General features: G+C 46.0%; 2 protein-coding genes across 2 annotated transcripts; both read right to left on the bottom strand.

The window, feature by feature from the left end:
• Positions 1–5,418: 5,418 nt before the first annotated feature.
• SMAD4 (SMAD family member 4) lies at positions 5,419–27,766 on the bottom strand. The gene is made up of 11 exons (XM_056847863.1): positions 27,511–27,766; positions 26,179–26,353; positions 24,087–24,116; positions 21,460–21,675; positions 17,704–17,823; positions 16,618–16,731; positions 14,538–14,588; positions 13,692–13,875; positions 11,468–11,636; positions 8,485–8,623; positions 5,419–5,641 (listed from the first exon to the last, which is right to left on the bottom strand). Exons 1-11 carry the CDS (start codon positions 27,757–27,759, stop codon positions 5,430–5,432), a joined length of 1,659 nt encoding a protein of 552 aa, XP_056703841.1. The 5' UTR covers positions 27,760–27,766; the 3' UTR covers positions 5,419–5,429.
• Positions 27,767–49,099: 21,333 nt separating this feature from the next.
• On the bottom strand, positions 49,100–55,474 carry ELAC1 (elaC ribonuclease Z 1). Its single transcript, XM_056848714.1, has 3 exons — positions 55,309–55,474; positions 51,559–52,026; positions 49,100–49,596 (listed from the first exon to the last, which is right to left on the bottom strand). Exons 1-3 carry the CDS (start codon positions 55,463–55,465, stop codon positions 49,118–49,120), a joined length of 1,104 nt encoding a protein of 367 aa, XP_056704692.1. The 5' UTR covers positions 55,466–55,474; the 3' UTR covers positions 49,100–49,117.
• Positions 55,475–60,985: the final 5,511 nt, after the last annotated feature.

Below are 60,985 nucleotides of genomic sequence, written 5' to 3' on the forward strand. Positions count from 1 at the left end.
CCTTGGATAAAAATGCTAGTAAATGTTGGTATTGTGAATCAGCTGGCGCAGATTTTCTACACATGTGGTGGAGCTGCAGTAGAACCCAAACATATTGGAGGAAAGTGATTGAAATCATATCCAATGGTCTTGAAATTGTTATTCCAGTAAGACCGGAAACAATTGTATTAAATTATTTTCCAGACAAACCAAAGGATATTCAAGTTATGTTTCTCCATATGTTAACAGCTGCTAGAACAAATTTTGCGAGAAACTGGAAAAGCAATAAATGCCCTGATTTAAATAATGGGCTCGACAAGGTTAAAGAAACCTATGCTTTAATTAAGTTGACTTACTATAATAAAGATAAAAATACCGAAGAACTTGAGGCTTGCTGGAATTCAACAATTTCAAGGATGGAGAAAGCATCTGGAAGTGCCCTCATTCTCTAGCATCACTGGGACATCCTCTTAAGGTTCGGTGCGGGCACACCATTGCTTGCCTTTAATCAAGCATCTTTGAAGCACCAGGGTGTTTAGAGCACATTTCCTGCTGGGATTATAACTGGTGCTAGAAATAACCTGATATGAGTCAGCCAGCTTGGGTCTCTTTTTCAGGGAGCGGCTCCAGGAAAGCCCTTGTGAAGTACAGCTTCCGCCAGACACGTTCATCTGTGACTCACCTGAGCAGCAAATAAAGAAACCCGAAGAAAAGTACAGTTATGTTGCAACACCTGGCGACAGCGCTGGCTTGTTTTTGTCTTGATAAAGCAGGTGGCTCCAAGGGAGCAAAACACCAGAGGAAAGTTAAGTGAGCATGACCCCTAAGAACAGGCTGGGGAGGAGTTGAAAGAGACCTCGGGGTTTCAGACCCAGAGCGAACATCCCATCCCATTTACTCGCAAGGTCCTGAAGGTAAAAGTAGTACCACCAATCTTCCCTTGCTGGACAGGGGACCACGTAAGTATTTCTTCATGTATTTCTTCACACAACGCATAGTTGAATTGTGGAACTCCCTGCCCCAGGATGTGGGGATGGCTGCCAATTTGGAAGGCTTTAAGAGGGGTGTACATGTTCATGGAGGAGAGGGGTATTCATGGCTACTAGTTAAAATGGATACTAGTCATGCTGCATACCTGTTCTCTCCAGGTTCAGAGGAGCATGCCTATTATATTAGGTGCTGTGGAACACAGGCAGGATGGTGCTGCTGCACTAGTCTTGTTTGTGGCTTCCTGGAGGCACCTGGTTGGCCACTGTGTGAACAGACTGCTGGACCTTAGTCTGATACAGCAGGACCTTTCTTACGTTCTTATGTAATAACACATGAACACACATGAAGCTGCCTTATACTGAATCAGACCCTTGGTCCATCAAAGTCAGTATTGTCTACTCAGACTGGCAGCGGCTCTCCAGGGTCTCAGGTAGAGGTCTTTCACATCACCTACTTGCCTTGTCTCTTTAACTGGAGATGCCAGGGACTGAACCTGAGACCTTCTGTATGCCAAGTAGAGGCTCTACCACTGAGCCACAGCCCCTCCCCACAAAAAGGAAGATGGGTACTAGAAGTGCTCCCATGCATTCACTCAAGACCCACATCAGGATTCTACATCTATAGGCTGTTGCAATAACACACAGGCAATACCAGAGCTGAACTCATTTATGTTGCAGTGAAGCCTCTGGTTTTTGATTGGCTGAGCTACCATGATGTCACGGAGTGTTTAACCCAGGGGTCCCCACCTTGGTTGATCTGGTGGGCACAGTTGGAATTTTGAGAATGTGCAGCGGGAATTAGTGCCTTAGATGCTGGCACCAGTTACTAAATGTCGGGGAAGTGCCAAGCCAAGCACTCTTCTGAAGCACTGCCACCAATTTCCTTCGCTGAGGGAAGGAGAAAGTAGACGGGATTGAAAACAGAGGCCAGGGAAGAGATCTTGGGCCGTACAAAGGCTAAGCACCAGGAAGGGAAGAGGCAAAAAGACTGAAATGGGGCAGAGAGGCAGTAGCCCAAGATAGCCAGTGAGGTATCACCCAAGTTCAAATCCCCTCTGCCCTGGAAGCTTGCTGGGTGCTCTTGGGTAGTCACACCCATGCAGCCTAACCTACCCCCCAGGGTTGTTGTGAGCATAAAACATCGAATGGAAGAATGTTGTAAGCCACTCTGGGTCCCTACTGGGGAGAAAAGTGGAGTGTAAGTGGGGAGGGGCTGTGGCTCAGTGGAAGAGCATCCTCCTGGAGTGCAGAAGGTCCCAGGTTCAATCCCCGGCATCTCCAGTTAAAGGAACCAGGCAAGTAGGTGATGTGAAAGACCCCTGCCTGAGACCCTGGAGAGCCGCTGCCGGTCTGAGTAGACAATACTAACTTTGATGGACCAAAGGTCTGATTCAGTATAAGGCAGCTTCATGTGTTCATGTGTTAAATGAAATACAATAGTAATAAATATAATGGATAACCTATAGGAAGAGTTAGTGAAGAATCCCTTTCGGTAAACCTGTGCCTTTGGGAACCCTGGTAAGGTTGCCTGAGCAAGTACAAAGGGCAGAGCTCCCAACTAACTACCTTGGCTCCCTTGAGAGCATCTTTTAGCATGTGATAGCGGTCTTAGCATGCGGGTGAGTTGTGTGGCAGAGGACTCTAATCTGGAGAACCAGGTTCAATTCATCTACTCCTCCACATGAAGCCTGCTGGGTGACCTCTCCGAACTCTCTCAGCCCACACAGAGGCAGGCAATGGCAAACCACCTCCGACCGTCTCCTGCCTTGAAAACCCTACAGGGTTGACCTAAGTTGGAGTTCACACACAAACAGGGAGGCACAGGATCGGACCAGAGATGGGGCTCTAGAGGAAGCTTATAAGGTTTAAAGTAAGGGAGGGGCTATGGCTCAATGGTAGAGCATCTGCTTGGCATGCAGAAGGTCCCAGGTTCAATCCCTGGCATCTCCAGTTAAAGGGACTAGGCAGGTAGGTGATGTGAAAGACTGCTGCCTGAGACCCTGGGGAGCCGCTGCCGGTCTGAGCAGACAATACCGACTTTGATGGACCAAGGGTTGGATTCAGTATAAAGCAGCTTCATGTGTTCATGTGGAAAGGTGTGTGCTATAGGCACAGGGTTAGGGTTGCCAAGTCTCTCTTCACCACCGGTGGGAGGTTTTTGGGGCGGAGCCAGAGGGCAGGGTTTGGAGAAGGACTTCAATGCCATAGAGTTCAATTGCCAAAACAGCCATTTTCTCCAGGTGAACTGATCTCTATCCACTGGAGATTAGTTGTAATAGCGGAAGATCTCCAGCTAGTACCTGGAGGTTGGCAACCCTACAGAGTGGGAGCAAGGCATTAAAGGAAGACAGCCCAGAGGCCAAGGGGTTCGAATCTTGATCAACTCTGATGTGAACCTTTTACTGCTTTCATCCCTTGCCCTGTTCCAGCTGCATGTTAAGCACCAGCAGGTCTATCAGTCCGGCCTCGTAGGAACATGTGAAGTGATATGTTTGGACGGAAAATGCTCTCAGTGCTCACAGGGACTGAAGGGCAGAGCCACATTATTTCCAAAGGAAAGGCTTCTTTCTTCCTTAGCCAAGTGTGAAAGCGGACATTTTTTAATTAGGCGTTTCCTCTGAAGGTAGAGCAGTGAGGACACCTAGCGGTTACTTGCATTAAAGCCACAGCGATTACAAATGGAAAACTGCCCCCCACAGGTTATGACCGACACAGCTGGCTTTCGCTTGCTGCAGAGGCCAGGAGGATGCCCAATCCAGCCTCCTCGTGTTTCGGAGAAGAGTTGATTTTTATATGCCGACTTTCTCTACCACTTAAGGGAGACTCCAACTGGCTTACAATCACCTTCCCTTCCCCTCCCCACAACAGACACCCTGTGAGGTAGCTGGGGCTGAGAGAGCTCTAAGAGAGCTGTGACTAGCTCAAGGTCACCCAGCTGGCTTCATGTGTAGGAGTGGGGAAACAAATCCAGTTCACCAGATTATCATCCGCCTGAGACCCTGGAGAGCCGCTGCTGGTCTGAGTAGACAACACTGACGTTGATGGACCAAGGGTCTGATTCAGTATAAGGCTGCTTCATGTTTTCATGTGTCGCCATAAGTCGGTTGCAGCTTGACGGCTAAAAACCAATAAAAACCCGAAATGATAACTCATAGCTCTGTGCAAAGTATAGCTGTAACTGTTTTGGGAAGGGGCTGTGGCTCAGTGGTAGAGCATCTGCTTGGAATGCAGAACTTCCCAGGTTCAGTCCCCGGCATCTCCAGTTAAAGGGACCAGGCAAGGAGGTGACGTGAATAGATCTCTGTCTGAGACCCTGGAGAGCCGCTGCAGGTCTGAGTAGACAACACTGACTTTGATGGACCAAGGGTCTGATCCACTAGAAGGCAGCTTCGTGTGTTCATTAGTTCAAGGAAACCCAAGCTCATTAAAAATTTCAATTCGAGTTTTGAGAAGTTTACTGGCAAGTTTTATTAACTAGAGAAAGCGTAATATTGCGCCGGTCGTACAGCCGATACATGTGCAACTCCTACTTGAAATTCTCTATACAAAGTCAAAATGCAAATCGATAAGAAGACCGTTGATGGCGTTAAGAGCTTAAAATAACCACGAGGTATAAAAAACAAATTTGCCATCTTGCCCTGAGTAGAAATACTGAACACACCAGGAAATCTGGACTCTCAGCGATGCAACCGAAATGTTAAGCATGATTCCCAGGACGTAAGATGGCACTCCGTGTTCAGTAATGCGCACGCATACACACACTCTCCCATTCATGCTCTCACTGCTGCATTGAAAATCAGTTCAGAACAGCGACATAAAGACACTTCAGTTATTAAACACTCATTGAGTAATTTAACGGGCAAGCCTCCCTCAGAACGATTTCATGTTGCGTTTGAACCGAGCGCCAACTTTCAGGCTTATTCCTTTTAGTGTTTTTTTTTTTAAAGAGTATGCTCCCATAAATATTTTACATAGAAGAACCTCCCGTGAGATTTGCGCCCCAGCGCCATGCCATCCCTTTAGAATAAATCAACATGATTTTGCTCGTGGGAGGTGGATTCAGTGAGGGGGCAGGCGGAGTTATCCGGACGAGCGATGGTCTGAATTCGGGTCTCCCGGCATGCTTGGGGATTGTTCGACGCGATGCCGGACCTCAGGTGAAGTCCACCCGATAGGGACCACCAACCACGCAAGTGACCCACGACCCCCCCACACACACACACTCACACATACGCAGCAGCCCCTCAAGCACGCCGCAAAGGAGGGGTCGGGTTCTGACCTCCTGCAGGTTCAGGCTCTTTCTGCTGAGTGCAAGGTGGCAAAGACATCTTTCTCTTTAAAACCTGGTTAAGAGATTAAGCAGAGCGGAAGTGAAATATACCTTCCGGTTATCAACAAAATCGCTATTTTACAATCCCCCCCCCGCCCTCCTCTGCTGCTGCTGCCGGCAGCCCGGGCCCCTCAGTCGAGAGGCTGCGGATCCGCGATGGGCATGGTGTGAAGGACTTCGTCCAGGAGCTGGAGGGCGCGGTGCAGGTGGATCTCGATCCAGCACGGCGTCTCCTTGATGCTCTGCCGCGGATAATCGGGGCCCCAGCCCTTGACGAAGCTCATCCGGAGGATGCACAGGCGGCGGAGGTCGTCTACGCCGATCCCTGCCGCCGCTGACAAGCCTAGGAGAGAAACCGCAGGATCTGTCGTGCGTCTCACTCTCAGAGGGCAGGGGGCCCGGCGCCTGACCAACCCTGTGGGCTCCACCCCCTTTCCCCCGCGTCCCAGTGAAATACACTTCCAGATTTCTGCAAAGATTTTCATCAAACACTCTTGCTGGTCAGCTCACAGTGCTTAGTTTCCTGTATGGATTTATTTATAGCACACCTTTCTCACTGACGCGTAATGCAGATTACAGAGTGGAGGAGGAGGAAGAAGAGTTGGTTTTTATATGCCGACTTTCTCAACCTCTTAAGGAAGAATCAAACCGGCTTACAATCACCTTCCCCTCCCCACAACAGACACCCTGTGAGATAGGTCGGGCTGAGAGAGTTGGGAGAGAACTGTGACTGGCCCAAGGTCACCCAGCTTGCTTCATGGGTAGGAGTGGGGAGACAAATCCAACTCACCAGATTAGCTTCTGCCACTCATGTGGAGGAGTGGGGACTCAAACCCGGTTCTCCAGGTCAGTGGCCACCACTCCAAACCACCGTTCTTAACCACTACTCTACGCTGGAAGACAATGCTGTCCAAAGTATCAGCGGAGGAAGAGGCTAATCTGGTGAACCGGGTTTGATTCCCCACTCCTCCACATAAGCGGCAGACGCTAAACTGGTGAACCGAGTTGGTTTCCCCACTCCTGCACACGAAGCCAGCTGGGTGACCTTGGGCTAGTCACAACTCTCTCAGCCTCACCTACCTCACAGGGTGTCTGTTGTGGGGAGGGGAAGGTGATTGTAAGCCAGTTTGATTTTTCCTTAAGTGGAAGAGAAAGTCGGCATATAAAAACCAAACTCCTCTTCTTATAAATAGTGCAAAAATGGGATTACCCAAGTAGAGAGCAGTGCAGGAAGAGCAAGATAATACAAACAAGTGGAGCAGACCACAGTCCTGCTTTCTTGGAATTGCTTCAAGAAGCATCTCTGGCAGACTATCTTCCAGAAATCAGGAGTCTTTCAAAAGATGTTAGTTACAGGCCCCAGCAATACTTATCAACTCTGCTCCCATTGTGCAGTGGTTTTTCTTCAAAGCAACTTCCAGATAGAAAACGTAATTGCGTCAAAACAGCAGGAGAAACAGCCGCTTTGTTTGATCTGCCACAGCCGGTTTCCTGCTTCAAAGTATTCAGAGTACGCTTTAAGGACTGCTGCACCCTCAGAACGCCGGCAAGCAAGGGATTCTGCCAACGCGTTCGCTCAGAACTCCTGCCAGACTCGACAATATGGGCATGTCTTGTTGGAATTGGGACCACACTCACAGATGAACGAAGTAAACAGATATGCAACAGCTCACTTTACACAAAGCCATGGTTCAAGAAGCTTCAGCACGGTCAGAATTATTAGTCGGGGCTTGCCAGAGGCCAGCAAAACAAGAGTCAGGAGCTATGGTCTGAAGTGGGTTTTCTAACCAAGGTTTGGCACGATGTCTTGAACAACCAGAGTTATGGCCACGGATTGATTTCCAATGACTAGTGATGATCGGAGCGCTGAGCAATTGGAAAGTGAAAGTACACAGTCATGTGTATACAGTGGTTTGCCTATACGTATGAAAGTTCAAATCATGGTTTGCTGCAATGCCAATAAACCAGGGGTAGGCAAGCCCTAGAGAGCCCCGTGGCACAGAATTGTAAGCTGCAGTACTGCAGTCCAAAACTCTGATCATGACCTGAGTTCGATCCCGACAGAAGTCGGTTTTGGGTAGCAGGCTCAAGGTTGACTCAGCCTTCCATCCTTCCGAGGTCGGTAAAATGAAGACCCAGCTTGCTGGGGGTAAAACATAGACGACTGGGGAAAGCAATGGCAAACCACCCCGCAAACACAGTCTGCCTTGTAAACATCAGGATGTGATGACACCCCATGGGTCAGCAATGAACCGGTCCTTGCACAGGGGATTACCTTTACCTTTTACCTTCAGGCAACCCCTGGCATGGGTGCTGACAGCAGCACACCAGACAATTTTTATTTATTTACAGCGTGGTGTAGTGGTTAAGAGCGGTGGTTTGGACCGGTGGAGTCTGATCTGGAGAACCAGGTTTGATTCCCCACTCCTCCATGTGAGTGGTGGACGCTAATCTGGTGAACCGAGTTGGTTTCCCCACTCTTACACATGAAGCCAGCTGGGTGACCTTGGGCTAGTCACTTTCTCTCAGCCTCACCTACCTCACAGGGTGTGTGTTGTGGGGAGGGGAAGGGAAGGTGATTGTAAGCCGGTATGAATCTCCCTTAAGCTGTTCGCTGGGACTTGGTTGGCTCCAAACATGTCTGGCCCAGTATGACTATCGGCTCTTCCAGTCCCCAACCCCATTTGCCAGCACATCAGCTTCGAAGGAGGAGGAGGAGTTGGTTGTTATATGGCAACTTTCTCGACCACTTAAGGGAGAATCAAACCAGCTTACAATCACCTCCCCTTCCCCGCCCCACAACAGACACCCTGCGAGGTAGGTGAGGCTGAGAGAGCTCTAAGAGAGCTGTGACCAGCCCAAGGTCACCCAGCTGGCTTCAAGTGTAGCAGTGGGGAAAGAAATCCAGTTCACTAGATTAGCCTCTGCTGCTCATGTGGAGGAGTGGGGAATCAAACCCGGCTCTCCAGATCAGACTCCACCGCTCCAAACCACCGCTCTTAACCACTACACCATGCTGGGTCTCTAGATGCTGTTTTTTCCAGCAATTGGGCCAAAAACGTCACCTACTATTGCCATGAAGTAACACAGTGTTTCTCACTAAATTTCATTTCTCCCCTCCCAGGGACTTTGTTTTTTGAAAGATACAGGAGAGAAAGGCAGACGACAGGCTGTAGCACTACTTACTGATAGCAGGAGCGATTCCCCCTACAGACCCTGGCCCGGGGATGTTTCCCGCCACTGCGGCCGCTTGAGCTGCTGCAGCCGCCTGCGCGGTGGCCGCCTGCTGCTGCATCTGGCGATGGCACTGGCGTAAGTCGAACACCTTCGGAAAGTTAGAGAGAGAAGCCGCTATTAAGGGACTGAACAAACCAAAACACTGACCCAAGTAAATGCCCCATTGAGCAAGACCACGACCAGAAGCTGGAAAACAGCTCTGGAAAAGAGAGACTGGGGAGGTCAACAATGCACGGAAACTTTTACTGGTTATTTCAAGGACACAAAACTCAAGAAAAGAAGCAGCGGCCTTCTGTTTCCAAGACTTGAGCAAGGCTGCTAACAGTAGGACCTTTCGGAGGGCATTAATTCATAGGGTCGCCATGAGTTGGAAGCGACACGACAGCTCTTAACACACACATGCGCACGCACACACAAATGGGGGGGGGGAAGGAGAGGCTTAAACAGCCTCTTCCCCAGACCTACTTAGAAGAAGAGTTGGTTTTTATCTGCCGACTTTCTCTGCCACTTAAGGGAGAATCAAACCAGCTTACAATCGCCTTCCCTTCCCCTCCCCACAACAGACACCCTGTGAGCTAGGCGGGGCTGAGAGAGCTCTAAGAGAACTGTGACTACCCCAAGGTCACCCAGCTGGCTCCATGTGGAGGAGTGGGGAATCAAACCTGGTTCTCCAGATCAGAGTCCACCACTCCAAACCACCGTTCTTAACCACTACACCACACTAGCGTAGTCAAATGGTTTACTCCTTCCCACCATTTCATAGCTGTTTCTACAAGCGCATGCAGAAAGGATTCTGGAGAACCACGGGTGGATCCATTCAAGCTTAGAAGCAGCTGTATGAGGCGACTAATTTGATTAAGTAGTACTGGGGAAGAGGCTGTTTAAGCTTCTCCCCCCCTCATTTGTGTGTGTGCACACGCACGTGTGTGTTAAGGGCCATCAAGTCACTTCCGACCCCCCCCCCCACACACACACACAAACATAACAATGTCACTGATTTAAGCACTGGGAATCTGTATTTAATGATCCTGAGTTGGGCAAGTCCATATATATATATACACACACAGGTCTCATAGTCAAGGCTGCGAGCTTCCCCAAATGTGCCCCATGACCTCACCTGGCTGCACTCAGAAGGAACGGGGTCATATGTCCCTAGCTGACATGGGTTCCATAAACTCAGCCTGGAGAAATGATGCAGGGAGTAGAAGAATAAACGACGGGGGGAGGGGGGGAGGAAGAGTGAGGGGGAAGCAGGTACCTAGTATGTGTTCCTCAGTAAGGTCCAAGTAGTAGTACTTTTAGGAAGGCCTGTGTGATTTCATACACGTAAGGCTCCCCACATACATATTTTGGAATCATAAGGAGCCTCAGCCGGGTTTTGATTGTAACAAAAATTTCCTGTTTCAGATCTAAATTCAACATGATCCAAACTATCAATTGTGACACTGAAAGGCATAGACTGATCACAGACAGTGGATACCACCGGTTTCTGAAAGGACAGGCAGATCTGATGCCAAACTTAGCTGGAACAAATTCTTTACTTTAATGATACTGTTCATGCGGCCAATTTGGCCCTGAACAATGTCGCACTCAGACCAAAATTTTAAAAAAGGAACTATCTAAATAACCCATAAGGAAATTAGTATTTTTAAATCTTAATTGACTGGGAAAGAAATTTGGCGACTGCCAATGTAGTATTAAAACCCACCCCTGCTAAAAGAACCCTCAGATTATCCAGTTCAGAGACAGATTCCTGAATAAAAGGCTTTATCCATCTGTCTCTAGCCTCACTGGGCAAGTCATAGCTAAACAAGGAATGCTGAAGAGTGTCTATTTGGCCAGAACCACTTTGACATACTCTCTCACAGTACGGCACCCTATTTAAATGATCTATTAACTGCCCTGATGGGATGGCATTCAGTCTAGCCAACATAAATAATCGTCTATATCGCGGGATTATCAGAAAATCAAAGTACCGTATTTTCCCATGTATAAGATGGCCTTTTTTCCTTAAAAAATAGCCCCAAAATTAGGGAGGTTGATTTATACACGGAAGGTGGCTGTTGCCACCGGCCCCGCCCGTGACAGGTGGGGCCGGCGGCAACAGCCACCTCTTTCCCTTGGCTCTCTTTCCCCACCTGTCAGCTGACAGGCGGAGAAAGAGAGCCAGTGCGGCCAAAGAATCCTGTCCCCTGGATGCTGGCGGCCGGCGTTCAAACCGGTCCCCGCCCACCTGACCGGGGTGGCAGCAACCAGTTTGAACGCCAACGCCGGCGGCCAGGGGACAGGATTCTTCCCCTCCCTCTCTTTTTCTGCCTAACAGCTGTTAGGCGCAGAGAGGGAAAGAACCGGTTTAAATGCCAGACGCTGGCCGGCCATGGGACAAGCTCTTTCCCTCTCAGCTGTTAGGTGGAGAAAGAGAGGGAGGGGAAGAGTCCTGTCCCCTGGCCGCCAGCGTTCAAACCGGTCGCTGCCACCCCGGTCGGGTGGGTGGGGACCGGTTTGAACGCCAGATGCCAGCAGCCAGGGGACACGATTCTTTGGCCGCACTGGCTCTCTTTCTCCGCCTGTCAGCTGACAGGTGGGGAAAGAGAGCTTAAGACGCCCCCATGTATAAGACGACCCCTTTTCCCCCTTTATTTTACATTTAAAAAATAGGGGTTGTCTTATACATGGGGGCGTCTTATAGACAGAAAAATATGGTACATTGGGAGGGATTGCGGCAAGTTTAGGCCTAGGTATAGAGGTGAGCACACCCTACATGCTCTTATTGTAGTACTTCCATAATCCAGTTTTTGCCAGCAGCTCAAGATGGAATCTAAAAAAGCATGATGAAGAACGGTTTCAAGGATACGAGTCAGGCCACTGATGTAGGTTCACTTTGTCACCTGGGCATCTTCACTGTGTGTTCCTCCGCAGAGCTGCCACCCACCTTGATGTATGCGCTTGGATAAATTTTGTGAACCGCATCTCCTGGGGCGCGTCCTGCTTCTCGATCCAAGTAGTAACTCTGAACAAAGACCGCGTGGTCGCTGAGGCACCGAACCCAGACGTCGCCTTCGCCTTTGCATTCCAGCTGCACACCTTTACCTATATGCAACCTGTAAGAGACAGAGCACGCCAATGTACTCTAGATGAACAAAAAAAAATACCCCTCGTGAAATCTCACAGATGCGCATTACAGGATCATGGATGAACTGTAGGCGCATTCAGAAGGCTTGTCAGTCATTCTCCTCAAAATGGAAGGTTGTATCAGTGCCATACAAAATGTTGTCTCTCTCTCTGGCATAAACCACATGAGTTGCTTTGCCCTTTAGCTGGGAAGAGGTTAAAATCTGATCAAGGCATTACGCTAAATAGGGTGGGGCATGTCACAAAAACATTTTTTTAAAATGTGTGAGGTAACAGCAGACAAGGCATTCAACCATTCGTGTTAGTCTGTCTGCAGAAACAGAAAAGAGCAAGAGTCCAGTAGCACCTTAAAGACGAACAAAATTTCTGGCAGGGTGTGAGCTTTCATGAGCCACAGCTCACTTCTTCAGAGGTGTGACTCACAAAGGCTCACACCCTGCCAGAAATTTTGTTTTTCTTCAAGGTGAATAAGTGAATAGTTTATTTGCATATACCCTTAGGCCATTGCAAACATCTCAACAAAGCCACAAATATATAATAAAAGGAAAAATACTAGGTTAATTAAATGCTAGATTAATAATAAATATACATAATAAAACCATGCTAAATTGATGCATACAGAGAAATAACAATAACTAAAAATTGCATCAGAGTCCCAATCGGCCAATGAGACCTTGCAACCACTAAAATCAACTCGAAGGGTCAGCTCTCTTAGCCAACCATATTGGACCTGGCAAAAAAGTTAGCCCTGGGTTCCACATATAGAGGGCATTAGTCTTTAAGGTGCTAGTGGACTCTTGCTCTTACCTTCTCCTATGTGTGCCTTCCACTTCTTTAAGATCAGCCATAAATCAGCTGCAACTCAATGGCACTTTTCTCCTCTTCCACCACCACACTGCTTTCAGCATTTTTAATGGAAAGGTGATTACCATATATACTCGAGTATAAGCCGAGTTTTTTTAGCCATGATTTTTGGCTTAAAAAACTCACCTCGGCTTATACTCGGGTCAATACGGTAATTCACCTGCCGGGCCTTCTCCCAGTGCGCTCCCGCCAGCCAGCTGATGGGCCTTCTCCCCCCCACCCCACCTGATCGCGCCTTCTGCGCCGCGGCGGCTTCTCCCACCCCACCTGATTGCGCCTTTTGCGCAATTGTCGCGCCTTTTGCGCGATTGCGCCTTCTGCTGGGTGGCGGCGGTTTCTCCCCCCCCCACCTCACCCGGTCCGGTCCTCCCACTTGCCAGCTGACCCTGCGGGGCCTCCTACGTGCAGGGAGGGGGCCGCCACCGCCTGCCTGCACACCTGGGGCCCGGTCAGGTAAGCCTGCGGGGGGGGGGAGGGGCTGCATTTCCCACCCTCGGCTTATACGTGGGTTCCTAATTTTTTCCCATTTTTGGGGTGAAATTAGGCACCTCGGCTTATACTCGGGTCGGCTTATACCCTAGTATATATGGTATGTGTTTAAATACAGAGCTATAAACACGCCCACCAGAAGCGACACTCTTGGGTTACTAATGGCTATACCCATCTAAAGGAGAGTACGATAGCCAGACAGCAATGGCTGCTGTATATATAAATTGTAAAAAAATCAAAGTAAGGGAAAAAGAAAAGCTACCACACTTCGCAGCTGTTAAAACCACAAATCACAAAGCTTGAGAAGAAAAAGAAGAGTTGGTTTTTATATGCTGACTTTCTCTACCACTTAAGGGAGACTCACACCGGCTTACAATCACGTTCCCTTCCCCTCCCCACAACAGACACCTGGTGAGGTAGGTGGGGCTGAGAGAGCCCTAAGAGAGCTGTAACTTGCCCAAGGTCACCCAGCTGGCTTCATGCGTAGGAGCTGGGAAACAAATCCAGTTCACCAGATTAGCCTCCGCCACTCATGTGGAGGAGTGGGGAATCAAACCCTGTTCTCCAGATCAGACTCCACCGCTCCAAACCACTGCTCTTAACCAGTACACCACGCTGGCTCTCAGAGTTATGAAGACTCAGATGCTACCCTTCCCAGAGCCCAAACATACCTCGCCCTCTCAATGGCTTCCGTTCTGTGAACGTTGGAGAGCTGCCCGAGGCAAAAACGGTCCCCTCCCGAAGGGTCCACGTATCCGTCGACGGTAACAATCGGGCAGCTCGAAGGGACCTTGAACGTTTCCCCTACTTGCACGTCCATCTCAAAGTAAGCGATCGAACACCAGTACTCTGGAGCTGGGCAGGCAGGCAGGGAAGGGAGGGTGCAGAAGACAGAGAGAACTAACTGATGAAGAGAGTCGCAAGATCGCCAGCGCAAAAGGCAAGGGGCGGGGAGAGGGTGCCGGGGAACTGGTTTCGAGATGTCTGCTCACTGTGTGCCCTCGGAAACAGTCAGGCTGTTCAGCTGCGCCTTAAAGCTTTCAGGGGTTTTATGGTCTCCTTCCCCCTGCCCCAATTTCTTTGGCATTTGATTTTTTTTTTTGTTAAAGAAGAGTTGGTTTTTATATGCCGACTTTCTCTACCACTTAAGGGAGACTCAAACCAACACCATCCCCTTCCCTTCCCCTTCCCACAACAGACACCCTGTGAGGTAGGTGAGGCTGAGAGTGTGACTTGCCCAAGGTCACCCAGTTGGCTCTGTGTGTAGGAGTGGGGAAACAAATCCAGTTCACCAGATTAGCCTCTGCCGCTCAAGTGGAGGAGTGGGGGAATAAAACCCAATTCTACAGATCAGAGTCCACCACTCCAAACGACCGCTCTTAACCACTACACCACACTGTCCCAAATGGGCGACAGAAGAGACTCTGAAGTGTGCGCGAGCAGCATTCAACTTCACGCTGTTAATGTAGGTAAACATAAGAATGGCCATTCAAACTGTTTTGTCAACGGGCACTTACCAGGGTGATTGGATATAGGAGGCTGGAATGCAAGTTCATTATGAACTGGCCCTAAAGAAAAAAGAAATGATAAAGATCAGGCTATCCACTGCCATTATGTTCCTGAAAAGTGAGTCCCGTTGAAACACACTGCAATCTCTCAGCAGAACATAGTGATGGTCAAGGATGTTTTCCTGTGTTCCCCTCCCCCTCCCCAGCAGGCCTTTTGGACTCTGGGAAAGTCGACTCTTGGGGTTAGAACCATAGTTGGAAGGGACCACCAGGGTCATCTAGTCCAACTCCCTGCACGATGCAGGAAATTCACAACTACCTTCCCCCCCACACCCCCTGTGACCCCTACTCAATGCCCAGAAGATGGCCAAGATGCCCTCCCTCTCATGATATGTCTAAGGTCATAGGCATACTTAAAAACCTCCAGGGAAGGAGAGCTCACTACCTCCTGAGGAAGCCTGTTCCACTGAGGAACCGCTCTGTCAGGAAGTTCTTCCTAATGTTTAGACGGAAACTCTTTTGATTTAATTCCAACCCGTTGGTTCTGGTCCGACCTTCTGGGGCAACAGAAAACAACTTGGCACCATCCTCTATATGACAGCCCTTCAAATACTTGAAGATGGTTATCATAGCCCCTCTCAGTTTTCTCCTCTCCAGGCTAAACAAACCCAGCTCCTTCAACCTTTCCTCATGGGACTTGGTCTCCAGACCCCTCACCATCTTTGGGTTGCAGGACCCATGTGGACCACCAGGATTGGGAGGCTGAGGGGAGCACAGGAAGAGACCAGAACTGCTCCCTGCTTGCTCTTCTTCTTTCAGCAGAGCTGCTCTGACAGGGGAGACATGATAGAGATCTATAAAATTATGCATGGTTTGGAGAGAGTGGACAGGGAGAAGCTTTTCTTCCTCTCCCATAATACTAGAACGCGGGGTCATCTGCTGAAGCTGGAGGGTGAGAGATTCAAAACAGATAAAAGGAAGTATTTTGTCACACAACGCATAGTTAAATTGTGGAACTCCCTGCCCCAGGATGTAGTGATGGCTGCCAGCTTGGAGGGCTTTAAGAGGGGAGTGGACATATTCATGGAGGAAAGGGGTATTCATGGCTATTAGTTAGAATGGATGCTAGTCATGCTGCATACCTATTCTCTCTAGTATCAGAGGAGCATGCCTATTATATTGGGTGAGGTGGAACAAGGCAGGATGGTGCTGCTGCAGTCATCTTCTTTGTGGCTTCCTAAAGGCACCTGGTTGGCCACTATGTGAACAGACTGCTGGACTTGATGGGCCTTGGTCTGATCCAGCAGGGCCTTTCTTATGTTCTTATGACAGAAGAGGCCGTATGGGCTCTTTCATCTTCCTCCCCAATACAAGACCCCCTAATACGGATGGTCGTGTGACCCCTGGAATAAACTTTCTCATGATCTGGACGACAGCCATGCAGGAAGAGATCTGTGACCCTTGGAGCCTTCAGCTGAAGAATCATAGGATCCAAGCCTTGGGTTGGATCTCCCGGCTTCACTTCTGCAGGCGGAAGGCTATGTGCGCTAGTGAAAAGGGCGGTCTTAGGCAGAAAGGCTCCGCCCCTTCAAATTTAAAAGTTACTATGAACAGGCCCCCATGATGTACAGGACAGCCTTTACAGATAAAACTCAATATTGAGGTATGGGGAGCGCACCAGTGTTTAAAGGCAGAAGGGGCTCATAGAACAACACCCTATGAACTTTCCTCAAAGGCCGCTGTTGCTACAGGAGATCCACAGTGGCTTAAGAAGAACAAAGGGGCAGGAAGGGCTTTGCTCACACCAGCTTATATCAGCTTGGGTTCTCCCTTCTTACACTTATCACCCACCCTTTCCCCATGAAGCTCAGAGCAGTGCCCACGGGGCTGTTCCATTCCATCTTGTGGATAGGGTAGGCTGAAAGCGACTACCCCAAGGCAGCCAAGGGAATTTCTTGCCCAGTATCCGGAGCTGCGATTCCCTCTTCTGAGTCCAGAACTCTGCCTACTACACCACACGGGCTCCCTCGCAGCCACCCTATCAGAGAAGTGGAAACATCCACCCAGCCGACAGCGCAGAAGGGCTTACAGTAATGTCCAGGATGGGGCATGGGTGGGTGATGCTGAAGATGCCCGTTCTGATGATGAGGGATGGTGGGGGTGTAGGCAGCGGTTCGACTCCCAGTCCAAGTTGTTGTACTGTCTGGAAAAAAAGGCAGGGGGGAGGTCTGATCAATTTGCTTTGTGGGGGAGAAGGAGGAGGAGGAGAAGAAGAAGGAGAAGCCCACCTTTCTCACTGATGCTTAATGCAGATTATGAAGTGGAAGAGGAAGAGTTGGATTTTATATGCCAACTTTCTCTACCACTTAAGGAAGAACCAAACTTGCTTACAATCGCCTTCCCCTCCCCTCCCCACAACAGACATCCTGTGAGGTAGGTTGGACTGGGAGAGCTCGGAGAGAGCTGTGACTAGCCCAAGGTCACCCAGCTGGCTTCATGTGTAGGAGTGGGGAAACAAATCCAGTTCACCAGATTAGCCTCCGCAGCTCATGTGGAGGAATGGGGAATCAAACCCAGTTCTCCAGATTAAAGTCCACCGCTCTTAACCACTACACACATGAAGCTGCCTTATGCTGAATCAGACCCTGGGCCCATCAAAGTAGTTGGGAGGTAGTTGTGAATTTCCTGCATTGTGCAGGGGGTTGGACTTGATGGCCCTGGTGGTCCCTTCCAACTCTATGATTCTATGATTCCATGAAAGTCAGTATTGTCTACTCAGACTGGCAGCGGCTCTCCAAGGTCTCAGGCAGAGGTATTTCACATCACCTACTCTCCTAGTCCCTTTAACTGGAGATGCTGGGGATTGAACCTGGGACCCTCTGCATGCCAAGCAGATGCTCTATCACTGAGCCACAGTCCCTCACCATGCTGGCTCTCAGGTGAGGCTGAGGTGAGTTCTGACAGAACTGCGACTCGCCCAAGTTCATCCAGCAGGCTTCATGTGGAAGTGTGCAGAATGGGGAAATTAAACCCCGTTCTCCAGATCAGAGTCCACCGCTCCAAACCACCGCTCTTAACCACTACACCACACTAGCTCTTACACACTTACGCACATGCAAAAAAGAGCATGCGAGCAAGCCGCTGATACAAGAGAGGAATGGGCACGTTCGCTTACTGTGATGGTAAGTGGCCGGCTGAGCTGCAAAGCCGTTCTGCTGCGTTCCTGGCTGAGGCCCAGAAGCAATCTGTAGCAGTCCGTCGCTGTGGCCGCCTGGCAACATACCGGTGGGCTGACCTGGCAAAATGTAAACATTTCACAGCAATTTTAGAACCATTTGCTAGAAGAGCTCCACGGGGGGGGGGGGAAGAGACGAGTCTGGGAGTGATTCTGGAAGACGACTGCTGTGATTGTATAACAGCTGCGGCTCAGTGGCAGAGCACCTGCTCTGCATGCAGAAAGCTCTGGAGCAAGGGTGTCAAACATAAGGCCCGGGGGCCAGATCTGGCCCCTTGAGAGCTCTTATCCAGCCCGCAAGCCAGACGAGGCAGTCACTCCACCCCAGTCCCAAGGTGTCAATGATCAAAGACTATTAAATAAAAGAAAATACTGTTAGAGTGTTATTGTTTTAAGCATGTTTGTATTTTAAGTAAAAAAAAAAAAGTAAAAAAAATCTATCATTAATTGGCTTTGTCTTCTATAAAGTTTGTATCTCCGGTGTGTGTGTGTTAAGTGCTGTCAAGTCGCTTCCGACTCATGGCGACCCTATGAATCAATGTCCTCCAAAATGTCCTATCTCTGACAGCCTTGCTCAGGTCTTGCAAACTGAGGTAACTCTGGTACCTCACATTAAATTTTATGGTACACATGGCCCAGCCCGACCAAGTGGCATTTATGTCATATCGAGGCCTCGTATCAAATAAGTTCGATTCCGCTGCTCTAGAGCAGTGGTTCCCAAACTTTTCGGGCCACCGCCCCCTTGGTTCCACAAACTCAACCCCAGCGCCCCCTACCCTATCCTATAAAAAGCATTATTCAAATAAACCCCCTGACCAGGGGTTTGTGTGACTCGCCAAAGAAGATAATAATAATAAAATTTCAAAACAGGAACAATTAATTGCACATCTATTCAAAATCAAATTAAAACTTTTTAGTTGAAATTTATTCAACAAAACTGATTAACTTGATCCAGTGGTCCCAGCTCTTCAAAGTCTGGAAAAAAATTCTGATAGTTTCCACCAAATTTGCCAGCATGGTGCCATAGCTTGATCAATTGTAAATTAGCGAACAACACAGTTGAAGGGGACCACCTCTAGCGCCCCCCTGCTGCCCCCTTGCCTCTTAGTGGCCCCCTAGGTAATCCCACCGCCTCCCAGGGGGTGGTACTGCCCACTTTGGGAACCACTGCTCTAGAGGCTCAAATCACTGGCACCCCCAGGCAATAAAAGTACCACAGGTATCAGTGTTGGGTGATACCGTTATCTGGCCGAAACTTGGGAGGGCCAGCACCAGTCGGAGCCGACACCGAGCTAGGAGGACTAACGGTCTGACCCAGAATAAGGCACTTTCATTGCAAATCCTCTGTAATTTGTGGAGCTGTCTATTTTCTTTTTAGGCTGCTTATTTTGGAACCTCTGACCACAGCAGATCTTGTTTGTTTGCTCTTCTTTCGATGTTGTGGACCAAGGATAACGTTTTGCCCAGCAGTCTTTTTCTTAACATACATTTGGAGATGCACAGCCTTGTTTTCTCTGACTCTGCAAGTACTGCCCTGTTACCATTCCCTGAATTTGTTATATTTAGATTCCTTTAGTGCCTTCCTATCATTTCCACACCACTGGGGGCATTTTGGTCTCCATGCTGGTAGTCAACAAAGAAAAGCACTTGTCATCAGCATTATTACTCACTGCTACACGACCATGGTGTAGTGGTTAACAGCAGTGGTTTGGAGAGGTGGAGTCTGATCTGGAGAACCGGGTTTGATTCCCCACTCCTCCACATGAGCAGCAGACTACACCACCAGTGTGGTGTAGAGGTTAAGAGCAGTGATTTGGAACGGTGGAGTCTGATCTGGAGAACCAGGTTTGATTCCCCACTCCTCCACATGAGCTGCGGAGGATAATCTGGTGAACCGGGTTGGTTTCCCCACTCCTACACACAAAGCCAGCTAGGTGACCTTGGCCAAGTCACACTCTCTCAGCCCTGCCTCCCTCACAGGGTGTCTGTTGTAGGGAGGGGAAGGGAAAGTGATTGTAAGCCGGTTTGAGTCTCCCTTAAGTGATAGAGAAAGTCACAGAATCATAGAGTTGGAAGGGACCACCAGGGTCATCAAGTCCAACACCCTGCACAATGCAGGAAATTCACAACTACCTCCCCCCTACACACCTAGTGACCAGAAGATGGTCAAGATGCCCTCCCTCTCATCATCTGCCTAAGGTCACAGAATCAGCATTGCTGACAGATGGCCATCTAACCTCTTCTTAAAAACCTCCAGGGAAGGAGAGCTTACCACCTCCCGAGGAAGCCTGTTCCACTGAGGAACCGCTCTAACTGCATATAAGTCTGCATATAAAAACCAACTCTTCTTCTTTTTCCTCTGCCGAGGGGTTGCTTAAGGTGCACACGCCACATAATTACAGAACTTGTTAACCTTCTCCACTAATTAAGCTGCGGTAAAACTAATAATGAAATGCGGGAGGGTATCAACCTAATGGGTGGATCAAGACTTTGTAATGTTTTTCCCTCTCTCCCTCCCAGTCATTTGTGGCCAAACAACTTCGGACGCTGAGTCTGTGGTCAATAACACTTTGAAAAGGAAGCCATAATTAACTGGGTTTTTATTGCTTTTCTGCTGGCATAGAGGAATGTGACAACTATGATGCATGTGAGAGACCAGCAAGGAGCTCGCAGTGGAGAGGTGGGCTTGGCCGTGGTGGCCGATGTGAACACATGAAGCTGCCTTGTACTGAATCAAAGGCAGTACTGTCTACTTAGACCAGCAGCGGCTCTCCAGGGTCTTAGGGAGGGGTCTTTCACATCACCTAATTGCCTAGTCCCTTTAACTGGAGATGTGGGGGATTGAACCTGGGACCTTCTGCATGCCAAGTAGATGCTCTACCACTGAGCCACTGCCCCTCCCCAAATGTGCATGAAGGGAGGCCACAGGCCCTTAGAGAGAATGCGCACAAAGAAGAGCCTTATGCAAAGGTGGATCCGTTCCAGCCCACATTACTAGCATTCGTATCATAATAGTTGATGTAGACCCTATCTGCAGGTATTTAGTAAGCAGATCACACACCATCTTTGAGTAAGCCTTATTTTGTGGCCCACCTACCTCGCCGAGGAGAAGAAGAAGAGGAGGAGTGGGTTTTTATATGCCGACTTTCTCTACCACTTATGGAAGAATCAAACCACTTACAATCACCTTCCCTTCCCCTCCCCACAACAGACACCCTGTGAGGGAGGTGGGGCAGAGAGAGTGTGACTAGCCCAAGGTCTCCCTGCTGGCTTCACATGGAGGAGTTGAGTGGGGAAACAAATCTAGTTCACCAGATCAGCCTCCGTTGCTCGCGTGGAGGAGCAGGGAATCAAACCCAGTTCTCCAGATCAGAGTCCACTGCTCCAAACCACCACTCTTAACCACTACACCACGTTGAGCCCCTGAAGTCATTAGCTGGTCGGTCATGATGTGGATCACAATACACTGGGCTGGCTCGCCAGAGGCCTTGGCCAGTTACTGGGTCAACTCCCCGGGCAGGCTCTCGGGTACGGCATCACAGCCAACGTTGGTATTTATCACGAGCATGGGCATTTTGGCGGCAGCACAACTCACTAAAGTTAACTGGGATTTCATTCTTGTTTTATTTTGTCGGCTTGCAAAAGAGATTGAGCAACAAGAGCTGTGGTTATTTCAAACAGTCAGAGTTCTCTTACTTGTGGAAGCGATGGGAATGTTGGGGAAACTGGTGGCGCTGGTAGTGCTAGACTCAGATGGAGCCAACATGGCCGGGGTGTTGTAATTTTCCGCGGGTGCCCTGTTGCTCGCAGGGTGCTGGATCGTCTGAACCGAATGGCCTTCGGCGGTTGACAGCGACGGCTGCCCTTCAAACTCGTGAACGTATTCGTCTTTCACCAACATACTGGATGGTGCTGCGAAGAAAAGAAAAAGGTGCCAGTTAGCAAGACTAGAAGATCACGGGAGGGAATCCGCTCTCAGCCACCCTGCTGAAAGGGAACACGCCAAGGAGGATTAGCCTTGTTACTCCACAAGGGAAAGAAGCGGCAGCAACACATTTTAATTTGCGATGAGATCAACTCAGGGTAAGTGAATTATAGGAATCCCCCTAATCAGGAAAGCAGTTCCGAAGTGAAGCAAGCTGCCAAGGGAGATCTCGTGAAGGAGGCTAGACAAGCTTTCTATGCACAATAACCTGCTCGTTTAGACAAAGGTATTCACAAATCCTTTCCAAACCCGACGGTGCGATTTCGTCTCCTTTCTGGTCCGTACAAATTCAGGCCCATAATATTAGACTCCATGATCAAGTATTACAGCGGCCTTCTAAAATACATGCCTCTGGCCCACCTGGAACTCCAAGATCTTTCAACTACTTCGGAGCCAAGACCACCCTGACCAGTTGTGCTAGCGTTCGACATTTCACTGAAGGGAAACTGGGACACTCTATGATAGAGTGGGTGGCACAATGAATCGTGGCAGAAATGGTGGGGCCAATTCAAACCAGACTGAAACCTGCCCTGCAAGCTGAAGGCAGGTAGCTCCCTATGAGAAAAGCGGTGAGGTGAGTCAAAATATGTCAAAACATGTGCAAGTGGCTAGATGGCATTTTACACTATTTAAAAGACATTTTAGGAGCCCCGTGGCACAGAGTGGTAAGCTGCAGTACTGCCTTGAAAAGCTCTGCTCAGGACCTGAGTTCGATCCTGACAGAAGTTGGTTTCAGGTAGCCGGCTCAAGGTTGACTCAGCCTTCCATCCTTCCGAAGTCAGCAAAATGAGTACCCAGCTTGCTGGGAGTAAAGTGTAGATGACTTGGGGAAGGCCAACCACCCCATAAACTTAGTCTGCCCAGTAAGCGTGATGTGACGTCACCCCATGGGTCAGTAATGACCCGGTGCTTTACCTTTAAAAGGCATTTGTCCTGTTTTGCAGATGGGGCAAAGCAAGAAGCGGCCAGCCGTCCAACATCAGTCAGCACATCTGTGGCACAGAATTCTCAAGCGGAAACCTAATGAGCTGCTGCCTCCAAGCATATGCAGAGTGCTTTCCCCTCACCAACGAACAAAAGTCTCCCACCAGAGGGCTCAAAGTGATGGATTGTCTCCCACAGATTAAATCCCCAGCAGCCTCCCTATTTACCAACAAAGCACTGACCGAATTCGAACCAGAGAACAGATATATATTGTTTCCCTCCAATAAAAATTCCCTACTTGTTTTCCCTCCATCTCCAGCAAAATATATATATATTTTTTTTAAAGTACACCTATCCCTCCCTTTCTTGTTATAAGCAAGTTCTATTTCACGCACATACACACCCAGCTTAATTTGTATCAACGGAGTCCACGAAAAAAGTACCTCCGAGATGCACAGAATGACTTTTCCCCACCACTGACCAAGTGCAATCTCTCACCTCTCTGCAAGCGTGTAATTCAGAGGTGGGTTTCCAGCACATTCATTTAAAAGGATTTATCTGATACCAGAGTTTTAAAAAAATGTCTCAAGTAACACAGTTATTTTATCAACAGTTATAGGAGGGTTTTTTATTTGGGCGGTTTCTTTAGAAATTGAGATAATTGCGTCACCTCTACAGGTCCAATATAAAACTGAGGGCTTAATTTTTAAAGCAGAACTTGTTCGTAACAATCATATCAAGATTGTAGAGATTTTATTTTATTTATTTTTTATTGTATTAGATTTATATCCCACTCTCTTTCCTGGCCAAGGTCAAGACGTAGGGGTTTTGTGTACAAGGCTTCATTCAACACCTGCAGTTGAATGAAGTGGTGGAATGGGGTGTACCACTGTCAAATGCTAACTCAATACAACAAAGCTCTTTGCCAGCAGGAAACTTAGCATGTAGAGAGGTTCTAACTACCCCTTTTCTTACATAGAGAAGCACTCATTTTTTAACATCCAGCCTAATAGTGTGGAGAGCCTGAAAGCTTGCAAGCTGCTTTGTGTTGTAATACTGACTTGCAAGTCCTTCCCCTTACTCCAGATACACGGGGGTTAATAAAGGTGTGACAATAGTGGGGAGAGACAATCCTACATGCTGAGAAGTACTATAGTAATTGAAAAAGTTAGAACATAATACATCAGGGCTTGTGCGCATTTGTGTGAGTTGTGGTTGGATGCAAGGTATACGGGAGTCACGTAGCTCTTTCGGTTGATGGGAACTGCAAATGTAGCTCGGGGGGTTGGACTAGATGGTATACATGGCCCCTTCCAACTCTATGATTCTGTGATTCTCCGCAATCCACCAAGTGAGTACCACTACTTTAAACTGAAGTTGCAACGGCTCATAAGAGATACTATAGGCAGCTTACCAGAACTCTGCAGGGTCAGTCCTGAAAGATCTTTAAAGAGGAAAAGAAAACACATTTAGTCATTAGCCCAGTTTTAAATACCTGTAAATAAATCATTCACTATCCCAAACAAGATCTATAAACCAGAGGGTAGAGGATAAGTAATGGCAGACCCAACACATGCTTCTGTGAAGCACAATTAAATCACACTATTAAATCCCTATTAAGACATGAGAAGACTGAGAGGGGACATGATAACCATGTTCAAGTACTTGAAGGGCTGTCATATAGAGGAGGGTGCCGAGTTGTTTTCTGTTGCTCAAGAAGGTTGAACCAGAACCAACGGGTTGAAATTAAATCAAAAGAGTTTCCATCTAGACATTAGGAAGAATTTTCTAACAGTTAGAGCGGTTCCTCAGTGGAACAGGCTTCCTCGGGAGGTGGTAAGCTCTCCTTCCCTGGAGGTTTTTAAGAAGAGGTTAGATGGCCATCTGTCAGCAATGCTGATTCTGTGACCTTAGGCAGATGATGAGAGGGAGGGCATCTTGGCCATCTTCTGGTCACTAGGGGTGTGGAGGGGGGAGGTAGTTGTGAATTTCCTGCATTGTGCAGGGTGTTGGACTTGATGGCCCTGGTGGTCCCTTCCAACTCTATGATTCTATGATTTAAAGAGTGCATTTTAAAAATAAAACAGAGAACTGCTTCCTGCAAGCTCCCGTGTCATCACTAGGTGCCATTCTATGGTAAATATCCTCCACACTTCGCCAATGAAACAACAAATTCGCATAAGTTCCCCCAGGCCGAACGAGAGACCAACCTTTCCTCTCCCCTAAGCAAGAGATCCCTCTTAGCATTGACATTCAGTCACTTCTGGTGGAACTACCACAAGAAGTCATCCTGTAAGATGGTCCCAGGGCTGCTGGCCTACCCATTACTCCCAGAGGTCGCCTTCTGAGGGTTGTTGTAATAGTACTTATTATGACTATTATATTAGGTGCTGTCGGAGGATGCTGCTGCAGTCGTATTCTTTTCGGGCTTCCTAGAGGTACCTGGTTGGCCACTGTGTGAACAGACCGCTGGACTTGATGGACCTTGGTCTGAGCAAGCAGGGCTTTTCTTATGTTCTTATGGAGGATGGGGCTATCCATGGCTACTAGTCAAAATGGCTACTAGTCATGATACATACCTATTCTCTCCAGGATCAGAGGAGCATGCCTATTCTATTAGGTGGAACACAGGATAATGCTGCTACAGTCGTCTTGTATGTGGGCTTCCTAGAGGCACCTGGTTGGCCACTGTGTGAACAGACTGCTGGATTTGATAGGCCTTGGTATGATCCAGCAGGGCTTTTCTTATGTTCTAGCCTGATCTTTTCAGATCTCAGAAGCTAAGCAGGGTCGATACTTGGAAGGGAGACCGCCAAAGAAGGCTTTGAAGAGGAAGGCAATGGCAAACCACCTCTGCTTAATCAGTTGCCTTACTCATAATGCATACCTATTCTCTCCAGGATCAGAGGAGCATGCCTATTATATTAGGTGCTTTGGAACACAGGCAGGACAATGCTGCTGCACTTGTCTTGTTTGTGGGCTTCCTAGAGGCACCTGGTTGGCCAGTGTGAACAGACTGCTGGACTTGATGGGCCTTTGTCTGATCCAGCATGACCTTTCTTACATTCTTATGTACCGACTGTTGCTCCGTCAGTAATCTTTTACACTGACATTTCTTTTGGGGGAGTAAACAAACCAAATCACTTAAGACGCATGCAGAAAGGGACTTTTCTCCTGCTTAAGAGCTCCAGCCGCTTCAGAGAGAACTGCCAGAGGCAGCACAAAAAAAGGCAAACAGAAGTGGCTGTGGAAGTAACCGAAACACAGGCTGAATTATCTCTCTCCCTTCTTCCATGGCCAAATCAAGGAAAGGCGATTAAGCCCTGGAGAGATCATCCCCGTCCAGCCTCCGGGATCTTGGAAAAGAGTCTGATCAGTCAGTCATGTGAGGGGACTACCCATCACGAAGGGCACAGACAGTGAGGAGAGTGGGAGAAAAAAGCCCCGTTAAGTCACCTTCCCTTAATGACACCCCCCCCCCCGCATGGTGACACAAACATGCTTACCGATGCCAGGTGACACAACACGTTCGTAATGATACGGGTTCACACAGACACTGTCGCATTTCAAGTCAAAAGCGTACTGGCAATACTTGACGTGCTTGAGTTCATTTTTGTGGAGATCGGGCCACCGCCATAGCCGAGCGTAAATTACGTGAGGGAAACCTTTGCGACCGGCCACCTGGAAAGATAATACGACTGGATGAGAAAAGTAGAGACAGTCCTTTCTAAAACAGCAAAGAGCACATGAGACAATGCCTTATACTGAATCAGACCGTGGCCCGTCAAAATCAGTTCTGCCTACTCAGCAGCTCTGCAGGGTCTCAGGTCCTTCACATCATTTACTACTTGGTCCTTTTTTAACTGGAGATGCCGGGGATTGAACCTGGGACCTTCTGCATGCCAAGTAGATGCACTGCCACAGCCCGGATCCGAATATGATGTTGAAGTAGTGCAGCAGCCATTCTGTGTCAGCCGTTTTGTGTCTGACCCCACCCCCAAGTGTCAGAATTCCAAAAGTGCCTGCAGCTTCAAAAAGGTTGGGGGTCCCCTGAAGTAGCACAACACTTTATGACCTGCAAGACACTACTGCAGGAACCCAGCCAAACCCACAAGCTCTGCAATCAGAGGATAATTACATTGCCCACCGTGGTGTAGTGGTTAAGAGCAGTGGTTTGGAGCAGTGGACTCTGATCTGGAGAACTGGGTTTGATTCCCCACTCTTCCACATGAGTGGTGGAGTCTAATCTGGTGAACTGGATTTGTTTCCCCGCTCCTCCACATGAAGCCAGCTGGGTGACCTTGGGCTGGTCACCCTCTCGCAGCCCCACCTGCCTCACATTAGGAAGAATTTTCTAACATTTAGAGGGGTTCCTCAGTGGAACAAGCTTCCTCAGGAGGTGGTGAGCACACCTTCCCTGGAGGTTTTTAAGAAGAGGCTAGATGGCCATCTGTCAGCAATGCTGATTCTATGACCGTAGGCAGATCATATGAGGGAGGGCATCTTGGCCATCTTCTGGGCATGGAGTAGGGGGTCACTGGGTGTGCGTATGTGTGTGGGGGGAGGTAGTTGTGAATGCCCAGTATTGTGCAGGGGATTGGACTAGATGATCCTGGTGGTACCTTCCAACTCTATGATTCTAGAGTGTCTGTTGTGGGGAGCAGAAGGGAGGGTAATTGTGGTCTGATAATTGCGGTCTGATTCTTCCTTAAGTGGTAGAGAAAGTCGGCATATAAAAACCAACTTCTTCTTCTTCTAGTGCCATATTCTCCTCCCTAAATATTCTCCTCCCTTCCTGCACTCACACAGTAATCACCGATACACACGGTTCTACTGACCTGAAGCCTTCCATCCAATGTTCTCTGAATCGTAACACATTTGCTAGGGTGAGCTCCATTGGTCGTAATGGCTGTGATCAAAGAATCCAACTCATCTTTCTTCTCCTTCAGCTTCTTCACCAAGCTTTCAATTGCCCGTTTAGCAAACGTTTCGCTCTCCCCTCCTTGCCGATGACACATCAGGCTGTGAACAATGCTCAGGCAAGCGTCGTTACTTGTCGGCGTATTAGTAATCGACATACTGTCCATTGGGTAGAGTTTTTACCTCCAGACTAAATATGCCTGATAGCCAAAACAAAAAAGGGGGGGAGGGAGCAGATCCGGGGTACACACACCTAGAAGGGGAAAAAAACACAAGCTTTACAACAGTGGACACAAAACTTGGGTTAATCTCTGGAGGACACCCTTCAGCATCTCTGCACAGAAACATTATTGTACCCTATTTTTCCTTGTCTACGTTTTAGTACATTAATCTATTTTAACACCTAACCTTTTCCCTATCATTTTTTGTCTTTCTATGGGCAAGTTAATCAACAGAGGTTCAGTGTCCAGATCACGTGAAGTGATGGTATCGCTTTACTCTGCTCTGGTTAGACCTCACCTAGAGTACTGTGTTCAGTTTGGGGCACCGCAATTCGAGGAGGATGTAGACAAGCTGGAACGTGTGCAGCGGAGGGCAACAAGGATGGCGAGGGGTCTGGAGACCAAGACCTATGAGGAAAGGTTGAAGGAGCTGGGTATGTTTAGCCTGAAGAGGAGAAAACTGAGAGGGGATATGATAACCATCTTCAAGTACTTGAAGGGCTGTCATGTAGAGGATGGTGCCGAGTTGTTTTCTGTTGCCCCAGAAGGTCGGACCAGAACCAACAGGTTGAAATTAAATCAAAAAAGTTTCCATCTAGACATTATGAAGCATTTTCTAACAGTTAGAGCAGTTCCTCAGTGAGACAGGCTTCCTCGGGAGGTGGTAAGCTCTCCTTCCCTGGAGGTTTTTAAGAAGAGGTTAGCTGGCCATCTGTCAGCAACGCAGATTCTATGACCTTAAGCAGATGATGAGAGGGAGGGCATCTTGGCCATCTTCTGGGCATGGAGTGTGGGTCACTGGGGGTATGTGGTGGGGGGAGGTAGTTGTGAATTTCCTGCATTGTGCAGGGGGTTGGACTAGATGACCCTGGTGGTCCCTTCCAACTCTATGATTCTATGATGCTAACCCGTAACTTTTTTTCCTTTCATTTTTTGTCTTTATATGGGCATATTTACTTGTATGTTAAATCTGTATTGTCCTTTCAGCCAAACAGCTCAGAGGGTATACGAGGGATTGTGCTCCTATATCCTTACTACCTAACCTACCTCAGTGGATTAAGATGTACAATCCCATTAGAGAGCGTTACAGTATTTGAAAGGTCTCCCCGGTTCAACCCCTCTGGCAACTATGGTTGGCCAACTGACCTGTCAAATATTTTTAAGGCATTCACACTAAAGAGTTGCTTTTATTCTAATCATCATCATCATATTTTATATGAAAGCTAGTCACAAAAAAAATTGTTATCTTACTGTGAAACAACAGGTCAGATCCAATAGTTCCATTCCTCTAACAGTAGTTCTTTTGCCTTGTAGCAAAAGAAGGCTCCACTACTAGTGGAATGGAAACCTTGGGTCCAACCCAATGAAATTACATTTTTAAAAATATAATGAATTATTATTGTTAACCATGTTAGGCGAGGTTCCTATGAGTATAAGAACAATTCATTAAACAAATCTTTTGGAGTTTATCCTGGAACATAGGGTCAACCTAGAGTTCTACTTCACAACTGACAACAAAACAGAACCAACTAGCAGCAATTGGTTTAAAAACAAAAAACAAAGAGCTATCTTTTAAAGGGCAATTTTGCTAAGTAGGCAGCAAGCCTTCCTGTTACAGCAAACAGCCAGTTGGGAAAATCCTGCTATGCTGCTAGATTTGCTGTAGAGCTAGGGCATGAAATGCCCCGCATTCTTGCCTTTCCCAACAAACATCATCATAATGAAATAAAAAGGGATGCTATCATCTACGCAATGACATCCATATTTGACCACAGTCAACCGCCCATGAACACGTGATGTTGCTATACACATACCTTTATTGGCATAACTACAATACTTTAGCATGTTGCTATACTGAGGCAGACCCTTGGTCCATCAAGGTCACTACTGTCTACTCAGGCAGAGGTTTTCCAGGGTCTCAGGCAGAGATACTTTACATCACCTACAATCTAATTCTTTTAACTGGACATGCCAGGGATTGAACCTGGGACCTTCTGCATACCAAACAGTTGCTGAGAGGGTTGGACTAGATGACCCTGGAGGTCCCTTCTAGCTCTATGTTTATATGTTTCTATAAAGCTGCCACTAAACGCACCAACTGCATGTAAAGCTTCCTTCCCCGGTCATACTTAGCAGAACTTCTTCCCCTGTCGGGGCTGGTGCCATCGTTTCAAGCAACTGGAGGCAGACACTTGGTGCAATGGACATAAAGTTCTACTGAATTGGAGGGAGCTGGGGCCACTCCGAATGTCATTATGGGAAAATTCCTACCTTCTAGTCTCTGACCCAAGAACAAGACCCCTTGATGTGTTTTCAACCTTAACACATGAAGCTGCCTTATACCCTTGATCCATCAAAGTCAGTATTGTCTGCTCAGACCAGTAGAAGCTCTCCAGGGTCTCAGGCAGAGGTCTTTCACTTGACCTACTTGCCTAGTCCCTTCAACTGTAGATACCGGGGATTGAACCTGGGACCTTCTGCTCTACCACTGATCCACAGCCCCTTCTTTTTCACTATGTTGAAGCTGGGGAGAGGGGGTCCCTCTGAGCTTGTTTAGAGCAGCTGTGGGTGGAACAAGATCCACAGCCTTTTTAACTCACAGGACTACTGAAAATCACCCTCCGCAAACTCCTTCTCTCCGACAGGGGAAGAGACAGAAAACGTGCAATCAGTTTGGAACATTTTTTATTGGGGAAAGGTTACGCGCTTCCTCTACCTACTGCTCCAATTGTATCTGGAAGCTTCTGCAGATGCACGAAGTGAAATACCCCTTGGCCTAGGAGATGCTTCACGCGTGTCCCATCACTTCTAGTTTGACCCACTAGCCTCTTTCTGCAAAAGGACAGATCCCATTTGTTACAAATCCAAGTTCCAGCCACTCCAGTGGTGAGTGGTGGCCAGCACAAGATACATCGATATCATGCGGGCCCTTCCCTGGGAAGCTGGGGGAAAGCACGACGACGGTCTCTTACTTCTCATAAATGCCTTTCCGTTGGTCATCACCTCAAGTGAAACCATTTTGCAATCCTGATAAATTATCTATTGTATCCGATAGTAAAAGTTTTAACTGATAGAGGTGCCAGATTTGCTTGGCTAGCAATTAAAATAAGGCAGAGCTGGACTAAATCTATGCAATAGCTAAGGAAGCATGCGATTTTATTGTCCGGAACCTTTTAGACTGGTTTTATATTAATCTTACGAATATATGTGACTGGGTTATTTTTGTAATGCTTTTGGCATTTTAAGTATTGTAATTTTACCCATACTTTGTCTACGCGCCTTACTATACATCAAGCAATTCTGTAATCCTGTTTTATTTGATGCTCTATGACTGTAAATAAATAAATACATTCATGGCAATCCTGATAAGAAGTACCAATTTACCCTGTCACACTGCAATGGTATTACTTTGTACCTCTCTTGCATTCCAGTTACATTACATCTAACATTCAGGATAGCCAGGAAGGGGCTAGATGGCCATCTGTCAGCAATGCTGAGTCTATGAACTGAGATAGTTCCTGAGAGGGAGGGCACCTTGGCCATCTTCTGGGCACTGGGCGTGTGTAGGACAGGTAGTTGTGAATTTCCTGCATTGTGCATGGGGTTGGATTAGATGACCCTGGTGGTCCCTTCCAACTCTATGATTCTATGATCTGTTCTATGATCTATGACCGCTTAAGGAAGAATCAAACTGGCTTACAATCGCCTTCCCCTCCCTACAACAGATACCCTGCAAGCCAGTTTGATTCTCTTTAAAAGGGAAAGAAAGTCAGCATATAAAAACCGAGTCTTCTTGTTCTTCTTCTTCCCTCTCACCCTCAAGGATGTTGTGAGGATAAGATAAAGGAAAGGCAGGATAAAAGCAAATTTTGTTCTTCCGCAGTTGCCGGTGTGGTGTAGGTTGTTGGGCTAGTATCTGGCACACCCAGGTTCGAATCCCCACCTGTGCCGTGGAAGCTCACTGGGTGACCTTGGGCCAGTCACACACTCTCAGCCTAACCTGCCTCATAGGGTTGTTGTGAGGATAAAATGTAGGAGAGGAGAATGATGCAATCTGCTTTGGGTCACCAATGGGGAGAAGGGCAAGATACAAATAAATAAAATAGAATAAAATTAAAATAAATCATTCTCATTGCACTGAACAGACTTACAGTGCAATCCTATACAGAGTTACTCCAGCCTAAGCTCACTGAAATGAATGGGGTTATTGCACTGCAAACTCAACCCACCATCTTCCCACTTTCTAAGATGACAATGAAGAAGAGTCGGTTTTATACCCCACTTTTTTCTACCTTTAAGGAGTCTCAAAGCAGCTTACAATCACCTTCCCTTCCCCTCCCCACAATAGACACCTTGTGAGGTAGGTAGGGCTGAGAGAGTTCGAAGAGAACTATGACTGGCCCAAGGTCAATCAGAAGGCTTCATGTGGAGGAGTGGGGAAAACCAACCCGCTACACCAGATTAGAGTCCACCGCTCCTAACCACTACACAACACTGGTTCTCTTTCCTTCTTCAAGCCACTGAAGCATTATAGTAGGAGAATGCATGCACACCGACATGCAGTCATAGACATGCATTAACTATCTGCATAAATTACGCTGAAACAGTTGGCTGTGTTGAATATGCCAAGATCTGGCATCTTCTGATACACAGTCAAGAAAATCTTTACAGACAAATGAAAATGTCAATTCAAATACAAAAAATTCAACAATTATTTAAAGAACATATGTGGTTACTGAAATATCTGATAAAACACTGAAGCAATGCCCAACCAAAATGAAATTCCCAATATTAGTGGTAAACTCATAGAAAGGCTAATGCAACTGCTGAAAACATAGCTATTAAATTCTGCAGTCTTCATCACTGACACCAGCTACAATAAATTTCAGTGCTAGAGGTGAGTCATTCCGGAAGAAAGTCACACCACTACACTGATGGATCTAAGTGCTTGAAAGACTTCCATTAAAAGCTACTGAAGTGATAACCCATTTTTTTAAAGCAACAGCCTCTTTTTACAGATGGAATTGGTTTTTCACTTGGGCCAATTCATTCAAAACTGGGGGTGGGGGGAAAACGGAGGATGGAAAAGCAGGAAAATGTGTCTCACTTCCAGTCTACAAAAGAAAATGAAGCACAGAGAAGACAAATTTGGTTTTTAAAAACTGGAAGCATAGCCTGTCCCTGCTATATATTTGTAAATTTACCCATGGTGACCTAGCTGAACTAGTATTACTATGAAATATTATTACTATTTCTTGAAATATGAGAAAAGTTTGATCTCTTTAAATAATATCTTTATAATTTTTCTGTGTGCTTAATGCTCAAGATTCTATATACTCATGACTAACACAGACTTTGATACTGATTCTCTGAAGTTATTTTCATTGCCTTTAGAAGGTAACAGCCTCACCTCAGTAAGCCCTAGTAAAAAATAAAGCTACTTCTTTCAACAGGGATGAAAACATTCTGAATATACAAATTAATCCATGCTTGTAAACAGCCTGATCAACTGTGGCAAGTACAAATTGATTCCAAGTGATCAGATCCAGGCATGTGTTCATAAACTAGAAACCCTGGCTGTTCCTTTTCTTTTAGGGCAGGGGTGTCGAACTCAACTGTTATGAGGGCCAGATATGACATAAATGTCACTTGGTTGGGCCGAGCCATGCCTTGCCAGCCCCGATCAAGAGTGGGGGAAGGGGTGGCTGCCTCCGCTGCCTCATGTGCCAGATAAGAGCTCTCAAGGGGCCGGATGTGGCCCACGGGCCATATGTTTGACACCCCTGTTTTAGGGCATCGATGTACCCAAATGTTTAATGGTGTAAGCCTATGCATGCTTGCACAGGTTTGAGAACCTTTAAAAAAGAAGGAAAGAAAAAGGCGCAGGGAAGCGGGCTAGTCAAAATGATTTGCTGCTCATAACTCGAAGAAGAACATGCCGTTGAATCACAACTGTTTCTTGGTGATCCCTTTCATGGGGCATTCCAGGCATGAGATGAGCAGAGGCAGCCTGCCATTGTTTGGTGTGTGTAAAGAGCTGTCAAGTTGCTGTCGACTTACAGTGGCCCTGTAGGGATTTCAAGACAAAGAGAGGTTCAGAGGTGGCTTGACATTGCCTGCCTCTGTGCAGCAATCCTGGACTTCCTTGGTGATCTCCCATCCAAACACTATCCAGGGCAGACCATGCTTAGCCACCAAGATTTGATGACATCGGACTAGCCTGGACCCTCCAGATCAGGATTTGCCACTGCTACAGGGGCTTAATTTCAATGTAGGCTGTATTAATCTGAAAATATCACACACACAATAACTGCTTAACAAGATAAAGGTTTGCATTCAAAGTCTGAAACGCTTACTACTTTCTGCTGTAAATAACTGTAAAGATCACATCCACCAATGCCAAGCTATTTTTATAATATGGGTTTAGTGAAAATAAATAATTAAACCCTGAGTTTTTGCTCAGTTATTGAAATCATTATTTAGATTGCTGGTTTTGCTGGGTTAATTCCAATTTAGTTGAAATCATTTTGGAGATTTAAAAAAAAAGGAACTGGGATCTGCATCAATTAAAACACCTTACTACTTACAAGTCACAAGGGCTTTAAGTGTTTCCTGTAAGTGCAGAAAAAGAAACCTGGAAATGAGAGAATGTAACAGATGTCCCAACATGTGTCTTCCCCTCTGTGCCAAATACTACAGCCATCAAAGGAGCATCCCAATCCAAAGTGTTATTCTTCTATACAGTCATGTACACCCTTCCTTTGACAACTGTTAACATGTGTGATTTTTAAAAACTTGGCATCAGTTTCTTTCCAAAATAAAAATAAAAAAGGAAGAGGTTTTATTCCCACTTCATAGCTTTAAAAACTCTCTGGGATTTGCATAAAGTCACCATGATTATCTAAAGCAGGTGACAATGTGTGACTGTGTGTGTGTGTGTGTGTTAAGTGTAGTCGCTTCTGACTCATGGCGACCCTATGAATTAATGCCCTCCAAAACATCCTCTCGTTAACAGCCTTGCTGAGGTCTGGCAAACTGAGGGCCATGGCTTCCTTCACAGACTCAATCCATCTCATCTTGGGTCTTCCTCCTTTCCTGCTGCCTTCAACTTTTCCTAGCATAAGTGTCTTTTCCTTTTGACTTTTGTCTTCTCATAATGTGACCAAAGTACAACAGCCTCAGTTTAGTCATTTTAGCTTCTAGGGTCAGTGCAGGCTTGATTTGATCTATAACCCACTGATTTGTTTTTTTTGGAAGTCCACGGTGTCCGTATCTCTCTCCTCCAACACCACATTTCAAAGGAATCTACTTTCTTCCTGTCCACTTTCTTCATTGTCCAGCTTTCATACCCTTACATAGTAATAGGGAATACGATGGCATGAATTAACTTGGTTGCCAGTGACACATCTGTGTGTGTGTGAAGTGCTGTCAAGTCGCAGCCGACTTATGGCGACCCCTTTTGGGGTTTTCATGGCAAGAGACTAACAGAGGTGGTTTGCCAGTGCCTTCCTCTGCACAGCAACCCTGGTATTCCTTGGTGGTCTCCCACCCAAATACTAACCAGGGCTGACCCTGCTTAGCTTCTGAGATCTGACGAGATCAGGCTAGCCTGGGCCATCCAGGTCAGGGTTGCCAGTGACACATCCTTACACTTAAAAATCTTTTCTAGTTCCTTCATGGCTGCCCTTCCCAGTCTGGGTAGTATTACTGATTATTTCAGGAAGCAAGTACTTCTTCATTAAGGAATGTTACTAAGATGTACACATTTAAAAAACAAATGTGAGCTGCTGCCTGGGTTTGTTGTGCTACAATAAGCCCTCTTTGCTCTTCAAGGCACCAGAGTCCCAGAAAGTCTAACAAAGAAGATTCATGCATACGCTACATGTCTCAGGAACCAAAGCAATAATTAGCTGGGAACCAAGGCCAACTGCAGGAATCTAATCAGCATAATTGGTGCTGTTTTGTTTCAACTGCTGTTCAAAGATTTGCTTTCCCTAATGGGACAAATGATGGAAATTCACTTTTTCAAATCAGCTGTCTAAGCAGCAACCCACAAATCACACAGAGGAGGATCAAGTAGCAAGTGAAAAGTAATTTACGGTCAGTCTTGCTCCAAAGCCCACAGGCACCTCAAAACAAACACAAGCACAATTTGTTGTGGGTGAGAAGTAAACATGGTTTAGCACCAAAACAAAAGGATAATGAGAAGGGAGCAAATAACAAAAAAGATAAAAGATAAAGGAGAGATTTCACCAGGACAGTATAAATACCTTAAGATCTGCGTAATCCTAAGGGGGTGGGGATGGTTAAGAAGTGCCCGGGGACAGTGCCACCATGCCACCTACTGAGCGGCTTCCTGGCCCAAAAAAGGAAGGGGAAAAGATAATTTTAACAAAACCCTGTGAAACTCCTACTTTTTGCAGGCGTAACTCAGCACTGGCTAAAGTGGGCATTCCCGGGCCGAAAAGGCTTTGGGAGCTGACTAAAGCCAGCTCCACCCCCAGAAATGCCCATTTTGACGCCAGCGAAAGCTTAGACTGGAAAAGTGGAGTGGTCAAACTGGAGGATGTCAGGAGTGCTTACAAGGTACAATGGTCGAAAAGACCTTTCTGAGAAGAAATTCAGATGCTTATCCTAGGTATGTCCCCAAAACTGCACGAAACAACAATCATCAAATGGGTTTAACTTGCTTGAAGGTTCAGAATTGAGCCCTGGGCTCCCAGACCTCACTTGCAGTTCAGTGTTAATTATGGCTTGCCATGACATCTAGACTAGCAGAGCATACCATTTCAACCTATGGTTTCCATCAAAATGTGCATCAAGATGGCAATACAAATTAGTAATGATGTATACAGATCAGTTAAAAGTGTGTGGGAGAAAGTATGTTTGCAGAAAACACATCTCCACTTTTGTAGGTGAAAATAAAATACTCCCTCCATAATAGGTAAGCTCACTGTCACTTATAAAAACGTTTTTCCCATACAGAATGCTCAGCTACCATCAAGATTCCTTTAACACAATGAGGCATAAGTTTTAACAGTGGATTGGGAAAGATTTTTCTACACCTTCAGAGCTGTTAAGACCTAGTGATAATGAAAGACAATGGATTTCTCTTCCATGACCTTTAACAAACTGGGAGTGAAAAGTAACAACTAATACAGGCTAAATGGTATATCCAGACATATATATTTGAAAGGCAGGCTATACATGAAATAAATAAAACAAAACAAAACACCACCCCAAAGTTAAATCAATGCTGGTATTATTCACTTCTATAGTACCATTTCAGCACACAAGTGCTGTAACAAAAAGAACTCTAATGCATTTTGAGTACCAACAATATCATACAAATGTTAGCACCTTTTACTGTTTCACAACTCTTCCGAATCTGTGACAAAAACAAACTTCTACATAGAGGAAATGTATCTCATTTACTATCACTCATCATTACTTTGTGGATGTGTTTTTTTCCCATCAAGCCACAAAATATTTTACATAAAGCTTCTTTCTAACCCACCAAACACCTCTATTTAACATCTGGATGAAAAAAATTACATATCCAGTCATGCATATGATTATAATATATTTTAAATTCATTAGCACTTTTTGAGGCTAACTTTTAACACAGCATATGCTTTTGTACATTACATCTTACCTCGTGGTTTCTACTTTTGCAAAAACATACGCTATATTAAAAGTTGAATTTCTGAACTGACTAGTCAAAATGACTAAACTGAGACTACTGTACTTTGGTCGCATCATGAGATGACAAGACTCACTGGAAAAGACAATAATGCTAGGAAATGTTGAAGGCAGCAGAAACAGAGGAAAATCCAACATGAAATGGATTGGCTCAAAAAAATGAATCCGCAGCCTTTAGTTTGCAAGACCTAGTCAATAATTCATAGAGGCACCTTAAGTCAGAAGAAGCTTGACAGTACTTAACACACACGTTTGAATCTGTACTTTAAATACATAATGAAGAACAACAACAGTTATCCAAACGCATCCAACCAATAACACAAACATATACTGCCCTTTCTGCAGAAAGAGCTCTATTATTACTTTCGTTAAGAAAAGGTAGATCCTGTACCATCTAAGAGACAGCTTTTTTGTGTGGCATAGGCACTAGTCCACAACACCAGATGCACAAAAACATTTGTCACAATAAATGTTTCAGTCTTTAAAGCATCAGAAGATTCAGAATAGCTACAGCAAATTCACAAGAAGCAGCTAGCCTGCTGTAACAAAACACAACAGTCTTGTGGCACATTAAAAGTAAGCAGATGTGTTACGTTAGGAACTTATGTGCATCTAATGAAGATCAACTCAGATCCACAAATGTTTATGCTACAATAGCAGTGTAATTCTATGCATGTGTACTTGGAATTAAGTCTCACCACATTCAAAGGGGCTCACTCTCAAATCAATATGCATCACAACTGAAAACAAAAAGCGAAATCCTATGAACACACAAAAAGACTCTTAGAGACCAACAAGTTCTTATTCTAATGTAAACTTTTGTGGATTAGAAACTATTTTGGCCCACTGCAACCAATGGGTTTAGACAGAAGGCAGGCTGCCCAGGATTCCACTGTGAATCTATTAAATCTTTAAGGAGCCACCAGACAGGTTAACAGCACTGTTTTATTTATTTATTTTAATGCTTATAAGCCTTTGTTCCACTCAGAGAACTAGGACCCAAGGCAGGTATAGGGGAAAAAAAAGTATAAAAACATAACCCTAAACACAAAATCTACAAAACTATAACAAAAGCATTAGCTGCTTCTAGATTCCGCATAGTACCAAAACGTACGTGAAGCCTTATGGGTATGAAATCCCAGACTGACGGCTGAATTCAATGCGGCTTACTCTCAAATCAGTGTGTATTGCAACTGTAGCGTATTAGCCAAATCAATAAACTGAGATTGGAGAAAGGCTGCATAAGATTGTACTGTAAATCAGTTAAGTCTTTAAAATGCCGCCAGGCAGCAGCACTAACCAGTTCCAGAACACTGCCGGAAAAGTTTTGGAATACCTTACAGACCAACAAGTTATCACCTTAGCGTCACCATGCATAGATCAAAACCTACTTTGTTAGAGTGACTTCAGCCCAGAGTTACTCAAGTTTTAAAGCAACTGAAATAAACAACTTTAGACTAGAATAATACTGCAGAGAGTGGTAGAAAGTGCCGTCAAATCATACAGCCCACTTATGACAACCCCATAGGGTTTTCAAAGCAAGAGACGAACAGAGGTGGTTTGCTATTGCCTGCATCTGCATAGCTGCCCTGGATTTCCTCGGTAGTCTCCCATCCAAATAGCGACCAGGGCCAATCTTGCTTAGCTTCTGAGATCTGACAAGATCGGGCTAGTATGGCTAGTCTGGGCCATCCAGGTCAGGGCACCACCTAGTCTGTTTGTGTGTGTGTGTAAAGTGCTATTAAGTCACAGCTGATTTATGGCGATTCCAGCAAGGCGCTTTCCAGGCAAGTGGGACACAGGTGGGTTCCCCCCCTTTTTATTGTTATCAAGTCGCAGCTGACTTATGACAACCCCGTAGGATTTTCAAAACAAGAGATGAACAGAGGTGGTTTGCCATTGCCTGCCTCTTCACAGCAAACCTGTATTTCCTTGGTGGTCTCCCATCCAAGTACTAACCAGGGCCGACTCAGCTTAGCTTCCAAGATCTGATGAGACCAGGCTAGTCTGGGCCATCCAGAGGCCTGAACTGGAAATCTGGTAAAAAAAAAAAAAAAAACTAACAGATTCCCAGTGCAACCCTACGCAACCTTATTCATTGATTTCACTGGGCTTAAACTGACCACTGTGAGTTGATCTGTGAATCCCCACCAGTCAGGCAAGCATCACGCAATTCCAGAATGAAGCATTTGGGAAGAGGAAAGACAGTGGGGTTTGGGGACGCTTTTAAAAACTTTTTATTATCTTATAGAAGTTAAAAATTAAATAAATTCAAGTAAAACTCAGCACATGTAACAAAGCAGAGACTTTGGACATAATGTCAAATCCTATGCTCAATAGGATTTTGGAGTAAAACACAGCACATACAGAGACTTCGGACATAATGTCAAATCCTATGCTCAACAGACCCAGCAAGTAAAACAAATTATTTCAGGAACTATAAAATCGAACAATTATGAAAAAATGAATCTATAATTGGAAGGGATTTTTTTTTGGGGGGGGGGCTTAAAAAAAACTTTATACTTTGCAGATTTATTGCAGCGGGAAGCGAAGATCTTTACCGGACTGCTAAGGTCAGGGCCAACCAGAGATCCACATTGGAAATATATTTAAAAAAAACTAACAGATTCCCAGGGCAACCCTAGGCAACCTTATTCGTTGATTTCACTGGGCTGAAATTGACTACAGTGAATTTGAACTGTGAAGAACTAAGCAATTCCAGAATGAAGCATTTGGGAGTGGGGGAGAGTATAGGGTTCAGGGACGCTTTAAATTTTTAAAATTATCTTATAGAAGTTAAAAATGAAATAAATTCGAGTAAAACACAGCATATATAACAAAGCAGGGACTTTGGACTTAATGTGAAACCCTATGTTCAATAGGATTTTGGAGTAAAACACAGCTCATACAACAAAGTGGAGATTTTGGACACAATGTCAAATCCTATGCTTAATAGGATTTTGGAGTAATACACAGAGCATACAACAAAGTGGAGATTTTGGACATAATGTCAAATTTTACGTTCAATAGGATTTTTGAATAAAACACTGCACATACAACGAATAAAGCGGAGACATTGGACATAATGTGAAATCCTATGTTCAACAGGATTTTCAAGTAAAACGCCGCACATACAACAAAAGCGGAGACTTTGGACACAATGTCAAATCCTATGCGCAATAGGATTTTGGAGTAAAACACAGAGCATACAACAAAGTGGAGATGGACGTAACGTCAAATCCTATGTTCAATAGGATTTTTGAATAAAACACAACACATACAACGAACAAAGAGGAGATTGGACATAATGTCAAATCCTACGCTCAACAGGGTTTTCGAGTAAAACGCCGCACATGCAACAAAAGCGGAGACTTTGGACGTCACGTCAAATCCTATGCTCATTAGACCCAGCAAGTAAAATATACTATTTCAGGGACTACAAATTGAACAATTAAGGTGGTGCGGGGGGGGGGAGAATCTATAATTGGAGGGGATTTCGGAGAGGAGGGGCTTTAAAACAACAACTTTATCGGAGATTACTGAGGGTGTTGCCAATTCTCTAGTGGTTGGGATGAAAGTGCAAAAACTTGCAAGCTCTGATATTTGATTATATTGTTCTTTGGTTCTTGTAGGTTATCCGGGCTGTGTGACCGTGGTCTTGGTATTATTATTTTTTTCGACATAGCCCGGATAACCTACAAGAACCAAAGAACTCTGACCGTGAAAGAATTCGACAATATATTGTTCTTTGTTTTATTTCACTGATTTTACGTTTTAGGTAATTCACAGTGGGTAGCCGTGTTAGTCTGTCTGCAGTAGTCAAAAAGGGCAAGAGTCCAGTAGCACCTTAAAGACTAACAAAAATATTTTCTGGCAGGGTATGAGCTTTCGGGAGCCACAGCTCACTTCTTCAGATACGTTTTACGTTTTAGGATCCCTTTTTGTAACAGCTGTAATAATTTTTATGCCATTAAAGATTGATGATGATGATTTCACTGATTTTACGTTTTAAGATCCCTTTTTGTAACAGCTGTAATAGGTTTTGTGCCATTAAAGGTTTATGATGATGATTTCACTGATTTTACATTTTAGGATCCCTTGTTGTAACAGCTGTAATAATCTTTATGCCAGTAAAGGTTTATGATGATGATTTCACTGATTTTACGTTTTAGGACCCCTTTTTGTAACAGCTGTAATAATTTTTATGCCAGTAAAGGTTTATGATGATGATTTCACTGATTTTACGTTTTAGGATCCCTTTTTGTAACAGCTGTAATACTTTTTTATGCCAGTAAAGGTTTATGATGATGATTTCACTGATTTTACGTTTTAGGACCCCTTTTTGTAACAGCTGTAATAATTTTTATGCCAGTAAAGGTTGATGATGATGATTTCACTGATTTTACGTTTTAGGATCCCTTTTTGTAACAGCTGTAATACTTTTTTATGCCAGTAAAGGTTTATGATGATGATTTCACTGATTTTACGTTTTAGGACCCCTTTTTGTAACAGCTGTAATAATTTTTATGCCAGTAAAGGTTGATGATGATGATTTCACTGATTTTACGTTTTAGGATCCCTTTTTGTAACAGCTGTAATACTTTTTTATGCCAGTAAAGGTTTATGATGATGATTTCACTGATTTTACGTTTTAGGATCCCTTTTTGTAACCGCTGTAATAATTTTTAATGCCAGTAAAGGTTGATGATGATGATTTCACTGATTTTACGTTTTAGGATCCCTTTTTGTAACCGCTGTAATAATTTTTAATGCCAGTAAAGGTTGATGATGATGATTTCACTGCTTTCACGTTTTAGGATCCCTTTTTGTAACCGCTGTAATAATTTTTATGCCAGTAAAGGTTTATGATGATGATTTATGATAAAGGTTTATGATGATGATTTCACTGAATTTACGTTTTAGGATCCCTTTTTGTAACCGCTGTAATAATTTTTATGCCAGTAAAGGTTTATGATGATGATGATGAACAACAACTTTACACTTTGCAGATTTATTGCACGCGGGGAAGCGCGAGAGATCTTTACCGGGCCGCTAATAAAAAGATCCCCCGAAAGATCCCACTCACCTACCCACCCACCCACCCCCCGAGATCGATGTTGTTGTCGTTGTCGTCGCTGCTGGTCCTGCCAAAGGACACGGAGGCGGCTCGAGGCGCTCGAGCGACTCACCCTGCGAGAAGAAGCCGGCCAGGAGAGGCTGGGCCCGGCCCGAGGCCGGTCGCGCGCGGAGGGCCCGGTCTCCTCAGGCAGGGAAGGGGGCGTTCCCTGGGCCTCGGCCGGGGCCCCGCCGCCGCGGCCTGTCCGCCAGGGCCCTGCGCCCCCCCTCCTCCTCCTCCTCCTCCTCTCGCCCCGCTGGCTTCACCTTCTCAGGCTGGTGGTCGTGGGGGAGAGGCCGCGACTCTCCGGCCGCGCGACCCCCGGAGGGGCCCCGGGGAGTGAGCTTCGGCGGCCTCCGTCGCGGGCGGGCGGGTGTTGTTGTGGCTCCTTTCTCGCCTCGGCGGCCGCGGCTGCAGACACGGCCAGTCAGGGAGAGCGGCGCATGCGCGGCATCCGGGTTCCGCCCCCCCCAACGGCCTCGCTCCGACCGTTCGCTGGGCCTCTGCGCATGCCCGCCTCGGTGGGGAAATCACGCGACGGCGGCCGGGGAGGGGGCGGAGTTGCGCGCGTGCGTCTCCCTCTCTTCCCCCCCCCTCCTCCTTCCAAGTTGAGGCATTGGTTTTCTGAGAAGGAAGCGGGAGGGCGCGCTAAACAAAGGATACGTGTTTGCCCTTGGAAGGTTCCGTTTTTTGGTTGCCATGTACATTGAGGGCTAAGGAATGTGAGCGGGAGGGTGTCCTGTTGGGATCATAGAGTTGGAAGGGACCACCAGGGTCATCTAGTCCAACCCCATTTGCACAATGCAGGAAATTCACAACTACCTCCCCCCACACACCCAATGACCCCTACTCCATGCCCAGAAGATGGCCAAGATGCCCTCCCTCTCATCATCTACCTAAGGTCACAGAATCAGCATTGCTGACAGGTGGCCATCTAACCTATTCTTAAAAACCTCCAGGGAATGAGAGTTTACCACCTCCTAAGGAAGCCTGTTCCACTGAGGAACTGCTCCAACTGTTAGAAAATTCTTCCTAATGTTTAGCCAAAACCTCTTTTGATTTAATTTCAACCCCTTGGTTCTGGGCCGACCTTTTGGGGCAACAGAAAACAACTCGGCAACCTCCTCTATATGACAGCTCTTCAAATACTTGAAGATGGTTCTCATATCCCCTCTCGGTCTTCTCCTCTTCAGGCTAAACATACCCAGCTCCTTCAACCTTTCCTCATAGGACTTGGTCTCCTTGTTGAAGCACAAAGGAACAAAAGTCCGGGGGCACCTAAAAGGCTAAGACGTTTGGCCTACAGTTAGGGTTGCCAACCTCCAGGTGGGGCTTGGAGATCTCCTGGAGTTAGAACTCTATGGCCTTATACCCCATTGAGGTCCCTCCCCCCTTGCCAGGCTCCTCCCCCAAAATCTCCAGGTATTTCCCAACCCAGAGTTGGCAACCCCATTTACAGTCTGCTTTGTAGGAAGCATGAGGTGGCTTCTCATAGAGGAGGGAGGGGCTGTGGTTAGGGTTACCAACCTCCAGGTAGTAGCTGGAGATCTGCTATTACAACTGGTGGTGGAAAGTGCCATCAAGTCACAGCTGACTTATGGCAACCCTTGGTGGGGAGGGGCTGTGGCTCAGTGGTAGAGCCTCTGCTTGGCATGCAGAAGGTCCCAGGTTCAATCCCCAGCATCTCCAGTTAAAGGGACTAGGCAAGTAGGTGATGTGAAAGACCTCTGCCTGAGACCCTGGAGAGCCACTGCCGGTTTGAGTAGACAATACTGACTTTGATGGACCGAGGGTCTGATTCAGTATAAGGCAGCTTCATGTGCAATGAAATTTTGCATCAAATTAAAGGCATTTTACTAATTTTTTATGATCAACGGCATAATTAAAATAACTATAGTCTGTTACAATCTAACTCCATTTTGTTTGTTTCACCGCCTGAGTTTATTACAAAAAGTGTGTGTGTGTGTGTGTAAAGTGCCATCAAGTCGCCGCCGACTTATGGTGACCCCTTTTTGGGGTTTTCATGGTAAGAGACTAACAGAGGTGGTTTGCCAGTACCTTCCTCTGCACAGCAACCCTGGTATTCCTTGGTGGTCTCCCATCCAAATACTAACCAGGGCTGACCCTGCTTAGCTTCTGAGATCTGACGAGATCAGGCTAGCCTGGGCCATCCAGGTCAGGGCATTACAAAAAGTATTTAGTGTTTATTCCTGTGTTTTCACGGTTATATAATTTGTATGCCTAGTTGGTCTTGCAATTTTTTTTAAAAGGACAAGAATAATGTAACATGATGTCATTGTTCAGCATTTCCCCATGCCCTGCCAACAGTAATGAATCGCAGCAGAGGTGGGAAAATCATGGAATGAGATGAGGTCACATTGCACCTTTTTCTAGAGATGTTATCAGCCAGAGGTGAGTCAGCAGCAGCCATATGTCCTCGGCTGAAGCTCAAGGAGCGCTTCCTGGTTGAGCCGTCCCCTGCAGCCCCATTTTGCAAAGGAACAAGGAAAAGGACCACATGAAGATGTCATCGGCAGTTAACGAAAAATGCGCATAAGCCCAGTTTATTCCCAGATGTGGACAGGCACCACACTCCTGTCCCTTCTAGAGTTGCCAAGAGTTGCAGTTGATCTCCGAACTATGTAGATCAGTTCCCCTAGAGAAAATGGCAGCTTCAGAAGGCAAATTAGGGCTGCCAACCTCCAGGAGGGAGCTGAAGATAGGGTTGCCAAACACCAGGTGGTAGCCGGAGATCGCCCGCTATTACATCTGATCTCCAGGTGATGGAGATCCATTCACCTCTGAGAAAATGGCCACTTTGGAAGGTGGACTCTATGAAGAAGAAGAGTTGGTTTTTATATGCTGACTTTTCCTACCCTTTAAGGAGAATCAAACCAGCTTACAATCTCCTTCCCTTCCTCTCCCTACAACAGACACCTTGTGAGGTAGGTGGGGCTGAGAGAATCTGGAGAGAATTTTGACTAGCCCAAGGTGGCTTCATGTCGAGGTGTGGGGAATCGCACCAGGTTCTCCACATTAGAGTCCGCCGCTCTTAACCACTATACCTTTTTCCTGGGCTTGCCTGACTCTTCTCTACCTTGGCACGGGGGAAAGGAAGATGATTGTAAGCTGCTATGAGACTAGAGAAAAACAAGGTATAAAAACCAACTCCTACTCCTACTCCTCTTCTTCTTCAAGGTCCCGGTCCTCCCCAGGCTTCATCCCCAAATTTTGAGAAGTTTCCCAACCTGGATCTGGCAATCCTCCCTTCCATCCCCTGCCGGGGGAGGGGGGGGGACCTGGCCACCCTAGTTCCTTGCTAGCCCCTTCCTCCAGTCCAGCTTAAGCAGAGTCAGAAGGTGGAGAAACTGACAGCAAAACCTCACTTTTTCCAGTTGCCAAATTCTCAGCCCAGAGATCCAGACTGACACATGAACACAAAAGCTGCCTTCTACTGAATCAGACCCTTGGCCCATCAAAGTCAGTATTGTCTACTCAGACCGGCAGCGGCTCTCCAGGGTCTCAGGCAGGGGTCTTTCACATCACCGGCCTGCCTAGTCCCTTTAACTGGAGATGCCGGGGATTGAACCTGGGACCTTCTGCATGCCAAGCAGAGGCTCTCCCACTGAGCCAAGGCCCCTGACCAACTATAAAAGCCCTTCCGTTGGCAATCGCATCAAAACGAACCACAAGACAGCGTGCAGGGAAAGCGTTGAACTTGCAGCGATTAGCTGCAGGATATTTTGCTTGGTTCAGGCACTGTGCACGAGGAAACCCCGAGCGATCTGAGTCAGCCCGTACTGTTACAGAGAGAGTGAAGGCAGCTGGAATGTTCAGCCCGAGCCCCACCCTGTTTATTTGAACATGGGAAAGATTCGGGCCTCCTCACCTACTACGCTTGCCGAGTTTAAAATTAGACAAAGGACATCTGAACCGGGCTGGGATCTCAAGGGAGGCAGGAGTATTTTTAAACTCTGGATGCACTTGGACGTGGCAAGAAGGGGAAGTGGGAGAGCTCTGGTTTCATGACATCTTAGAAAACCACAGCCGGGACAAACCACGTTCCACCAGCACTTGTGCCTCTTGACTCGCCAAAGCTGCTAAGGAACACACCGCGTGGACTGCGTTGCAGCAGCTAATGTGAAATTGCTGTACTCGGCAATTTGTGGAACCATCCTCCTGTGCAGTTCTGGCCACGCAAATTCCCAGCTACCAAGAGAGTGTCTAGGGACTAAGTCAATTTAGTCATCCAGTGGCTGAGATAATATCACGTTCAACCCCACTCTGAACTAGGTGTCATCTCTGAGATTTGTGTCAAGCTTTAAATGGCATTCTTGTTGTGAGATCAAGGTATTTTGTCAGCCCAGCAGGCACAGGGCACAGTCCTGAAAAGGTACACCGCTGGATTCTTTGCAATGTTGCAGGGGAGGCTGACTTGTAATGAGATGGGAATAGGGTTGCCAACCTCCAGGTACTAGCTGGAGATCTGTCACTATTACAACTGATCTCCAGGCGACAGTGTTCAGTTCCCCTGGAGAAAATGGCCACTTTGGCAATTGGACTCTATGGCATTGAAGTCCCTCCCCTCCCCAAACCCCGCCCTCCTCAGGCTCCGACCCAAAAACCTCCCACCAGTGGCAAAGAGGGACCTGGCAACCCTAGATGGGGAGGGGCCATGGCTCAGGGATAGAGCATCTGCTAGGCATGCTCGTTTGGAGAATCCAAATTTTCACCTTGGTTTAAACTCGTTTAAAAAAGATCACCTCAGATATCTAGTTAACCTCACCGTTGTGTGTGTGGCCTTTACTGCCTTACGATTTCAGACCATGCCTTCGGCCTTTTTGTTAGGTCGGTATAGTCGAACGCCAAAGGAACAACTTATATGCATCCGTGGAATCCCGTCTCTGGAGGACATATTTCATTATGTCTAATGCCCGTTGTATAGGGAGCCCAGAGCTCAATTTCTGGATGGGATTTTGACTGGCGTAAACTTCTGTTCTGAAACCGAAAAACTGATTTTCCTACTATCAGACTCTGATGCCCACGTGACTTATAGAATGCCCCAATTTGCCCTGGCTGCTAAGAGCCCTTGAGGCTGCAAAGAAGGAAACTGTCTAGGCATAGCAAGTGAGAGCATTTTTAGTTTTAATTGAATTTTTTTCTCTTTTATTGTATGATTATAGACTTGTGATTGTGTAACAACTACTGTTTTACTTTTATCCTGTAACTAATTTTTAATCTGTTTTTTAAAAAACAATTTTGTAAATATTTTAGGATACTTTGTAACGGTCTATGGCTATACAAATAAACTCTTGACTGACTGACTGCTTGGCATGCAGAAGGTCCCAGGTTCAATCCTTGGCATCTCCAGATAAAAGTATCAAGAAGTAGGTGATGTGAAAGACCTCTGCCTGAGGCCCTGGAGAGCTGCTGTCAGTCTGAGTAGACAAGACTGACCCTGAAGGACCAATGGTCTTATTCAGGATAAGGCAGCGTCATGTGAGTTTATGTATATGAGATTATATGTAGCTATGTGAAATTGTGAGTTCTAACCCAGCATTCTTTGCAGCAATGCAAAGTATCCTGTGATGCTAACCTGTAGTGTTGAGCCAGCCATGTCGAAGACTTTTCCTTCTGTTGTCGAAGAAAAAGATAATTCATACCACTCCTTTGGTCTCTTACCAATCCATTTGCTCAATATTCTTATGTGCTGGAGAAAAATCTTTATGAAGGCAAATGTCAATTTATAATAAATTGACTTCAGAGCAAGAATCTAAAGAGGTGGTAGAGAAATGCTCTACATAAATAAATAGGCAGCAACAGCCACGGAAAGCTACAAATCGTTTGCCATCATTATAAATCCTTTATTGATCAGTACTTCTTGCAAAAACAAATTGCAGTCAAAGAGCATCTATAACTGATCTAAAAGGTTGATTTAAAAAACCCAGTATTCTTTCAATACTGACAGAATTCTCTCAATATATTCTGGTATTAGTAGATGAACTGTACAATCCTAAGCAGAGTTACACCCTTCTGAGTCTATTGAAGTCAATGGGTTTAGAAGGGTATAACTCCACTTAGGATGATACTGGAAGTTCCTCGGCTAATGAATGCAACCCTGATCTATGCATGTTTACTAGAAAGCAAGTCTGACACATTTTAACAGGACTCAGTCCTGAGAACATGGGCAAAAGATTGCATCTTCAATTCTATAAACACTTAATTTGGAATGAACATTTAAATAAAATTATGAGGTAAAATACTGCAATAAAAGATATTTCAAAAATGATGCGATTTCTAAGTGATTTTCAAGGAGGTTACAGCAAAATAACCTAATGATGAATTTTGCCTTGCTGGAAAAGAGGACTGGCACATTCTCATTCTGATTTAGGGAAGGACTTCTTCTTGTGCCACCACTGAAATTAATTAAAGTAATGCATGGCTATATGATCAGCCTATCAGCAAACTAATTTCTCCCTTCCATAGTCAGGTAGCACAATGTTTGTTTTTCATTGGAATACCAATGGTCATGAAATCTTCTGCTAATACCACTTCTTGTCCATCCAACACCAGCTCTGCTTGTCTCTTCAATTCCGTAACATCCATATCACCTTCACCAACCTGACTGGCTGGCTTATACCTCTGGCTGAAGTGAGACAGAACCAGTTTCTTCACTTTGCACAGCTTTGCAAACTCGGCCGCCATTTTGGGAGTACTGTGGCCATGCTCGTAGGCCTTGGCCACTTGGGTGTCATCCAGCGTGGCTTCGTGAACCAACAGATCTGCTTCGTAACAAAGCCTCACCGCTCCATCTCCAACAATACTGGAACAATCTCCTAAGATACAAATTTTTCTTCCTGGAAAAGGTTCTTCTAAGACATCTGAGGGAGATACAGATGTCCCATTTTCCAGGACAATAGTAACACCATCCTTCAGTTTACCATACAAGGGGCCCGGCTGAACTCCTGGAAATGAAAGCACAGGTACAAATAAACTTTCAGCATAATTCTGAATGTACCTAAGAACATTAGAAATTCGAATTGGCTCTTAAGGGATTCACAATTGGAGTCATTCTCAGATACCCATTTCTTCCCCCAGCCAATATCACCTTCATAAGAACATGAACATATAAAGCTGCCTTCTGTTGAATCAGACCACTGATCCATCAGGGTCAGTATTGTCTACCCAGACTGGCAGCAGCTCTCCAGGGTATCAGATTGAGGTCTTTCACATCCCCTACTACTGGTCCTTTCAAATGGAGACGTGGGGTATTGAACCTGGGAACTTCTGCAGGCCAAGCAGATGCTCTACCACTGAGCCACGGGCCCCTCATAATCACCGTCCTGTTGTACCAGACCAGTAGTCCATCCAGTCCAGCATCCTGTAACACCAGGCATCCCTAGAAGGCCTACAAGCCTTGGAGTTGGCCCGCCACTGAAATAGCCAAAAAGGAAGGATTTGGGAAGCAGAGAGGAGGCAACAGATCAGATGGGGGTTACACACAAAATGGGATTTATTACTTATGTCTGATAAGCTAACCTGGATGGCCCAGGCTCACCCTATCTCATCAGATCTTGGAAGCTAAGGAGGGTCAGCCCTGGTTAGTGCTTGGATGGGAGGCCACCAAGAAAGGTCCAGGGTTGCTAAGCAGAGGCAGGCAACGGCAAACCACCTCTGTTCACCTCTTGCCTTGAAAACCCTACAAGGTTGCCATACATCAGCTGCAACTTGGTGGCGCTTTCTTCCACCACCACCAAACTAACCAGGATTTAAAGCACAAACTCCAAAGTTTGCCGTGCTGTTTGAACGCAGCCAAAATCTCAAGGGTCCCTTTTCTCATCATAAAGGAAAGGCGCTCTTCTTCAAAATGTGTTTGGAAAAGAGACGCCGCTGTTACCCTGTACATTTCTGAGCCCAAGTTTTCCGATCAGATCACAGCCATTAATTGATATTACCAAAGGCTTGCAAAGGAGAAGACCTGTGCCAAACCTGTAAACAGCAAGACAGCCGGGAAGCACACAAGCATCTTAAAAGATTTAAGATGCTTCACTGCGGCAAGATCTTTCGTAGCCAACGGCTTACTTCTGGCATGAAGCGGGCTGGAGATTATGAAGATCAATCAAGAAATCAAGTAGTCCCAAAGGTGCTACAGTAAGTTCTCTTTCTTTGCCCAACAAAAGTATATTACATGCCCGGAAAAATTATTAGTCATTCGTCCAATCAACAGCCAGGGTGTGACATCAGCATTCCATGGCATTGGCAGAGGTGACCTGGGAGTTTCATAGTGAAATCCTTTTTAAGATTAAAAGAAGAAGTGAGATTAAAAGAAGAGTTGGTTTTTATACCCTGCTTTTCTCTACCTTTAAGGAGTCTCAAAGCAGCTTACAAATCACCTTTCTTCCCCTCTCCATAACAGTCACCTTGTGAGGTAGGTGAGGCTGAGAGAGTTTGGAGAGAACTGTGACTAGCCCAAGGTCACCCAGAAGGCTTCATGTGGAGGAGTGGGGAATCAAACCTGGTTCTCCAGAACAGAGTCCACTGCTCTTAAGAAGAAGAAGAGCTGGGTTTTATATGCCGCCTTTCTCTACCACTTAAGGAAGAATCAAACCGGCTTACAATCACCTTCCTTCCTCTCCCCACAACAGACACCCTGTGAGGTAGGTGAGGTTGAGAGAGCTGTGACTAGCCCAAGGTCACCCAGCTGGCTTCATGTGTAGGAGAGGGCAAACCAACCCGGTTCACCAGATTAGCATCCATCGCTCATGTGGAGGAGTGGGGAATCAAACCTGGTTCTCCAGATCAGAGTCCACCGCTCCAAACCACCGCTCTTAACCACTACACCACACTGGCTCTTTAAACCACTGCACCACGCTGGCTCTATAGCTCCAAGACCTTTCTTACAAGATTCAAGTAGACAGAGCCATTACCTAGCTCCTTCAGCTTCTGCACATTGAGTTTTCCGGGCCGCAGCTTCTCCTCGACGACAAAACCAAAGGAAGGTATTCGGTGAAAGAGCCTAAATGCTTTCATCACAAACTGTTCGTTGTCCACCAACAGGTACGAGTCTTCTACTGGATCCAAATAAATAGTGTTCCCTTGTGCTTCTTCCAATGAGGCACCGTCTCTGTCCACAAAAGGCACCTCTTTGAGCTCTTCCATGGGGCACTGATCTAGTGTAGGCACCAGTTCATGAACGACGTAAGGGAAGACGAGTTGTGAGTGGGAGAGGTCCATAATTCTCCGGAGGAAACTCCTTAGTCCCAGAGGTCCATAAATCTCAACAGGTTGCTTGTTTGTGGTGGAACTACTCTGGAGGCTGATAGTACAGAGAAGTCCAGGAAGGCCGAAGACATGGTCTCCATGAAGATGAGTAATGAAGATCTTTGTAATTCTACCTGATAATTCAAATAGCAATAAAAGTACTGGAGCCAAAGGAATCCAAAATACAAGAACATCATGAAAATGCAACTTTACATAGGACAAGAACTCACATGGAGACCTCTGCTCAGGATCTTCTCTCTTGTCTTAGCTTGACTCCCCGATTTCTTATGAATGAGTTACATCTTTCAAAAACACAGTGCCATCCCAAGCAGAGTTAAACCCTTCTAAACCCATTGGTTTCAATCAAATAAGAAGGGCTAACTTTCCTTAGGATGGCACGGCTAGCATACTAAAAAAATAAATCTCTATAGAAAGCAGTTCCATACTACTCTGTAAGAGGAGTTTAGCTCCATCCTTACCTCGTAGTGGCAACGGAGGAAGTTGTCCACATGGGCATTCCTCTGAAACAATTCCACACGTTCCCCTTTAAGCCAGACTGAAATAGGTTTCTTTTTAATCTGGTTTAAAGGGTAAAGTTATGGGAACGCCGTGAGTCAGGCTCAAAATGAGCGCAATATCAATGTGAACATTCCCCCTTTAACGCAAGGGCCTCCTGCTTTCCTCATGGCGACACACCCTTGCGTGATGAAAGAAGAAGAGTTGGTTTTTATATGCTGACTTTCTCTACCATTTAAGGAAGAAGCAAACCAGCTTGCAATCACTTTCCCTTCCCCTCCCCACAACACACACCCTGTGAGGTAGGTCGTGTTGAGAGAGCTCCAAGACAGCTGTGACTAGCCCAATGTCACTCAACTAGCTTCCTGTGTAGGAGTGGGGAAACCAACCCGGTTCACCAGATTAGCCTCCACCACTCATGTGGAGGAGTGGGGAATCAAACCCGGTTCTCCAGATCAGAGTCCACTGCTCCAAACCACAGCTCTTAACCACTACACCATGCTGGCTCTTAAGCAGCCTGAGATTCAACTCAAGAATCGGAGGTTGTGAGAAAGAAGCAAACGCCAGTTCGCCCAGGCACCTGCATTAAGATGTCATGACAACCTGGACTCTGAGTTGAGGCTGCACAAACCAAGGAAAGAAGGCGCGTAGAAGCACAGCACACAAGCAATGCTTGTGTCTATCATGAACAAACGGGGTGTTTTTTGGTGACATCTGACACATTCCTGGCTGCCACTCGAAATACTCCCAGTTTCCTCCATCATGCACTTTAGCAAAACTTGGATGTGAATAAAATCCACATCTTGTCTCCTCTGTGCTGAGCCACCAGCAATTCCTATGAGCCAACATTCATGTCACCAGTTCCAAGACAGGTCCTAGTTTTTCCCGTGTTTTAGATTTCCTGTGTACCAAGCTTCCGCTTTCCACATGTTGCGGAAGCTCCTTCATGTTGACACAGCTATCGGCACAGCCCAGGTATGAACAAACAGATGAATCTTCACTGCAGCCAATGGCTCAACACCATAGACAGCTAGCTTGCTTACAGTAAGATAGTTTCAGAGGGTATCCATGTTGGTCTGCAGTAAAACAGCTAGATTCAAGTCCAAGAGCAACTTAGAGACCAACAAGAGTTTGGAGGGATAAGCTTGTGAGGCCCTGACTTGGATGGCCCAGGCTAGCCTGATCTCATCAGATCTCAGAAGCTAAGCAGGGACAGCCCTGGTTAGTATTTTGACGGGAGACCACCAAGGAATGCCAGGGTTGCTGTGCAGAGGAAGGCACTGGCAAACCACCTCTGTTAGTCTCTTGCCTTGAAAACCTCATAAGGTGTTGCCATCAGTTGGCCGCAAACTTGACAGCACTCTACACACACACACACACACACAAGCTTTCAAGAGTCAAAGCTCCCTTGGTATCTGACATTCTTGAAAGCTTTTTAAAAAAAGTTTTATTAATAAACACGAACAATTAACAATAAAAATATACATAAACTAAAAACAAAAAGTCACATAAAATACTTTACAACTCTGTATCAGTAACCCCTTCCCATCTAACCAAAACTATATATTTTTATAAAATGGACATTTCCATTCTTTGTATCGTTCCTGTTCATAGCAGGTCTCCATTATTAATATCATTATGTTTTTGGTAAGCATTTAACTTCCCTAAAATATAAACCTCTTTTATTTTTGACATCCTATCGTGTATTTAGGAGTGGTTTTCTGGTTCCACTGCCTAGCAAAGACCATTCTAGCTGCAGTTAATATATATAGCGCAGCTATCCGTTGGTCTCTCGGAACATCAGGAAGACACTTTAACAACAAAGTTTCTGGCTTAACATTCTCGAAAACTTATACCCTGAAAATCTTGTTCATCTCTAAGAAGCTGTGTGTGTGTGTGTGTGTGTGTTAAGTGCCGTCAAGTCGTTTCTGACTCATGGCGACCCTATGAATCAGTGTCCTCCAAAGTGCCCTATCCCTAACAGCCTTGCTCAGATCTTGCAAATTGAGGGCCATGGCTTCCTTTATAGAGTCGATCCATCTCTTGTTGGGTCTTCCTCTTTTCCTGCTTCCTTCAACTTTTCCTAGCGTGATTGTCTTTTCCAGTGACACGTCTTCTCATAATATGTCCAAAGTACGACAGCCTCAGTTTAGTCATTTTAGCTCTAGGGTCAGTTCAGGCTTGATTTGATCTAAAACCCACTGATTTGTTTTTTTGGCGGTCCAGGGTATCTGTAACACTCTCCTCCAACACCACATTTCAAAGGAATCTAAGAAGCTACTGGACTCAAATCTAGCTGCTTACATTAAAACTGCTGGTCTTGCATCATCATGTCTCTGAGCGTTACCCAAGCCCCTTTCCCCTACCCATTTCCATTGCTACTTTCTTTCATGCACCTGTTCAGAGAGCACCGCCTTCCAGAGCAAGAAATGTTCCCGGGTACATAAGAACTTAACAAAGGCCCTGATGGATCAGACCCAGGCCCATCAAGACCAGCAGTCTGTTCACATAGTGGCCAACCAGGTGCCTCTAGAAAGCCCACAAACAAGACAACTGCAGCAGCACCATCCTGCCTGTGTTCCACAGCACCCAATATAACAGGCATGCTCCTCTTATCCTGGAGAGAATAGGTATGCATCATGACTAGTATCCATTTTGACTAGTAGCCATGGATAGTCCTCTCCTCCATGAACATGTCCACTCCCCTCTTCAAGCCTTCCAAGTCGGCAGCCATCACCACATCCTGGGGCAGGGAGTTCCACAAGTTAACTATGCGTTGTGTGAAGAAATACTTCCTTTTATCGGTTTTGAATCTGTCACCCTCCAGCTTCAACAGATGACCCCGCGTTCTAGTATTATGGGAGAGGGAGAAACAAGAACAGAACGAGGCCCCCTCTGACCTGCTTTCAGAGGACTTTTCATGAACTGAGTTTGGGTTCCTTCGCCGCAGTCAAACAGCCAGCAGTCTCCCTCGAAGCGGACCACCGTCGCTGAGGCCCCTCGACTCGGAGAAGGATAGGCAGCACCCGTGCCCAGAAAAGTTACATCCACTGCCATGGTGTTAGAATTCAGCGCATCACCTACAGAAGAACAGTGACCTGTGTATGTCAAAGCCACATCTACACATCCCTGCATATTGCATGGTTGCACTCGTTCACAACTGGATTTTCCTCTGTGGGCAAAACACTCCAGTTGCGAAAGACTGAAATAGCGCAATGATCACACACTAGCCAACGATACTCGGATGCAACCGTAGATTTACACTCCCCTTGCCCTGAACTGTCAGGCAAAGCTCTAGCAGGCTATTGGACATCAAAACGTAACGGCACGACTAATGGACTGCCTAAATTGAACCTGCCTATCATGTCTCACGAGAGCCAGCGTGGTACAGTGGTTAAGGTGTCGGATTAGGATCTGGGAAACCCAGGTTCGAATCCCCACTCTGCCTTGGAAATTTGCTGGGTGACCTTGGGCCAGCCACACCCTCTTAGCCCTGACCCAGCCTGGCTAGGATTTGGATAGGAGACCTCCAAGGAAGACCAGGGCCATGACATGGAGGCAGGCAATGGCAAAACACCTCTGAACGCCTCTTGCCTTGAAAACCCTACAGGGTCACCATAAGTCAGCTGTGACTTGACAGCAAAAAAAAAATGTCTCACACTGGACTTTCTATCATTAAATTTTATATAAATTCTGCCTACCTGTCTATCCATTGTTGGGAGTGGCTCTCACCCACTCTAGATGGATTGATTGCTCTTTGGTTCTTGTTTTACACTGGCCTCTCCTTCTAACACCTTGACCTGGATAACCCAGGCTAGCCTGACCCCCCCCCCACACACACTTGAAGCATATAGTGGTTCTGCCCACTCTCTGGTTTCATCCCCTTTATGTGTCAATTTCAGAGGGTCACCTGTGTTGGTCTGCAGAAGAAGACCTGGATTCAAGTCCAGTAGGACCTTTGAGGCCAACAAGATTTGGGATGGGGGATGAATTTCAAGAGTCAAAGTATCTTGCAAAGGAAGCTTTGACTTTCCAACTCACCCCCCCAAAAAACTATGGTTGCCAACCTCCAGGTAGTAGCTGGAGATCTTCTGATATTACAACTAATCTCCAGCCAACAGAGATCAGTTCCCCTGGAGAAAATGGCCATTTTGGCTATTGGACTCTATGGCACTAAAGTCCATCCCCTCCCCAAACCCCACCCTCCTCAGGCTCCGCCCCAAAAACCTCCAGGTATTTCCCAACCTGGAGTTGGCAACCCTACCCAAAACATCTTACTTTTCTTGAAGGTGCTACGGGACTCGATGCTAGCTGTTATCGATAAGGTTTTCTTGGATCGCACCATTTTCAGGCTGAAGTTGTTTCCTTGCACGTCTGAATGCTCCCCTCGGAGGAAAAAAATAATAATCCCCCTACACAGAAAAGTAGGAGGTTTTGCCTTGGATTTGCCACTCTCTAGATCACTGGTTCCCAACCAGGGGTCCGTGGACCCCCAGGGGTCCGCGAGAACCAAATTAAGGTCCGCGAAACAAAGTTATAAACCCATCATAAATTAACATTTTCAATTAAAAGTTCTCTATTATAAAAATATATTTTCAAATATTATTCTAAGTTTAATGTTTAACAAACAGTCATGATTAAAGTTTATTTTCAGATTCTCGGAGTTTTTATTGGGAACCTTGGGGCCCCTGCACCGGACAAAAAAGTCCTAGTGGTCCCTGGTCAAAAAAAGGTTGGGAACCCCTGCTCTGGATGCACATTTCCCCCATCTGAATTCTCAAAACTCTGCATGGGGGCTTATTGTTGAGTTCTGAGACTCTGGCTGGGGGAAAATGCACATTTAGAGAGTGGCCAAACCTCCCATGCGTTTTCGCCCTTGCAGGCACGCCAGCTGAGCAATCGCCCTTTCTCTTTGCAGGGTCAATCACGTGTTCGGTTTCCCCTTTCCCCGCGCAGGATTCCCAGCGTGCAAACCCCTCTTCGGGAGCCTGCAGCGCTATAGCCCTCCTCGGAAAACGGGATCCCCTAATTTTACGCAATGCACCAACGCGACTCCTTGATATGTCCTACACACCATGAACGTCTTCCGACCGTCACGTCCCGGCTACCAAGAATTGGGGTGGGTGGGGTGGAGTCTATACATTATTGCTGCTCAGGATTCCCTGCTTGGAAATCCCCCCCACCCCCGACCACCTGATTTCTCCAATGCACACCTCTGATGGGGAAGGAAAGTGGAGGAAAGTACGGGGGGGGGCAACCCTCTCCTTTTGCAAGCTGGGAGGCGCCGTCCTCTTTCCTTTCTGATTCTTTTGCACGCCCAGGAAGTCGGTGGCTTTGAGCCTTTGAGCCGACAGCAATAGGTTCCGGGGCTTAAGCGTCTAGCAGGAGGAGCGAGCGGTTAAGTCTCCAAGGCCATTTATGCACGGGAGGTTTTTGTTTTTGTTTTTTTAAGAAATTTTTTATTATTTTTCCAAAATTATTGATCACGTAGTTTAACAATGACATGAGCAGTAAAAAGTAAAAGCTAATAGGTAACATTGTTAAAAATTCATATACAATAGAAAACCGTTGACTTCCCCTACGTCTCCCTTCATCTTGTAATAAATTGGTAATCTCCTTTGCACAAAATTCGAATCCTAATGCTATTGTTAATATTTATTGATCTCTTTCACATTTATATTTTCCAAGGGGGAAAAAAAGAATTAATGATTAATAATATCATATAAAGGAAAGAAAAAAGGAAATAAAAATAAAAAGAAGAAATATTAGATCTCACTAATAATAGATGGATTAGTATAATAAAAAGCATTTGATTATTTCCATTAAAAATTAATTATTTTGTATGTCCTCCATTTCTCCCTAACACTCATTTAATACATATTATTTTCCTAGTAAATTGATAACATATATAGTTCTATTTCCATTATAGCCAATCCTTTTAACCAGTTCCTTTTCAATCTTAGCCAGAAGAGACACTAGACCCTTTTAAATTAGTCCCTTTGTATGCACGGGAGGTTTTGCCCCTCTCTAGATGCGCATTTTCCCCATCCAAATTCTCCAAACTCAACAGTAAGCCCCCCCCCCCCCCCCCGTGCAGAGTTTTGAGAATTCAGAAGGGGAAAATGCACATCTCGAGAGCGGCAAATCCAAGGCAAAACCTCCCAGGCATAAAATTTCTGGGTTATGATGTACAATGAACTAAGGTTGATAATACAACATAATATCCCTAAGACACCTGAAATGATGTTGTTAAGTGTAATACCAGATTCGGTAGTGACTCAAGAGATCATTTTTGATACATGCCACTATTGCTGCAAGACTGGTCTATGCAATGAAATGGAAAACATCTGAAATACCAGATAAGACTGCTTGGATAGATAAAATGATGGAACTGGCTGAAATGGCAAAACTTACAGAGTTAATAAATCAAAAAGAAAATGCTGAATTTGTGGAAGAATGGGAGGCATGGACAACATATTGTGTAAATGAACTTAATTTGGGAAATATTAAGGGATATGTTTTGATCTAATTCAATTCTTTGAAGTAATTAAGATACTAATGTTAATAAGTAGAGTTTAAGATAATGATAAAGGTGGTTTATTACAATGAATTAGACACTAAATACAAAGAGGAATAAGAATATCAAATGGACAGGAGGGGGAGGGGAAGTCATCTATATATATTTCTTTAAGGATAAGATAGAAATTGTTTATAGTTTATACCATATGAATGGAATGGAATGATATAATAGAATGTGAACTAGTTTGAAAAATAATAATTAAAAAAAAACCTCCCAGGCATAAATGCTCCAAGGATCAAAGGTTTGGCTGCTATCCAGGGAGAACCGGCTAGAGAATGACAGTAGCCCTATTCAGACGCTACAGTGGCAATCCCCACGTGGAGGCTGGGGACTGGTTTCCATTTCTTTCCGTGTGAATCCAACCTCAAACATCAATGATCCTTTAAAAGCAAGTTTTCACCCCAGACTAAGTGCTGGACCGCCACAAATCATACAAGTCCCCCTCACCCTCCACCCGGAGCAGGGGACTCTGCCCTGCAAGAAGAGCGATGCTGTTCCTCAGTTCCAATCCTGGTTTTGGCATCAATGGTTCTACAGTACGGTACTCTCAGAACACCAACAGACTGGGGGCAACAGTGCCCCTGAACAAGCTTTGGACTAGGAAGCATTTCTTCACACTACACCTAGTTGAATTGTGGAACTCCCTGCCCCAGGATGTGGTGATGGCAGCCAACTTGGAAGGCTTGAAGAGGGGAGTGGACATGTTCATGGAGGAGAGGGCTATTTTATTTATTTATTCAACTTCCTATCCCGCTCTCCCCAGCCAAGGCCAGGCTATCCATGGCTACTAGTCAAAATGGATGCTAGACATGATGTGTACCTATTCTCTCCAGGATCAGGGGAGCATGCCGAATATATTAGGTGCTGTGGAACACAGGCAGGATAATGCTGCTGCAGTTGTCTTGTTTGTGGGCTTCCTAAAGGCACCTGGTTGGGCACTGTGTGAACAGACTGCTGGACTTGATGGACCTTGGTCTGATCCAGCGTGGCCTTTTTATATTCTTATGATCACTGCAAATCATACACCTTTGGACACTGGGAACTGTGCCTGCCAGGTGACAGGGACCTGTCAAAGCATGGCTTGAACACTAATAGCTAAAATGGCATTCTGTTGCTAAGATGTGCTGCATAAGTACCTAGGAAGCAACCTGGATTGCCCTGTTGAGCCCTCCTAGAAAAATGAGTTCACTCATGTGAATCAGGTGTGTAGTTGGAGGGCAGGTTTGCTGTCTCGATAACACGTACACTCTACGTTGTAACTTCTAGCCTGTAATGCTGTAAAAAATACTGGACTACCTTGCAGGACTGTTGCAAACTGTTGTTTCTCCGCCCTTGCTAATCCGTTTGTAATATGGTGGAGATAAAAAATATTAGATTGGCACCGTACCTGCAACATGGGCACAGACTGTTTTAATCCTAGTTGTATTGCATTGCTTATTAGATGTCTCTTACTATTACTTGCATTGACTTACACTGTGCAATCCACCTTGAAATTGGTGAGAAAGGCAGACTATAAAATGTGTAAGTAAATAAATCCTCAATATGGGGGCAATAATAATAATGAGCAATATTTCTCCCCTTCTGGCACAGGAAACACTGGCCAAAAAAACGTTCATAAATTTCAAAAATCTAACCCCTCCAAAGACTATCTAAATGTGAAGGAGAAAGAACCGGGAGGCGGGGGGGGGGGGGGAATGCTGCTGCCCAGATTTTGCAATGACAGCATCCAGAATTTCTCCTATAAGTAGCTGCTACTTTTATTCTTCTAAGAAACAGGCATCAAATGTAACAGGAAGTCTACATAGTTATTGGAAGCTGTTGAGGAATCTGAAGTCATTGAAAAAGACAAGGAAATGTAGAAAGGGTGGCCAGCGTGGTGTAGTGGTTAAGAGCAGTGTTTTGGGGTGGTAGACTCTGATCCGGAGAACGGGGTTGGATTCCCCACTCCTCCAAATGAGCAGCGGACACTAATCTGGTGAACTGGGTTGGTTTCCTCA

This window comes from Euleptes europaea, chromosome 4 (assembly GCF_029931775.1).
Source record: "Euleptes europaea isolate rEulEur1 chromosome 4, rEulEur1.hap1, whole genome shotgun sequence".
Lineage (NCBI taxonomy): Eukaryota > Metazoa > Chordata > Lepidosauria > Squamata > Sphaerodactylidae > Euleptes > Euleptes europaea.

Bases quoted from the DNA above. Each gene is read 5' to 3' on its own strand.
- SMAD4 (XM_056847863.1), bottom strand. From the start codon at position 27,759: ATGGACAGTATGTCGATTACTAATACGCCGACAAGTAACGACGCTTGC. The intron at 21,676-24,086 runs GTAAGCTGCCTA...TTTTCTTCGCAG, and splicing joins ACTGACCCTGCAGAGTTCTG to CACCATCCAGTATGTTGGTG. The intron at 14,589-16,617 runs GTAAGCCCTTCT...TTTTTTCTTTAG, and splicing joins GCCCCATCCTGGACATTACT to GGCCAGTTCATAATGAACTT.
- ELAC1 (XM_056848714.1), bottom strand. From the start codon at position 55,465: ATGGCAGTGGATGTAACTTTTCTGGGCACGGGTGCTGCCTATCCTTCT. The intron at 52,027-55,308 runs GTCAGAGGGGGC...TTGAATTATCAG, and splicing joins GAAAAGTCCTCTGAAAGCAG to GTAGAATTACAAAGATCTTC. The intron at 49,597-51,558 runs GTAATGGCTCTG...TTTCATTTCCAG, and splicing joins GCAGAAGCTGAAGGAGCTAG to GAGTTCAGCCGGGCCCCTTG.